The sequence below is a fragment of the Schistocerca cancellata genome, chromosome 4 (genome assembly GCF_023864275.1).
Source record: "Schistocerca cancellata isolate TAMUIC-IGC-003103 chromosome 4, iqSchCanc2.1, whole genome shotgun sequence".
Lineage (NCBI taxonomy): Eukaryota > Metazoa > Arthropoda > Insecta > Orthoptera > Acrididae > Schistocerca > Schistocerca cancellata.
In genome coordinates this window covers 373,851,717-373,923,805 of record NC_064629.1, presented here as the reverse complement: position 1 = coordinate 373,923,805, position 72,089 = coordinate 373,851,717, and the positions used below count along the sequence as shown (strand labels likewise).

The 72,089-nt window shown below is 43.3% G+C and overlaps 1 pseudogene; it reads right to left on the bottom strand.

The window, feature by feature from the left end:
* Positions 1–32,500: 32,500 nt before the first annotated feature.
* On the bottom strand, positions 32,501–60,817 carry LOC126184207 (uncharacterized; annotated as a pseudogene).
* Positions 60,818–72,089: the final 11,272 nt, after the last annotated feature.

The following is a 72,089-nucleotide window of genomic DNA, read 5'->3' as shown; positions in this document are numbered from 1 at the left end:
ATGATTGGAGGAAATAAATCTATTATCACTAAGAAACATGTGTGAGAACCACTGACAAAGTTTGACGAACTTACTAGTAAAGAGACCCACTATCAGCTCAAATACCACGTTGAAGCGTCAACAGATGCAAAACCGTGAACTTTTGATCACAAATCAGTTGTCTCTCTTTCTCTCTTCTCGGCGATCACAGGCCCTGTAGACCAAGCGCTGCATCATTTGTCAAGACATAGACTGGAAAGCATTAAGGAAAACAGAGACCATCTTGTACCTATAATAAAACCAATCATATTTCATGGAGAGCAAAATATTCCTCAGCGGGGGCACAGAGATGATGGGAGTCTATTAGAAAACGAAAATGATCGTGAAAGTATAGTGAGTAACGAGGGAAATTTTAGAGCTCTTCTGTTGTTGTTGTGGTCTTCAGTCCTGAGACTGGTTTGATGCAGCTCTCCATGCTACTCTATCCTGTGCAAGCTTCTTCATCTCCCAGTATCTACTGCAACCTACATCCTTCTGAATCTGCTTAGTGTATTCATCTCTTGGTCTCCCTCTACGATTTTTACCCTCCACACTGCCCTCCAATGCTAAATTTGTGATCCCTTGATGCCTCAAAACATGTCCTACCAACCGATCCCTTCTTCTAGTCAAGTTGTGCCACAAACTTCTCTTCTCCCCAATCCTATTCAATACCTCCTCATTAGTTACGTGATCTACCCACCTTATCTTCAGCATTCTTCTGTAGCACCACATTTCAAAAGCTTCTATTCTCTTCTTGTCCAAACTATTTACCGTCCATGTTTCACTTCCATACATGGCTACACTCCATACAAATACTTTCAGAAATGACTTCCTGACACTTAAATCTATACTCGATGTTAACAAATTTCTCTTCTTCAGAAACGCTTTCCTTGCCATTGCCAGTCTACATTTTATATCCTCTCTACTTCGACCATCATCAGTGATTTTGCTCCCCAAATAGCAAAACTCCTTTACTACTTCAAGTGTCTCATTTCCTAATCTAATACCCTCAGCATCACCCGACTTAATTCGACTGCATTCCATTATCCTCGTTTTGCTTTTGTTGATGTTCATCTTATATCCTCCCTTCAAGACACCATCCATTCCGTTCAACTGCTCTTCCAAGTCCTTTGCTGTCTCTGACAGAATTACAATGTCATCGGCGAACCTCAAAGTTTTTATTTCTTCTCCATGGATTTTAATACCTACTCCGAATTTTTCTTTTGTTTCCTTTACTGCTTGCTCAATATACAGATTGAATAACATTGGGGAGAGGTTGCAACCCTGTCTCACTCCCTTCCCAACCGCTGCTTCCCTCTCATGCCCCTCGACTCTTATAACTGCCATCTGGTTTCTGTACAAAATGTAAATAGCCTTTCGCTCCCTGTATTTTACCCCTGCCACCTTTAGAATTTGAAAGAGAGTATTCCAGTCAACATTGTCAAAAGCTTTCTCTAAGTCTACAAATGCTAGAAACGTAGGTTTGCCTTTCCTTAATCTTTCTTCTAAGATAAGTCGTAAGGTCAGTATTGCCTCACGTGTTCCAGTATTTCTACGGAATATAAACTGATCTTCCCCGAGGTCGGCTTCTAGTAGTTTTTCCATTCGTCTGTAAAGAATTCGTGTTAGTATTTTGCAGCTGTGGCTTATTAAACTGATTGTTCGGTAATTTTCACATCTGTCAACACCTGCTTTCTTTGGGATTGGAATTATTATATTCTTCTTGAAGTCTGAGGGTATTTCGCCTGTTTCATACATCTTGCTCACCAGATGGTAGAGTTTTGTCAGGACTGGCTCTCCCGAGGCCGTCAGTAGTTCCAATGGAATGTTGTCTACTCCGGGGGCCTTGTTTCCACTCAGGTCTTTCAGTGCTCTGTCAAACTCTTCACGCAGTATCGTATCTCCCATTTCGTCTTCATCTACATCCTCTTCCATTTCCATAATATTGTCCTCAAGTACATCACCCTTGTATAGACCCTCTATATACTCCTTCCACCTTTCTGCTTTCCCTTCTTTGCTTAGAACTGGGTTTCCATCTGAGCTCTTGATGTTCATACAAGTGGTTCTCTTATCTCCAAAGGTCTCTTTAATTTTCCTGTAGGCAGTATCTATCTTACCCCTAGTGAGATAAGCCTCTACATCCTTACATTTGTCCTCTAGCCATCCCTGCTTAGCCATTCTGCACTTCCTGTCGATCTCATTTTTGAGACGTTTGTATTCCTTTTTGCCTGCTTCATTTACTGCATTTTTATATTTTCTCCTTTCATCAATTAAATTCAATATTTCTTCTGTTACCCAAGGATTTCTACTAGCCCTCGTCTTTTTACCTACTTGATCCTCTGCTGCCTTCACTACTTCATCCCTCAAAGCTACCCATTCTTCTTCTACTGTATTTCTTTCCCCCATTCCTGTCAATTGTTCCCTTATGCTGTCCCTGAAACTCTGTACAACCTCTGGTTCTTTCAGTTTATCCAGGTCCCATCTCCTTAAATTCCCACCTTTTTGCAGTTTCTTCAGTTTTAATCTACAGGTCGTAACCAATAGATTGTGGTCAGAGTCCACATCATGTCTTACAATTTAAAACCTGGTTCCTAAATCTCTGTCTTACCATTATATAATCTATCTGATATCTTTTAGTATCTCCAGGGTTCTTCCATGTATACAACCTTCTATCATGATTCTTAAACCAAGTGTTAGCTATGATTAAGTTGTGCTCTGTGCAAAATCCTACCAGGCGGCTTCCTCTTTCATTTCTTAGCCCCAATCCATATTCACCTACTACGTTTCCTTCTCTTCCTTTTCCTACACTCGAATTCCAGTCACCCATGACTATTAAATTTTCGTCTCCATTCACTATCTGAATAATTTCTTTTATTTCATCATACATTTCTTCAATTTCTTCGTCATCTGCAGAGCTAGTTGGCATATAAACTTGTACTACTGTAGTAGGTGTGGGCTTCGTATCTATCTTGGCCACAATAATGCGTTCACTATGCTGTTTGTAGTAGCTTACCCGCATTCCTATTTTCCTATTCATTATTAAACCTACTCCTGCATTACCCCTATTTGACTTTGTGTTTATAACCCTGTAGTCACCTGACCAGAAGTCTTGTTCCTCCTGCCACCGAACTTCACTAATTCCCACTATATCTAACTTTAACCTATCCAATTTCCCTTTTTAAATTTTCTAACCTACCTGCCCGATTAAGGGATCTGACATTCCACGCTCCGATCCGTAGAACGCCAGTTTTCTTTCTCCTGATAACGACATCCTCTTGAGTAGTCCCCGCCCGGAGATCCGAATGGGGGACTATTTTACCTCCGGAATATTTTACCCAAGAAGACGCCATCATCATTTAATCATACAGTAAAGCTGCATGCCCTCGGGAAAAATTACGGCCGTAGTTTCCCCTTGCTTTCAGCCGTTCGCAGTACCAGCACAGCAAGGCCGTTTTGGTTATTGTTACAAGGCCAGATCAGTCAATCATCCAGACTGTTGCCCCTGCAACTACTGAAAAGGCTGCTGCCCCTCTTCAGGAACCACACGTTTGTCTGGCCTCTCAACAGATACCCCTCCGTTGTGGTTGTACCTACGGTACGGCTATCTGTATCGCTGAGGCACGCAAACCTCCCCACCAACGGCAAGGTCTATGGTTCATGGGGGGGGAGAGCTCTTCTAAGATTTATAATTGATGCTGGAGACTTGCAAATAAAACATCACCTTGAGACCACTAAAGCGAACGCCACTTACATAAGTAAAACAACGTGTAACGAACCTATTTCATGCTGTGAATCAGCGACGTTATCAAGAATACTGGAGGAAATAAAAGATTTTCGTTATTACAGCTTAATCTTCGATGAGACTTCGGACGTAGCGCACATCGCCCAACTGAGTTTAACTGTAAAATATGTTGATGGTGACGGAAAATTACACCAAAGATTTTTGAGTTTCGTTGACATCCATAAAGACAATGATTGTAGTGGAAACATTGACGATGAACCTCAAGAGAGTCAATATGAAGAGCGTAGTTTTACTGGTGAAGTATTAGTTACCACGATTCTAAGGAGAATGGAAAGTTTTTCTCTGTCACTGGAAAACTGTGTGGATACAGGCTGTGATGGTTGCTCAGTTAATATGTCAGAACTGAAAGGAGCTGTTGCTTCAATAAAAAAGAAAGCTATCAACGCGCAAGTAGCACCGTGTCGAAGTCATCAGCTCAACCTCGCTGTCTCTGGAAGTTGCTATGTTACAAGTATGACAAACTCACTTGGCACTATTGAAGAAGTAGTATCGTTATTTACAGCGTCTAGCAAGCGGTTCGCAACATTGAAGAGTCACCAAAAACACTCGCTGCAGTCACATTGTCAAACGAGATGGGTTGATTGACATGATGCTGTTATTCAATTCGCAGCTGATCTCGGAACAGCTTGCAAAGTTCTTAAAGAAATACAGTGTTGAAGGGATAGAACAACGGCTGTCAAAGCCATTATTCTCTTTCCAACTCTCTCTAAATAGCGAGTTTGTTATCATTCTGTTTACACTGAGTGACATTATTAGCATAACATATCCAGTCAGCAAACTCTTACAAGACCGTAGCTTGGAGGTTGCGATGGTAAAATCAAAATTAGGTTCGACGCTCAGGGTGTAAGATGGCACGAGAGCTAATGCTGATTGCCATTTTGCCCTTATTGTTGAAGAGGCTAAGGCAGTTATGGAAGAGTTAGACGTGGAGATGAGTGTTCCTCGTCCTACAGGCAAAGACACAGGGAAAAATGCGATCTAATGATGATGCTATGACATATTGGAAAAGAACTGTTTTAATTCCAACACTGGACCATGTTACGACTGACATGAGAGAAAGTTTTGCTGAAGAAAATGTTTATCATTTAAAATTCAACATACTTTTGCCCTCACAACTACTTAAACATGACGGTAATGATCTGGCATATAAATTGAATCAGTGCCGTTATTTGAAGAAGAATGTGATTAAAAAGAGACTAATGGGAGAGATTCTTCAATACAAGCAAACTAGCATAAATGAACTTAATGATCATGATTCTGTTATGCAAGCATTGTCTGTTTGTCCTAGATATGACTATCCTGCTTTACACACGCTAAACAAAATATTTGCTTGTCTACCTGCATCTGTTGTTACAGTAGAAAGAAGGTTTTCAACATTGCGTCGTACAAAGACATGCCTGAGGTCGACAATGAAGGCGGATCGACTTAATGGCTTAGGTCTGTTGAACACTCACCCTGACATTGATTGTTCTATTGACGATGTAACTGACCAATTTTCCAGGAAGAATAGGCGCATAAAATTCATTATTTAAGGAAAAGAACCACAACTGTAACTTTTTTATATCATAAGATGGTATTGTCTTGTATGTCTATAATCAGTTTAAATAAAACTTTCTTAAACTTTCCATGTGACTTGATTGTTTTTTATTACGGTAAAAGTAAACATAGCTCAAGATATCTTTAGCGCTCCCTCCGTGAGGTTTTTCTGTATCCGCCACTGATCCAGCCTTCTCAAAGGCTCAAAATATCTCTAACATAAAAAAATGAAACTGAATTTGTTGGTATCCATGTTTGACGAACTGTTTCATTGTACCTAAGAATGTATTATAGAAATTTTGAGCCTTTGAGAATGGCGTAAGGCCGAAAAGCGTGAGGTAGTATAAAATTAATAATTACAGTGGTCAAGACATATCAGCCTCAGAGCGCACTATAACCACAGCCTTACAGAATTTCGATCGTTATTGGTCGGGGTGAAAAATACTATGTTCTTTTATCTATAACCACATTATACTTTGGGGAGGATTCTCATGGCTTTTTGCCTAAAATAGAAAAAAGGGTAACATAAAAATTAAAAAAATCTGTGTATCGTTCTATTTGCCCATAACCCCACTTACGTTTCTTCTGACGAATTGAAGTTGTAACTTTGGAGACGTTGTCTACACGTCCTCGGATGTGACCGCGGTCGATGGCTGCTGTCAGCCAAGGACCAAAGCTTCTCTGTACACTGAAAAATTCCAGTCTCATTATATATGAACTAATGTACACTCGCCATTCGGAAAATGACCTTTCTCCTTCTTCTCCTTGTTCGACCGCTCGGGGATATCAATAAACGATATCCTGTATTTATTGATTCGGGGCGCGGGCGTCCACCGCTTCGGCGAGCGGTCACACGGCACGCGTCAGCTGTACGCTGCGCCTACATCTACATCTACATCTACATCTACATCCATACTCCGCAAGCCACCTGACGGTGTGTGGCGGAGGGTATCCTGAGTACCTCTATCGGTTCTCCCTTCTATTCCAGTCTCGTATTGTTCGTGGAAAGAAGGATTGTCGGTATGCTTCTGTGTGGGCACTAATCTCTCTGATTTTATCCTCATGGTCTCTTCGCGAGACATACGTAGGAGGGAGCAAAATACTGCTTGACTCTTCGGTGAAGGTATGTTCTCGAAACGTTATCAAAAGCCCGTACCGAGCTACTGAGCGTCTCTCCTGCAGAGTGTTCCACTGCAGTTGATCTATCATCTCCGTAACGCTTTCGCGATTACTAAATGATCCTCAAGTTCTACCCGCCACACGACGTCAGCAGCGCACGCTCATCAAGGTCAGTGCAGCGTCTCGAAGCTGGAGACATGTCGCAATCACGATAAGTCAGCTCACCACGTAATATAAGCTGCACCTCTACGACTGGCAAAGCTATCCGTAAGTTTTATATGACACCTACCGCAGAATACTATTTGTTATCTGGTAACTTACAAAAAATGGTTCTGAGCACTATGAGACTTAACATCTAAGGTCATCAGTCCCCTAGAACTTAGAACTACTTAAACCTAACCAACCTAAAGACATCACACAACACCCGGTCATCACGAGGCAGAGAAAATCCCTGACCCCGCCGGGAATCGAACCCGGGCGCGGGAAGCGAGAACGCTACCACACGACCACGAGCTGCGGACAGGTAACTTACAGTTGTGTGATTCATTATCCGACACGTAATGTCATACGCGATCTAATCAAAAGCATCTATTGTACGATTACGTACCACATACTGTTGTGATCAAAAATTAATGACTTTCTCTGTAAGAACAGCATTGTACAACCGCCTTCCAGTGATATGAATCCTAAACAAATACCACCACATTTATTAAGCACTGTCGAAGTGTCTACCAAAGCTTGCTGCTGCTGAAATAAACAGTTAACATCCAGTGCTCAAATATGTCGTTCATTTTCTGACCCCAATTCATGTTTTGGACTGGACTGCAGGAATGTGTTGCAAAAAAATGGTTCAAATGGGTATGAGCACTATGGGACTTAACTTCTGAGGTCATCAGTCCCCTAGAACTTAGCACTACTTAAACCTAACTAACCTAAGGACATCACACACATCCATGCCTGAAGCAGGATTCGAACCTGTGGTCGCGCGGTTCCAGACTGTAGAACCGCTCGGTCACCCCGGCCGGCGAAATGTGTTGCACACCTGAATTACAAGCTCGATGTTTACCCTCTCAATATAGGATTCTGAGGTCGGTAATGACACTTTAACAAGATCCTGGATTGAGGGAGAAAAAATGTTTCCCCAGCTAAAAATGTACCACCTATGTAAAATACCCATATTGTTCGTGTGAGTAGTCTCCTCCTAGTTTACAGGTATATGTTGAGATCTTTAGGAGGAGGAGGAGGACATCGGTGTTTAACGTCCCGTCGACAACGAGGTCATTAGAGACGGAGAGATCTTTACATAGTATCATTCCACTACCATGCGAAATGATATGAACGGCTGAACGCCTTAATAGTAGTTAGTACACCATGAGAAAAACGTACGTACGCCTCTCTCTGCTCTGCATTCTCCATTTCCTCCTCCTACTCGATCTCCGTTAATATGTCGTTTACGTCATCGTCGAGGTATTCCGTTTCTAGTCACTAAGATCACGAAACTCCTAATATCGCATCGGGCCTCTTTTTGCCCGGAATAGTGCAGAAACTCGACTTGACATGGACTCAATACGTCATTGGAAGTCCCCTGCAGAAATATTGAGCCATGCTGTCTTTATATCTGTCGATAATTCAGTAAGTGCTGCCACTGCGGGATTTTGTGTACGAACTGAACTGCCGATTATGTGCCATAAATGTTCGATGGGATTTACGTCGGTCGATCTGAGTGGTGAAACCATTCGCTCCGAGTGCCCAGAACGTTCTTCAATACAGTCACGAACAAATACGGCTAAGTGGCATGGCGCCTTGTTATCGATAAAAATCCAATCCTTTTTTGCTGCAAATGGTCTCCAACTAGCGGTACATAACCATTTCCAGTCAATGATCGGTTCAGTTGGACCAGGAGACCCAGTTCATTCCATGTAAACACAGCCCACACCATTGTGGAGGCATCATTAGCTTGCACAGTGCCTTATTGACAACTTGGGTTCATTGCTTCGTGGGGTCTGCATCTCACTCGAAACCTACCATCAGCTCCTACCAACTGAAATTTGGACTCATCTCATCAGGCCACGGTTTTCCAGTCGTCTTGGGTTCAACCAATACGGTCACGACCCCAGGACAGAAGTTGCTTATGCTGTGCTGTTAGCATAGGTAGTGGCGTCGGTCGTCTGCTGCCATAACCCATTAACGCCAAATTTCGGGGCAGTGTCCTAATAGTTACCTTATTCGTACGACCTATATTGATATTTGCGGTTATTTCACCCAGTGTTGCTTGTCTGTTAGCCACTGACACTGCGGAAACTCAGCAGCTCTCTGTCGTTAAGTGAAGGCCGTCAGTCACTGCCCTGAGCGTGGTGAGAGGTAGGGCGTGATATCAGGTACTCTCGGCACACTCTTGACACTGTGGATCTCCAAATATTGAATTCCCTAACGATTTCCGAAATGGAATGTCCCATGCGTCTGGCTCTTACTACCTTTCCACGTCATGCGACCATAACCACGCTGGAAACCTTTTTACAGGAATCACCTGAGTACAAGTGACAGCTCCGACAATGTACTGCCGCTTTATACCTTGTGTATGCGATACTACAGCCACCTGTATATATGCATATAGCTGTCCCATTAATTTTGTCACCTCAGTGTATATTGTAGAAGGGCGTGAACCCACACTCCTCCACCATCTTCCTGAAGTCGTGCATATTGTCCTCCAGAAATGCGAGGACTCCTGGACTCATACTCCTGTATGTACATTAGTATAACTGATATTCGTCCGCCGCGCGGGATTATCCGAGCTGTCTGGGCGCTGCAGTCATGGACTGTGTGGCTGGTCCCGGCGGAGGTTCGAGTCCTCCCTCGGGCATGGGTGTGTGTGTTTGTCCTTAGGATAATTTCGGTTAAGTAGTGTGTAAGCTTAGGGACCGATGACCTTAGCAGTTAAGTCCCATAAGATTTCACACACATCTGAACTTTTTTTTATATTCCTCCAATACATATTGACTATAGATACTACTATGTTTTGCTTTTGAATGAGATAAATAGGTAGTGTGCAACACGGAATTTATTAAAATGGAGCTCTGAGGAGAAAAAGTGTGGGAATAATATACGGTTATAGGCTCTAGAACAAAAAAAAGGAATAAGCTGTAAGGTATACGATGAAATTAGAAAGGTCAAGAATGAAATGGTTGGTCTAAGCAGGTTTTCCGCAATTGATACTGAAACGTCCCCTTTGTAAAATTATACAAGACTGTGCTTAAAATGACACACAATATCTTTAGCGCAACGCAATCTGACTTTCAAAAATCCCTACAAAAGAATGGCCCTGACTAACATTAGCCTATACCTTTCACAAATCACTTACCTCACCAAAAATCTTCGTTACTCGAACTACTGCAATATAGCGAGCGCCACTACTGCCAGCTAAATAAAAGATTCAAACTACTGAAGGCACTAACTACTAATAGGCATAGTTATCAAATGAAAGATTTTAATAGAGAACAAACAATATATTTACGTCAATAGTGTTCAACGGCCATAATGTATATAGCAGTTCATGACATCCAGTCTTACAAATTTCAAAACTCCGCCATCTCTCTCCCCACATCCACCACTGCTGGCGGCTCACCTCCAACTGCACAGCGCTACGCGCTGTTAACATCCAACTTCCCAACACTACAATGGCAGACAACAATGCAAACTAGCCACAGACTGCACACAGCACAGCCAGTGATTTTCATACAGAGCGCTACGTGGCATTACCAATATAAAAACCTAAACAGCCCACTCACAATACATCGTGAATCAAAACACGTGTAAGCAGGAGGAAGACGGACGCTTGAATGGATAACCGCTTTGCGAAGTTTTACTGGGGAAACCAGTTTTTTGTGAATTTGTGACCTGAGAAAATCGGTTCCTCTGTGCTAAAAAACTGGCCATGTGTGAGTATTATACTGCTTGTTTTTCCTTCATGTACTATTCTTCAAATAGTCTTTGGTGTTAATTCGCTCCACACGTCCCTTAATATTTTTTTTAAAACTACCATGATTGAAAATAATCTCGGTAGTAAATAAAATGTCATGAGACTCGGTGTGTGTTCGTGTGGAGGGGGGGGGGGGGGGGGGGAAGAGGGTTGTGATTGTTATGATTACTCCGTAAATTGCTATTACATACTTTGAGCAATTCAGACAAACAGATTTCTTTTGCGATATGAGGTACTACAGAAGAATATTGAAGGTTAGATGAGTAGATAGAGTAACTGACGAAGGTGTGCTGAATCGAATTGGACAAAGAAAATAGATTTATGGTAAAACCAAGGTAGAAGGAAATATCGTCGTTTTAGTATTTGAGGGTGAAAAACTGGGAATGGAATTCAGTAAGTGGGCTTCAAATGGAGACCTGCACCACAGGATGCAGAAGCGTGGAGAGAGTCTTTGGAGTGAAGAACGTAACAGTTCACTCATACCAACCAATGAACGCTTTTATAAGTTGGAATCTTCATGAATATAAAGCTAAAAGAATGAACAACTTTTTTGTGTCCGGATAACGTGTAAAGGGTAACAACGATGAATATGCATTGAAAGTAAATCGGAATCATCTATGAACGTGCGTTTAGGGCACAGCATTTTATAATCAAGTAATTGAACTTACCCCCTAACCGCTCCCCGGCGTTGATTGTAGGGAGTTCGTCATCCTAAATGACAATGTAATCTAATACATAAATTGGGGTTATCTCTGTATGAAATGAGTGCAACTTCACGCTGTCGTTGTTGGAAGTCTTCTGAATACCGCCATCTCACTATCACCAGGACTTCTGACGGCGGTGATCCTCATATTTCCAAAAGCAGCGACTCCCTTGTAAAGAGGCACGAAGCACCAATCGCTACGAACGCTGAATGTGAAATATTGTAGCTATATATGCGGCTGTCACTGGAAGTGAAAACATTAATTACATACACATCAGTATGGCGTGCCCTGATAGTGCGAGAACTCACCGTCAAGAATTAATTTGTAAGTAATTTTTTCTCCCCAATGGAGAATGTAACCTTTTCGGAATCGCCTCATCAGTTGATTTGCATATGGATGGTGAAAAATTCTGTCAACTAGCATTCGTAGAAACATTTGCGAATGAAGCACCAATACAGTCGTTGGAATCAGTGGACGGTAATAGCTCCCCCCCACCCCCCCCCCCCCAACCTCATTTAGAATTTGATTTTATAGTCAGGAATCTAATTTCTTTTCGTCGTTTTATCCTGGGATACAGTTATAGCTATCCTCGACGACGATGACAATATTACCTCTTCTCTCTCCATAGCGAATATCCAAGAGGGTGAACGTTATTGACTCATTTCTACCCGTCCCACCGTCTTGTACGTTGCCACACAATCCTTCATTTCATATATGTTACAACTAAAATCTCAGATTGCGGTGGAGATGACCCACAGCAGCAAGATGGAGCTATTCAAAATCCTCAATGTACGCACAACATGTATTGCTTCTAACCGTGTGTGTGTGTGTGTGTGTGTGTGTGTGTGTGTGTGTGTGCCGGCCGGAGTGGCCGAGCGGTTAAAGGCGCTACAGTCTGGAACCGCACGACCGCTACGGTCGCAGGTTCGAATCCTGCCTCGGGCATGGATGTGTGTGATGTCCTTAGGTTAGTTAGGTTTAAGTAGTTCTAAGTTCTAGGGGAGTTATGACCACAGCAGTTGAGTCCCATAGTGCTCAGAGCCATTTGAACCATTTGTGTGTGTGTGTGTGTGTGTGTGTGTGTGCGCGTGCAAGTGTGTGTGTCCACGCGCGTGCGCGCGTATTATATATTTATTATTTCCGTATGTTGCAGGTTATGTTATAGAGAAGATTGAGCTACCACCAACCAAAATGAGTGTAGAGCAGAGACGAGACGTGATGAATAACATGTGAACAGAATTTTAAAGGACGTTGCCTCTGCGGTGGTTCTCGGGAATTTACATATGGGCGTTCATAAACGAATAGCGCAAATGCGTCTGCAGTAGCGGCGCGGTGCAACCAATCACTGACGTAAGTACGTATCTCCGGTTACTGGTAAACAGTCACTTCATATACGGAAAAAATCACAACAACAAAAAATAATTAATGAAGAGTAATGAAATTTCGGGAATACATTTGTCTACGTAACCATATTTAAGAGATTAACATTGCAAGATCACAGGTTAATGTAAGCGTGGGATACGCCATTACAAACGTCAAATGCTGCTACATTTATAACCCGTGTAACCGTCAGAATGTTTAATGCAATCATGCAGACGTGCTTGCACTGTGTTGTAGAGGTGCTACATGTCAGTTAGTGGGATGGAGTTCCATGCCTGTTGCACTTAGTCTGTCAGTACAGGGACTGTTAATACTGTTTGTGGATGACACTGGAGTTGTCATTCGATCATGTCTCATATGTGCTCGATTGGAGACAAATCTGGTGATCGAGCAGGCCCAGGGTAACATTTTGATAGTCTCTGTAGCATGTTGGGTTACAATAACATTAAGTGGGCGAGCGTTATACTGTTGGAAACCGCCCTCTGGAATGATGAACATGAATAGCCCCACAACAGGTCGAATCACCAGGTTGACATACAAATCTGCAGTCAGAGCGCGTGGGATAACCATGAGAGTACTCCTGTTGTCATACGAAATCGCACCCCAGACCATAACTCCAGGTATAGGTCCATTGTGTATAGCAGGCAGAGAAATTGGTTTCAGGCCCTCAACTGGCCTCCTTCTAACCAACACGTGGCCATCACTGCCGCCGAGGCAGGAACAGCTTACATCAGCAAACACAACAAACCTCCACACTGTCCTCAAATGAGCTCAAACTCGACACCACTGAAGTCGCAAATGGCGGTGGTCCGGGGACAGTCGAATGCGCGAAGTCACAAATGGCGGTGGTTTGGGGACAGTCGAATGCACGCTACAGGGCATCGGCCTCGGAGCTGTCCTTGAGGTAACCGATGTGTAACAGTTCCTTGTGTCACTGTGGTGCCAACTGCTGCTCAAATTGCTGGTGCAGATGCAGTACGATGCGCCATAGCCATACGCCTAACACGATGGTATTCCCTCTCGGCAATATTTCGTAGCTGTCTGGAGCCCGGTCATCTCGCGCCCTCACATTCTCGTGACAACGCTTCCAGTCATGTAAAAAGGCTACAGTCTTATCAAATATTACTGCTGTATCGCAGAACGAACATCCATCTTCTCTTATCCGTTTACACGATCTCGTTCAAACTCAGTGAGATGTTGATAATGGTGTCTTTGTTGCCTTAAACGCATTCTTGACTGACATCAGCTCGCCACGCCCAATCTCAAAGGTAACTAACTCTCACGATCGTTACAGCGTGTATTTAAAGCAAACCTCATTTGCATCCTCATAGGGGCGCAACCAGCACCACTCTTAGGCGGCTGTCGCGGAATTTGAAGAAACATCATTCTTCAGATGTAGGAAAACGCGTACCAACTCTCGTTTATGTTGCGTATCTCCGTCTTGGTATTGTGATTTTTTGTCTGTCACTGTTTATCACAAAGCTGAGTACTCTCGAATCAGCGTCCTTCTTTTATCTTTCTCTTTCCCCAGATGCATTCACGTATTATATGAACATACGTCACAGGCCGAGTAATTAAGAAACATAGGATGATGTATGAGTTTGCTAAAAGTGTTTCGATAGCTTATGTAGCTGCAACCTACAGGGATAAAGAAAGTGTTTTTTGTTTATCCATCTGAATGATCGTTATTTTCACTCCCAGCTCAAAAGTAATTTTAACTACAACATTTCCGACTGATCCTCCAGAGATAAAAAAATTAATGGATTTACTCGAATCTTACAACGTGCTACAGATACTGGATATTCCGACTAAAGCAGTTCTTCAGTCATAGGTATCTTTCGTAGACAGTAGTCTAGTTGACTGGTAATGTGTGAGAAAATTCTTCATCACATCATTTTATTACTGGAAATGAAATAAGGTACACACATACCTAAAAAAATCCTCTCGATGGATATATTCGCTCGGAAGTTTGCATAATACATTCCCTAACGACCTTTAGCACTTTCTTCGATATATCAAACATGATAAAGAGATACCAGGTAGATATACAGCACTAATAATCACCTAACGTCATAGTTCAATACAATTTGATTACATCTTTAAGAAAATACGACTTTATTATCATGTAACTAGTTATGCAATCATCTTAAATTTTTAAAGGGTATAATAATGTGCAGACTTAGCTTCTCGGTTCCAATATAATAAATTTTATTGAGACTGAGAAGCTTATGTCCACGAATCAGCATAGATACAGAAAACACTGCTCGTTCGAAAGTCAGCTTGACCATTTCTCAGATGATATGCTGAGAACTATGGATGAAGGGCAACAGGCAGATTTCATATTTCTAGATTTCTGGAAAGCATTTGAGACAGTGTCCCATTGCAGGATATTAATGAAGGTACGAGCATGTGGAATAAGTTCACAGATGTATGAGTGGCTCGAAGACTTCTTTAATAATAAAACTCACTTTGTTGTCCTCGACGGCGAGTGTTCGTCAGAGACAAGGGCATCGTCAGGAGAGCACCAGCAAGTGTGACAGGACCGCTGTTGTTCTCTTGTAACGCCGGAAATGCATATCCTCCTATTTTCATCTATTGTACTATAATTTCTTTTCCTAGTTTTGTTACCTCAAAATATGACATTTCTGTCTCTTTATATATTTTAATTGTTTTACTGTTTGTATATATATATATACATACATACAAACAGTATATATATATATATATATATATATATATATATATATATGCATTTATGTCGATGTATAATTGGTTGTTTTGTAAATATTATTTGTATTTTTACGCTGGGTCTTGCCTAGGGAAAACTATGCTATCGAACGAATACGTCGATAGGTCGTGTGGAGAACCAGAGTGTTTAGGATCTTTGGTAGTGTTAACTCTGTCGCGTGGAGCGCGGGAGAGAGGGTCTGGCTGGGGTGGTGCAGTGGAGCAGGTGTGTTGTGTGAAGCTCCCGCGAGTTGCCGCGCTTTCGGGGTTTGGCAGCATGTAATTGCGCTCGACTTGCGATGATAGTTTCTGACACGGTGTCGCGGACGGGAAGCATTAGCTGGCGCACATCAAGAGCCCGTTTCGTCTGGTGACCGTGTCGAGAAGAAGGCGCGCCAACGTCCAGCTTCTGCAACAGCGACGGCCGACAATGAGTGACTGTCGCCACCTCCTCGATCGACGGCTTCAAACCTTCAATCAACCAACAAGGAAGACTGGAAGCACGTAAAGTTTTAGAACTGTATGGCAGACCTCAGCTTTACAAACTTTTAAAATGGTTACATCCCAAAATTACAGCAACTTAGCTTGAACCTTTGTTGCTCATTGTCCCAATTGCATTACCGAGCAGGGTCCCTTCCTTTTCCGGAATGAACCCGAGTGTCGTTGAAATTCAAACGCCAGCATCATTCGATTTCATTGCTTTAATTTCAAAGTTCAGTTAAGGTATTCATAGCTGGCTACAATATTTAGATTACACAAGCACAAATTAAGAGTGCGGGTTTTGTTACCGTATTTTAGCTTACCTGTGACTGCAGCTCAGCTTGGTACGTACTAAATTTTACTATTGTTCATTGTTCAGAATCATTTAATTCAAGTTCAAAGTTAAATCTCTTATTTCTAAATTGTGTAGATTCAAGTAGCTTTTGAAATGATTGTTGAGGCAGTCCAAGACTAACCGTATTTTACTGAATTTCGATGTGCTTCAGAAAGAAATCTCACTATTAATTTCAGTCACTAAATTAACTTTCAATTTTCCGGTTTTATTAATTCTTTGCTAAATTAGGTCAGAGTGTAGCGAAATTTATTACTTCTGACAAACTTTCAGTTTTCACACTACACGTGTCAACCTTCAGTTGCCACGCTTCTAGTGCTAATTATATGTGTAATAACCTTTCTTTTTCAGTTACTATAGTAATTGTCCTTAGGACTGGCGACCGTAATTTCCCCCAAATCTCAAATATCTAATTACTGCTAGTTAATTGTTAACGTAATGGCTGCACATTTACTTTCTTTATTAACTTTACCCCTTTTCAAAATTAATTTCCACCAGTTTCATTAGCATTTTTCCTTTCATTTAGATGTAACCCTTTCCTCCCTCTTTACCGACAAATTAACTTCGGTGACGATTGCTTTTCCCAAATTTCCATTAGGTACACGCGGTTTAATTTTTCACTGTCATTAAGGTCGATAAGTGAGGGTTAGGTTACACATGGCGACCTGGTGACAGGACAATCTTCGGATTTGAGGTTGTTCTGGACACGAATTTTGCATTGTGCAAATCTTGTAACAAAGTACTGGTTACGAAATGGTCGATACATCAGCGAGAATATTAGTGTGAGCAATCTTAATTAGATTTGAGATTTGGCATTTGTATTGAAAATTATTAAAATGCGTTAAGGCAACAATTACCAAAATTTGGTAGACTTGGATACGGAACAATCGGTCGAATAGTGGGAAACGCGCACCGCAGAACCCATTGTTCAGGGGCAGGCGGCTAGCATGAAAGACGCGGCCGCCGAAACGCAACAAAGAGCAGAAATGGAATTCCAAGCTTTAGAAAATCTTTCGGAATCGGAAGTAAAAATCAAATGTGAATCCCTTGATGACGAATACGGGGGGACAATTAAAGAGGAAGCCGCTACGGAAGTAAAACCGGTAGTTTCCGGGAATTTAACTGATTTATAGAATGTTTTGATTAACAAAATCACGAGCCAGTCTGAAAAAATTGAACGGAAGCTAGACAATCAGAACAAAGCTATTAATGTTGTTAACAACAATGTTGGAGTTGTTAACACAAAAAATTTGATAAAATCAAAGAAGATATTGTTGTAATTAATACCGAAATCGGTAATCTTAAACAGGAAATGGTAAGCGTTCAGGCGGAAATTGCGAGCGTAAATACTCGTTTTGATTCCGAAATTAGCAGAAGCGAGAAAAGTGTAAGAGAAGCAGTTGCTCCGATCATCGAGAATAAGGTGACGGAACAAATTCAATTAGTGAAAAAAGAGGATCAACAGAAGGTGGAAACTTTAAAGGCTTTAGTGTCCGAAGTAGATACTAAAGTGAGGGAGCAGGCTAACACCTGCGAAGAGAAAAAGAGGGAAGTGGAAACGCTTGCGACAACCACTTGCCAAGTAATTACGAGAGTGTCGGAATTAGAAAAGAAACTTGACGAAAAACAGAGCTATGTGCCAATCTGTGCACATAGTTCGGAATTGTTGACGAAAGAGGAGCGGTTCGATCCCTTGAAAAAAGGCGGTACACACGCGACGGATTTCATTAAAAATTGTGAAAGAGTTTTACCCAGATAATGGACTAATGAGAGAAAAATTAATGCGGTTATTGATGTGCTGGCTGGTGATGCCAAGCGTTGGGGCTTAAACCTCAACATTACGAACCTGACTTTTGACGAGTTTAAGAATTTGTTTCTGGCTGAATACTGGTCAGAGCAAAAACAACAAAGTGTCTGGCGCGAATTTGTCGTATCGAGGCCTTTCGATGCGAATTCGCGCGGATCGATGAAGGAGTTTTGTGAGGGCTGGATCCGCAAGTTGGAATATTTGCGTGATCGCCGCACGGAATCCGAAATAGTCTGGGAACTCTAAGGAAGCTTCCAGATGACACAAAACGCTACGTAGGAAGAAATTACAGGACAATCAATGATTTCCTGGAAAGAGTTGAGGACGAGGACAATTGGCGCAATAATCGCGATAGCGGTAGAGGCCGTGGTAACAACAACGGGTACCACAACAACCACAATAACGATAACCATGGGAATAATGCATACCGCAACCATGGAAGCAATAACAATAATGGTTCGGACCGTAATAACAATCGGTACAATGCAAATAATAGCAGGAATGACGGAAACCAGTATCATACTAACGTGATACGGGCTTCACAGAATAGTAATAACGCCAGAGGGTGCGATAAGCCGCCTCAGTAGCATTCGGGGAGCAGATCTGCTGGGACGAGACAGGGAAACCATTAGCCGCGCCGGTGAGGGGCCGACCGGGCGTGGAGAAATTTTGGCGGCCCAATAACAGGAGAAAACCCAGGTGTCGTCGTTATGAAAATTCCGTGTGGAATAATCAACGGCGGGAGAGTGTGCCAGTGTTAGGAGAAAGGAGTGCGCCCACAAGTAGTAGATCAGCTGTAGACACGGTAGTAGAAAATACATTCACTGTCAGTGAGAACAATTTAAGTAGTGTTCCGGAAAACGATTATAAAGTGGCAGCTGTAACACCCACAGCGGAAATGGAGATTGAGTTTAAGAATGATTCGCAATTGTTGAGAGAAGATCAGATGTCGGATAACACGTCCGTCATTGAGCGAGGAGATGCAGAGAGGGATGAGGTCTGGTTAAGGCAGTTCGGTCGCTTATACGACGAACTAAGAGATTATAGGGGCCTGTACGGGAGAAGTGTTTATGGGGAGCGCGGGCAGGATTTGCCGCGTCTCGTCCCACAGGAAGATAGTATTTGTGAAGTGATAGAAAGTTCTGGCCCTAACCGGCAGACTTTACTAGAAATAGTTGATGTGAATGGGGAGCACGAGCAAGATTCGTCGTGTTTCGTCCCGCAGGAGTTGGGTGTTGAAGTAGTAACGGAAAGTTCTGGCCCTAAAAGGCAGACTTTACCGAAAGTTATAGTGGTAGAAGTAGCCGACCCATCCGACGCAAACCTCCAGTTTAAACATTGCGAGAGTGTTAAGGAGAAAGATTACGAAAATTTTAGTGATAGCCGGACACGATTGGTAGAAAAGCACATAGATTGCAGCGTGTATGAGGTTAGAGCTGACATTATACGGGCAGACGATAGCAGTGTGGGTTGCGCAGATCTAGAGGAAGTAATTGCAGATACTACTGGGCACATTTCTCCAGGTAGATTGGCAGATGAGATCAATCTGAACAAAGAGGAATCAACGAAGGTGACAATTAATGAATTGATAGCAAAGCAACACTCACTAGTTGACGAGTTACAGGAAAAGGTTTCGTTATTGGAGGCGAAGCTACAGACTAAGCCTCAGGACAAACGTGTTGAAATTAAAACTTTATGTGAACAGAGGCTGAAAAGGCCGCCAGATACGCCGGATTTAGGATCAAAGCCGGATGGTTTTTTCTGAATTGATCGGGATATAGACGAGGATTTACTGTGGGAAGATAAAGAAACAGTCGAGGACAAGTGTAGACAGATAGTACTGTCTGTTAATATGCACGACCTACAACTAAACGTGTTGATTGACACAGGTGCAGAATTGAGTGCTGTATCTGGGAAAATATTTGAGTTACTGAAAGACAGACCCAGCATCGTAGTTATGCCAGTAACAGGAGTGAAAATTATCGGTGCTACTGGGAAGGCCAGTAAACCAGTCACAAAACAGATTTTTGTCAACTTCGAGATATGTGGGGCACGATTTGAACAAGAGTTTTTCGTCGTGCCAGACTTAACTACGGAAGTAATTATCAGGTTAGAGTGGCTATTAAAGTACCGTGCAGTGATTAATTGCGAAACCAAAACTTTGACATGTACGTCAAAAGATAAAACAACAGTAGTTAGCTTTGACGAGGCAGGAGACGGTGTGCATAGGCAATACCAGCTTATACACATTGTTAACTGGCCGGATGACATTGACGTAGGAATGAATTTGAACTGCTGTAATGTGACGAATCTCGGCATTGAAAATAGTGTAGAAAGTGAATTGGAAAGTATTGTAGACGGTGTGTCAAACGTAACACACGAACAAAGACGAGGCCTGTATGAAGTAATAATGAGGAATAAGAGTGTGTTTTCAGACAAACCGAGTATTGGTGAGAAAAAAGATCGTTTGCCAGAAATAATGAAGCTAAAAACCGATGGTCGCATACGTCGTCATGACGCTAAAGCGCGTTTTGCTAAGTTTGCAATCGGAGACTTAGTACTTGTAAAAGCTCATGAGAAATCGAGCGAGATGACCATGAAATCTCTAAATTTAAGTTTGTTTATAATGTACCATATAAAGTCATTGGTATACCTCACACAAATCCTTATTGCTTAGAGTATCCAATCTCTGGAAAACTATTAGGTATACAGAACATTGTAGACCTGAAATTGTACCAACCTAGGATTGATTAATACCACATAATAGGTAATTTGTACAGTATGTAAATATAGAGTGCAATATTTCACGATTTACTAGATTTCCATGCTTTTGCCTGACCAAGAGGACATTAAAGAAGTTGTTATTAATAAGAAATTAATTTTGACTAAATGATTTAAGAGTAACTGATTAGTAATCATCTGAAAAATCCAAGCTGCTAGTTTAAGTTTTCAGCTGAGTCACAGTAGATTAAGGAATGTAAATATGCTTTTGTAACTAATTGTCAGATTTCATGAATGTGTGTTTTAATAGTCATTGCTGATGTACTTAGACGCTGTTCTAAGTTTCAGGATAGTACATGCGTGTGATGATGGACAGTGTTGAGTTATCCACTGTGATAGTATTAAGGGACTCCTTGAGATTACTCGGGAGTGAGTTTTTCCTAAAGAATTCAGTGAAACGGACGTTCTGGAAATGCCATTACACAGGCGAGTGGGATCAAGCGTGCCGTACAGGCGGGCGCAACAATACTGGCGAGGCGGAGCCGCTGTCGGCTCTTGTGCCGCTGTCGGCTCTTGCGCCCCTATCGGCATTCTTTGTACTTGCGAGTACGGATGGCGGAGTTGTTTTTCTTCCCGGACAGCTGATGTGAAAGAATTCTGCTGTCAATATTTATGGTTTTTTCGATCTGCTGAATATTATTTTCTTGTTTAGCGTTAATTGGACTCTCATGACGAGAGTATTAATTATGAAAAGGTTATATAAAATGTGTATTCTATGTAATTAATTATTAATTTGCGTATTTTGATATACCTGTTTTTTATGACCATGTACTCTGATTAATTTTGTAAATAGTATTCCTTTTCTAGATACTGCTAGGAATTTTGATTTTTAGGATAGTTAAACCATTTTCTATATTTTCTATGAATTTTAATATGTTGTCAACCTGTTTTATTTGGTGCAAGATGACAGAGTGGAATAAGATTAGGAGTGTCTCCACTCAATTATTATTGTCTAAAAATTGATTTATGATTAATTAGACGAATGCTAAATTTTGTTGATGTTTTGAGCATATGCATTTCCGCTGTTTCTTTTTTGGGACATTTTCTGAGTCTGTTTACGTTACATGAACATCCTCAGACAATATGGGGCATGTGTAACGCCGGAAATGCATATCCTCCTATTTTCATCTATTGTACTATAATTTTTTTCCTTGTTTTGTTACCTCAAGATATGATATTTCTGTCTCTTTATATATTGTAATTATTTATGCATTTATGTCGAAGTATAATTGGTTGTTTTGTAAATATTATTTGTATTTTTACGCTGGGTCTTGCCTAGGGAAAACTATGCTATCGAACGAATACGTCGATAGGTCGTGTGGAGAACCAGAGTGTTTAGGATCTTTGGTAGTGTTAACTCTGTCGCATGGAGCGCGGGAGAGAGGGTCTGGCTGGGGTGGTGCAGTGGAGCAGGTGTGTTGTGTGAAGCTCCCGCGAGTTGCCGCGCTTTCGGGGTTTGGCAGCATGTAATTGCGCTCGACTTGCGATGATAGTTTCTGACACGGTGTCGCGGACAGGAAGCATTAGCTGGCGCACATCAAGAGCCCGTTTCGTCTGGTGACCTTGTCGAGAAGAAGGCGCGCCAACGCCCAGCTTCTGCAACAGCGACGGCCGACAATGAGTGACTGTCGCCACCTCCTCGATCGATGGCTTCAAACCTTCAATCAACCAACAAGGAAGACTGGAAGCACGTAAAGTTTTAGAACTGTATGGCAGACCTCAGCTTTTCAAACTTTTGAAATGGTTACATCCCAAAATTACAGCAACTTAGCTTGAACCTTTGTTGCTCATTGTCCCAATTGCATTACCGAGCAGGGTCCCTTCCTTTTCCGGAATGAACCCGAGTGTCGTTGAAATTCAAATGCCAGCATCATTCGATTTCATTGCTTTAATTTCAAAGTTCAGTTAAGGTATTCATAGCTGGCTACAATATTTAGATTGCACAAGCACAAATTAAGAGTGCGAGTTTTGTTACCGTATTTTAGCTTACCTGTGACTGCAGCTCAGCTTGGTACGTACTAAATTTTACTATTGTTCATTGTTCAGAATCATTTAATTCAAGTTGAAAGTTAAATCTCTTATTTCTAAATTGCGTAGATTCAAGTAGCTTTTGAAATGATTGTTGAGGCAGTCCAAGACTAACCGTATTTTACTGAATTTCGATGTGCTTCAGAAAGAAATCTCACTATTAATTTCAGTCACTAAATTAACTTTCAATTTTCCGGTTTTATTAATTCTTTGCTAAATTAAGTCAGAGTGTAGCGAAATTTATTACTTCTGACAAACTTTCAGTTTTCACACTACACGTGTCAACCTTCAGTTGCCACGCTTCTAGTGCTAATTATATGTGTAATAACCTTTCTTTTTCAGTTACTATAGTAATTGTCCTTAGGACTGGCGACCGTAATTTCCCCCAAATCTCAAATATCTAATTACTGCTAGTTAATTGTTAACGTAACGGCCGCACATTTACTTTCTTTATTAACTTTACCCCTTTTCAAAATTAATTTCCACCAGTTTCATTAGCATTTTTCCTTTCATTTAGATGTAACCCTTTCCTCCCTCTTTACCGACAAATTGACTTCAGTGACGATTGCTTTTCCCAAATTTCCATTAGGTACACGCGGTTTAATTTTTCACTGTCATTAAGGTCGATAAGTGAGGGGGAGGTTACACTCTGTATACATAAATCATTTGGTAGACATGGTGGACAGCGATCTCCGGTTCTTTGCTGATACCGTTGTGTATGGTAAGGTGTCGAAGTTGAGTAACAGTAGGTATACACAAGACGACGTAGATAAAATTTGCAGTTGGTGTGATGAATGGTACCTAGCCCTAAATGTGGAAAAATGTAAGTTAATGTGGATGAGTAGGAAGATAAAAGCCGTAATGTTCGGAGACAGTATTGCTAATGTCCTGCTTCACACAAAGATCTGGGCGAAACATTGCAAAATTATATGAGATGGAACAAGCATGTGAGAACTGTGGTAGGGAAGGCGATTGGTCGACTTGGGTTTATTGGGAGAATTTTAGGGAAGAATGGTTGACCTGTGAAGAAGACCGCATATAGGGCCATGGTGCGACCTATTCTTGAGTACTGCACTAGTAATTTGGATTCGTATCAGGTCGGATTGAAGGAAGACATCGAAATAGTTCAGAGACGAACTGCTAGATTTGTAACCGGTAGGTTCGAACAACACGTAAGCTCATGAGCTCAAATTGGAACCTCTTGAGGAAAGGCGACGTTCTTTTGGAGAACCACTACTGATAAAACTTAGATAACCGGCATTTAAAGCTGATTCCAAACGGTTCTACTGTCGCCAGCGTACATAGCGCATAAGGACCACGAAGGTAAGATACGCGAAATTAAGACTCATACGAAGGTGTATAGACATTCGTTTTTCTCTTGCTCTATTTGAGAATGGAACAGGACAAGAAATGACTATTAGTGTTACAGGGTACCCTCCACCACCCACCGTACGATGGCTTGCGGACTATCTATGTAGACGTAGATGTAGATCTGTTTTAGCTGTAGTAAGACCTTTTATTCGTTTATTATACGTACCGGGGAAAATAAGATACATCTATTTCTGGGGAAACATTATGGAATTAAACAGATATTATAGATTGTGGGAAAAATATTGATTTATTACAGTTTCGTCTCATATACACTGTAACACCCCACCCATCATTTATCTGGTTCTGGCGTGTGTTCACCCCAGCTAATTGACTAACAGATCAACAGAGAGTGCAAAACTGCTGCAATATTGCATAACGCAAAGAAAGTAATAAGGCCCTGTGACTCCTGATTGAACTGTGGTGGCAGTGTTGACATTAATTGATTCAGAATTGATCACTTTTATTTAAAAAGTGGTGCACATTGATGTTATATTCAGCTATTGAACACCAGATGCAAATGTTGAACATAAAATTAATTAAGAAAGTGACTTGGGATTTCAACTACTTGAAAACAGATGCAGTCGATTAACTCACGACCTTCTATCATCACATTACATGACTCTCCTACCAGGCAGTGGTAATAAATGACGTTTGCATGGAGTAAAGCTCGATAACTCAAAAGTAATTCCTATCGACTGACCCAGGCGTAATGCGAAGTGAGAGAAGAATTCTACAGTACACAGCCCATGAAACCCTCATGGAAACTTTGCCGACGTAATCCAACAAATTAATCAGTGGCCACAGCGGGCGCAAAATCACCGAATACAGCATGGCGGAGCGGTGTTGTTGTGTGGACGTCAGCCGATCTCGTGGTGCTGCAAGGCTTCGCTCGTCTGTTTGCTCCTAGCTATCTTGCTCAGTACATAGCTGAACCAACTCTTTCTATCTCCAAGCTCAATCGTTCCATTTGCTAAGTCCTAAACTGCAGAGATGCTCACTCTTTCTCAGGCAAGCTGAGTAAAGAACGCCACATCCGCACTCTAGGCCAGCTGGGAACGGAAGACCTCTACTGACACTTCTGCCAGTCCGCTCTTCACCTCGGTTTCCCCTCCAGCAAAATCACTTACGCCAATTGCAGTGCAAGTCACGTTAATTATGCGTCGCTTCCCAGCACCGACCAATGCCTGCTGTGGGAAGTGAACAAATTCCCAAAAAAATTCCCTTCCTCTCAACTTCTTCTTTTAGCTCCCCCCAGGCCACCCATCAAGGTTAGCGTTTGCACAAACACCAAGTTTTCCGGAATTCTGACTCCCAGGAGAGTACTTCAAATTCCTTGGTCTTACGTTCCCATCGGAGGATGGCGTATTTCATGCTGTCGCTCTTCACCTGATTTTCTTCAGGCTCTGCGGACCGTGAATTCAGCGTGAAGTTGCTATAGTCACGAACACGCATATTTTGACCTCTGTTGACCGCTCCACCATAGCTTGCATGGCTTTGTCGCATGTTTCACAGAAAACGGGACGATGGACATTTATCAAAAGGCGTACAAGTTCTCCGTCTGTTTCCCGGTACACCAGCATGGAGTCGGGGTCAACAACCCACTCACTGTCACTCATCTTAAGGCGGCTGGAGGCCGTGCCGCGTTACCGCTTTCTCAGAGCTTGAGCCGCCCTAAGCTGCCTATTGTCGCTTCCCTTAGCCGTTCCCCCAGCTGGCCATGGTCAAATACTTCCCTGGGGTAAACTAGCGTCCAGTAAAGCGACACGTTTCCACAAAGTTATCAAGTTGTGTGAATTACTTTAAAACCAACACCCAACATTAATTATTCCACTACGTCCATACTGTACCCTCTACAAGATGCATTGTGCCTTGTCAGTCATTTTGTTCAGCCCTACTGTTCGCTCAACGTGAGTTAGGTGATCGTTAATGACTTCATGTAAGGGGCATAGTTCTTGCCATCTTACAACACATACATTCAGTACACACACATTTTTCTTCCGCCAGAACTACATGCCATACAACAGTATATTCCAAATAATATGTTTATGCGTTCTAAATTCATCATGTATGTAATATCGTTCATGGGCTGGTGTAATATCACCCAACTTGGAGCCAGTACAGAGGCTATGCTGTAGAATACCTTGCATAGTATCATCAAACACATTCTTCATATCGTTCGAATCCTGCCTCGGGCATGGATGTGTGTGATGGCCTTAGGTTACTTAGGTTTAAGTAATTCTAAGTCTATGGGACTGATGACCTCAGATGTTAAGTCCCATAGTGCTTAGAGCCATTTGAACCATTTGAATAAACGCTGATACGTATACACGTAGCCCCGTCCCCGTCCCCATCGCCAACCTAAGGAATTCTTTACCACACGGAGACAAGCCTAAAATCATTCTCCATCAAGAATGATTTTTTGTAAATGAAACCAAATAAAAATTTAATATTGCAATATGAATAGCAACTTAACAGTAGTATAGTGTGTGTGTGTGTGTGTAAGTGCTCCTCGCCGTGTGTGTATGCAAGTATCTACCATTGACATAGGATTCATAGGTCCTCGTTTGTCGACACCGAGGTGGTACAACGGTTTCTGAGTCTCTAGAGCTATCAGTTGTTTCTACAATTGCTTGAAAAGATTCTTGTTTTCGAAACAACCTAATGAAGGTTTCTCTCTCTTCTTTTGTAGTTTTCGCGCAGTGGCTTTGGAAAAAAGATATAGGGAACTATTTGAATGAAACACTGCTGCATAAGGAAGGGGAGAGAAACGTGTGTCAGTGCAGCAACGTACTCAGGATCATGTTTGACATCAACTGGAGTATGGTTTTTTAAATAACGTCCACTTTAAACAACATATGAACTCAAACAGCCAGTACGTCCTGGTTATGCAGATATTGGGTGGCTGGTTCAATTGGCTCTGAGCACTATGGGACTTAACATCTGTGATCATCAGTCCCCTAGAACTTAGAACTACTTAAACCTAACTAACCTAAGGCCATCACACACATTCAAGCCCGAGGCAGGATTCGAACCTGCGACCGTAGCAGTCGCGTGGTTCCGGACTGAGCGCCTAGAACCACTAGACCACCGCGGCCGGCCAGATATTGGGATGAGATGATGATGTTTGGTTTGTGGGGCGCTCAACTGCGTGGTTATCAGCGCCCGTACAATTACCCAATCTTTGCTCAGTCCAATTTCGCCACTTTCCTGGATGATGATGAAATGATGAGGACAACACAAACACCCAGTCATCTCGAGGCAGGTGAAAATCCCTGACCCCGCCGGGAATCGAACCCGGGACCCCGTGCTCGGGAAGCGAGAACGCTACCGCGAGACCACGAGCGGCGGACACCCAGATATTGGGAAACAGATGTAGGTTTTCATACAGGACGGAGAAAAATTGTCACGAAATTTTAACACTGGATAGCCGATGCCAGTAGGAACGAAAATTACTAATGTTGTGTAGGTCGACAACGCACAGTTTTTGAACTACGGAAACTTGGCGCCATGCGCTCCGACTAGCCGCGGGATTGCCCTGTTGTCGGATGCTCTGGACAAAGGATGACTGCGAATGCTTCGCCTGCCGGAGACCGCGATGTATCCAAGGCGGCCTGTACGCTCGGTGGAAGCGCGCAGCCTTCTAGTCTGGGGGCCTGGGTGCGAATCCGTCGGGGTCCCGACACATCCATTGTAGTTTAATGAATGACGTACCTGGAACAAACCCGTCAACAGCTGTTAGTTCGCGTACAGAAAGTCCTTTACAAATTGTCTCGGCACTGCAAAGGGCTTATTTTGTAGCTAGGACATTGTTTACTTAAATCAGGTGTTCGAACTGGCGACCCTCTGACGTGACAAAAACTTGCTATCGAAGAACGGTGTTTTGCCGAACTCTTTCAAAGATTCCTGGCATTGCCCTGATTGGCGGCATGTTGACTGCGGTCCATTAATTCCTCTTCGTTTCTAGGTGGTTCGCATCCGGGTGTGTGAATTAGAACCTTGAAGAATCTACACAGGAAAAAGCCCGATGACATGAGGCCTGGTGATCGCAGGAGCCATGTCCTACGAGCACTTCTGCCAATTACCCAGTCGTCGAAGACTTCATTTAAACATTCGCTCACAGCACGACTGTTACGTGAGGGCGCCTCATCATGCTGCAACCACATGCGTAGCCGTATGTCCAAGGGAACATCTTGCAGTAGGTCGGGTAGAGTTTCTTGCAAAACGTGAAGGTAATTTGCGCCGGCAAGTCGAGGAGGTGCGTGCCCAAATCTTGAGCGAAAATCGTTCCTGGTGTCCGTCGACGTACGTGACGTGAGGATTTCCCCTTTCCGAGCAATGAACGTTTAGAGTGTTGTAAAGGCCATCCCGATGGAACGTGCACTCGTCGGTAAACAACACAATGGCGGGTAAGTCGGGATCTCGTGCAACACGTCGCAGAAACCACCGGCAAAACCCTAGCCTGTGTTCAAAGTCCGCTACTGGATTTAAGTATTGTATGGGGTGGAAACTAAATGGATGCTGGCCGTCAACCCTCAAAACCTCCCGGCCTAATCGATGAGTGACTCCCATGTCGTGTCCAAGCACTCTAGTACTTGTCGTCGGTGCTTCAAAAATGGTTCAAATGGCTCTGAGCACTATGGGACTCAACTGCTGAGGTCATTAGTCCCCTAGAACTTAGAACTAGTTAAACCTAACTAACCTAAGGACATCACAAACATCCATGCCCGAGGCAGGATTCGAACCTGCGACCGTAGCGCCTTTAACCGCACGGCCACTTCGGCCGGCTGTCGGTGCTTCCTCGAAGCACTCGAGAACAGTCTCTACAAATGCAGCATCCCGTCGTGTTGGAGGTCTTCCAGCATCACAATGATATCCCGCTAACGAGCTTGTTTCGCCAAGTCGCCGGTGGATCGCTGTAAACGTTTGCGGTTGTGGGTGTCGTCTTGCTGGGTACCGTTCCCCATACAACCGCCGAGCTTCATGCGCATTACCGTCGGCTAGTCCATAAACAAAAACCATATCTCGTTGTTCTTCAAACGAATACTATGATGCCATGTTTACTGTATGACTAAAGCTCAGGTGATGTGTGTGTGCTCCGAAGCGAAGCTTACCTGTAAATGCAGCTGACGTGAGGTGAAGACAAAGAAAAAGACCTATTCAACACGTGTGCTTATCACGTTGGGGCAGTGACGGGGCGAGGGACGTTTGTATGTATGAACCGACAACAATAGCGCTGTCCGTCAACCGACGAAAGGCAACAGGACAATCCCATGGCAAATCGGAGCGCGTGGCGCCAAGTTTAAAAATGGTGCTTTGTCGACCTACAGAACATTAGTAACTGGCATCAGTTATTCAGGGTTAAAATTTCGCGACACAATTTTTCTCCACTCTGTATATAAATACGCATGCTATACCTCAGGTACTGGTTGCAATGGGTCATTCCGCTGCCGGTAATACAAATACACTGAGGTGACAGAAGTCATTAGATAGCAATATTCACATATACAAACTGCAGTAGTATCCCATACACAAGGTATAAAAGGGCAGTGCAGTGGCGGAGTTGTCATTTGCTCTCAGGTGATTCGTATGGAAAGGTGTCCACCGTGATTATAGCCGCACGACGGGGATTAACAGATATTGAATGCGGAATAGTAGTTGCAGCTAAACGCATAGGACATCCCATTTCAGAAATTGTAAGGGAAATCCGTATTCCGAGATCCACAGTGTCAAGAGTATGATGAGAATACCAAATTTCAGGCATTACCTCTCACCACGGATACGTCATTGGCCGACGGCCTCCACTTACCGACCGAGAGCAGCGGCGTTTGCGTTGAGCTGTCAGTACTAGCAGACAAGCAACATTGCGTGAAAAAAACGCAGAAATCAACGTGGTAGTTAAAACGAACGTATCCGTTACAAAAGTGTGGTGAAATTTAACGTTAATGGGCTATGGTTGCAGACGACCGATACGAATGCCTTTGCTAACAGCACGACATTGCCTGCACCACCACTGCTGAGCTCATGACCATATGAGTTGGTCTCTCTACGACTGGAAAATCGTAGCCTGGTCAGATGAGTCCATATTTCAGTTGGTAGAGCTGATAGTGGGTTCTAGTGCGGTGCAGACCACATGAAGCCATGGTGCAACTGAACTGATCATTCGGTGGAAACGGTTATGTTCGGTTACTTGGAGACCATTTGCAGCCTTTCATGGACTTCTTGTTCCCAAACAATAATGGAAATTTTATACATGACAATGCGCCATATCACTGGGCCACAGATGTTCACGATTGGTTTGAAAAACATTCGACAATTAGAGCGAAAAGTTCAGCCACCCAGATCGCTAGGTGTGAATCCTATCGAACATTTACGGCACGTAATCTAGAGGTCAGTTTGTACACAAAAGCCTGCACTGGCAACACTTTCACAGCTATGGATTATAGAGGCAGCATTGCTCTGTATTTCTGCCAGGGACTTCCAACGACTTGTTGAGTCCATGCCACATAGTGCTGCTGCTCTAGACTGGGCGAAAGGAGGTCCGACACGATAATCGAAGGTATCCCTACTGTAACGCGACAGACGCCGTCGCCAACCTCGCGCACCAGTGCGCATAGCGTAAGCGTGGCGTCGACAGTGGTATCGACGCTGACGCCGTTCTGGGCTGACGTTGATGTCTCGCTGGTGCAACGCTGGCACTGCGACGTCACTTTCATCAATCAATCGGATTATTGTATGAAATAAGAGTAATTTGTTACAAAAGTTGATCAAACTCTTCCCTGCATAGCACATAACTCGGTAACTCCTATAGGATGAAAGCAATACGGAGGTCAGGGAGGAGCTCGATTCACGTTGGATGACCTCCCCCTCTCCCTCTCTATGTCCCCTCCCCTCTCCTCCTCTCCCCCCTCCTCCCTCTTAGCCTTGCCACGTGCTGACAGATGTCTTCAATAAAGCTGTAATATGACACCGCTGACTGTGCTAGATGCTGAGTCAGCGACTTGGGGTCGTTCTCTCACTGCCCCTTTACTCACATAAAAGAAATAGTGGGAGAAGCAAATGCCAGACTGAGTTTCTTAAGATGAATGTTAAGGAAATGCAACTCATCCGCGGAAGAAGTGGCTTAAAGGATCCTGGTTTGACCGATTCTTGAGTGTCGTTCAACCATCTGGTACTTCAAAAATGGTTCAAATGGCTCTGAGCACTATGGAACTTAACATCTGAGGTCATCAGTCCCCTAGAACTTAAAACTACTTAAACCTAACTAACCTAAGGACGTCAAACACATCCATACCTCAGGCAGGATTCGAACCTGCGACTGTAGCGGTCGCGCGGTTCCAGACAGAAGCGCCTAGTTCGCAACCATTTGGAACTATTTCCAGGTAGGACTGATAGAAGAGATAGATACGATCCGACGAAGAGTGGCGTATTTCGTCACGGGATCGTTTAATCAGTGCGAGAGCATTAGTGAGATGTCCAACAAACTACAGTGGCAACCTCTACAAGAAAGGCTTTATGTTTCATGAAGAGGTTTACTACTGAAATTTCGAGAGAGTACTTTCTGGGAAGAGTCGGAAAACATATTACTTCGTCCCACATACATCACGTGAAATGACTACGATGAGAAAATTCGAGAAGAGACCATGAGGATAAAATCAGAGAGATTAGAGCCCACACAGAAGCATACCGACAATCCTTCTTTCCTTCTTTCCACGAACAATACGAGACTGGAATAGAAGGGAGAACCGATAGAGGTACTCAGGGTACCCTCCGCCACACACCGTCAGGTGGCTTGCGGAGTATGGAAAAAGAAATTAAAGCTAATACAGAGGCTTACCGACAATAATTCTTCCCACGAGCCATTCGCGAGTGGAACAGGGAAGAAGGGGATCAGTTAGTGTTATCAGGAGTACCCTCCGCGATACGCCATCAAGTGGCTTGCGGAGATGATTTGGGTATAGATGTAGAGGTTTGGAATTTGATGCAGGATACTGGGGCAAATTCCAGTGATGAGGAACTTTAAGCCGCTCCTTCCCTTCGCAAAAAGGGAAAGGAAAATGAGCCAATAGCATGTCGGATGCCCAGGTGCTTGCCAATCTAAATGCTAGCCATGCCCGGCTTCGCTTAACTTCGGTGATCTGCCGAGAACCGGTGTATTCATCGAGGCAAGGTCGTTGGTGTTAATATTGTTATGCTGTGATGATTAGTCTGACTGTAAACGAAAGAATACACATGCGCAGTATGCTGCACACTCCGAGTGCTAGATAATTGTGTGATTATTTCGTTGTTATGCTCTCCGTTTTGTTCTACCCTTTTTTCCAACAACGTTAATAGAGAAGCAGAACAATTCGTCGAGGCTTCATAAAACCGTGGAAGGCTTTGTGGGCGAAATATTCTGACAGCGCGAACACGGCGAAAGCAATTAAGCGGCGCGGCGCCGCAGCGCGCAGCTCACCTGTTGCACGAACGGCTGCAGCCGGCCAGATTCAATCTTGCCGAGGACCAAATGGAGCAATAAATAACCCGCCAGCCCCAGCCCGGGACCGGACCGGCCTACAGCCCGCACGCTCACGGCTTTCCGCGTGACTGCACAGCCGACGTGAGGCCTACCCCACTACAATTCCTTTGATCCTGTCTTACTATAGTTTCAATGCGTTGAAACTGTGATAGCACTTCATACAGAGCGGGTTCGTTGCTAGGCTACTGGCTGTGCATAATAGAGCCCACTGCACTATACAAACCGTAACGGATCTTGAAATGCCTCATAAGGGAAGCAGAAAGATCCTGTAGCAATCTGTACCCGGAAACCCTCTCAGATTCTCCTACTCTCAGTTTCTCGCTTAGTTTCTACAGCTCAGTTGTTTAAGTTTGCAAGTATATACTAGAACAGGGGTGGCCAACCTTTTCGTCAGGTGGGCCAAATTTTTGTGAGGGGATTTCTCCGCTGAACGCGTTATCAATTTTTGTTTCGTGAGCCAAAAGAAGCAAAAAATATTAATTTAATTTTTTAAAGGAAATAAAACAAATCTGACGAGAAAACATTTATTACACGATTTAGCGAAATAAAATGTTAGTAGGATGTCCGACTTTGGTTCACAGAACTAGGTGAGTCAGTGTTGATGTCAACTGAAGTTATTGCTACACGCGAAGAGTTTTCCAGATGAATATCAGTAATTCGTCTTCTCATTACTGATTTGATGTAATTCATCTGAGTAAAGAGCTGTTCACACAATTTAAAAAACGAAATAATTTTTAAGCAATTTTGTAAAACGGTGGATATTTCTTATTGTCCACATATGTTTTGTATAACTGTTCGAAACCAACCTGATTAAATATCTCCTTTAACTGTGAGTCACAATGCATTTCGCAGCATTCCATTTGCAAATGTTCCGGTAGTGAACTCACGTCTACAGAGAATAGCACAGCAAACACACACACACACACACAAAAAAAAAAAAAAATGCAGACGATATTCCTTAAAACCTTGAAAGCGGTTTTCGAATTCTTATTTCAAGTCAGACAGGAAAAAAGTGTATTAAACAGCTTCCGCCTGTGCGACATCCGATTGCTTTGACAGTATAGGAAAATTTGTGAAGTTTTTTTTTTTTGTTTTCATAACTGTTGATGCCAAAGTTTCATTTGGAATGTGGAAATAAGACCAGGTATGACATTGCGAGGTGCCGGGGCTAGCAGTGTATTTAACACTCAATTCTTCTAGAATCTACATGTGTACATGATGCTCTAAGCCCCCCCCTATTCTAACTCCAACTTTTGCTGTTGCACAAGGATAAAAAAAAATACGCGAACTGACTCTAATCAACCCTGCCAGTGGAGTAGAAGAGAGTTTGGCACCTGCAATAATTTAATTTGATAAATAAGTTAAATAAACGAAGGTTTCATTAACATAGTGAGGAATGATGGGGTTGCTCTACCGATTAACAGAATGAAAGTTCTGTCCAAAATAACAATATGATTTATTAAGACTAAACACAAAATAATAAACAAAAACACATGAACATTTACAATACATCAAATTGTCTCAAATTGGATAGTCAAACAAACGCTGTGAATGTGAAGTTGTCCCTAAACTAGATTGCGAGGATTATGACGAAGTGGTATGTCCAGCCAATTCCTTGCAACTCAAATCTTAGAGAAAACACATAGCCAACCCAACATTAATTGCTGCTACCCAAGACAGAACAAAGTTAGAAAAAAGACGAACAGGCGCGCTCTGCTGAGCTCTGATTATCACCTAGGAAAATTCCTATCTGCCGGTGCTGCGGACATACATTACCAAACTGTCTTCTTGACTGCCAGGACACGATCTGGCGTACCGGAGCCGTTGGCTGGTTGCTTCGACGTCCTCGACCGAAAGGCGAGAGCCGACTACCCACAAGAGCACCTGTACAAAACCGAACACAGAACATTCCCGCCCCCACGACAGTGGCCGTGGTTAAACGTTCCAATCAGCAACTCGAAAACTGGCGGAAAATTCCACTCCATTGCCGGAACGCTACCATTACACCAATGGAGATTCTTGGCGCCAATTTCTGCGCCGATCTTGCTACGTCACGGAGCTATGCCCTGAGCAAGCCAATCACAGTTACTATTTTGCAGAATGCGCGGGAATTTTCCCGCCACAGCTGCCTGGGTACACAAGTCATTCCCACGCCTCGCTGGTAGCCCGCCAGAAAGTGTTTTCGCTAAGTTTCTGCGAGTAACGGAACCTCTAGCCCAGCCGCTACTTCAGGCCCTGTGGGCGTGCCTCTTGACAATGTCGGCGTCTGGAAAGCATTCACTCGACTCCCTCACACCTGTCGGCTTACCCTCAAAGTCAACAGAGCCCGCCTGTCACTGGACCACCCGGATGATGAGAGACGCTGCGTGGGAAGTCCACGTGTGAAGGAATAGCAACTTTCCACCGCATGCAATTAGAGAGGAGAATCGTAAGATACAAATATGAGAGAGGGCTCATGCCACCTCTCAACATTAATTGGCTGATCTTTTCCTCGCAATCACGTATTAACGTCACTGACGTGGTTAGTTATACCGTCCAAGAACGCAAAGTCAGAAAGCCATTCTCTGTCTTCGAACTCCAGGAGTCACTTGTACTAGCTTTTAAAGAATGGTTACATTTATTGCTTCAAATCAAACACTCTTTTCCACATTTTCACACGGGTTTGCCATTTTACTTCTGTATAGTACGAAATGTTATCATGCTCTGGATCCAAAGATTTCAGAAATTATTAGAACTGACGGTGATTCTATCTTTTCACCTAAATAAAGTTCACTGTTTTGTCAAATACCTTCATGACATGGTCCATTTTGAGGGGTTTGGCACGTAAGTTCTCTTGATGGATAATACATCGGCGTAATAGCATCGACGTATTGCAAATTTTACGGGCCTCGTTTTTAATCAAGTGAACTAAACGCTCTTTTTTTCTAGCCACTGCTGGAGCACCATCCGTTGTTAGCCCCGATAGTTCGTTAATTTTTAACTAAAAGCAACTTAGTGTCGATATAACTGCTTCCAGGAAATCTTGTGACTTTCTGATATCCTGAAGTGGATGCAATACTGTTAGTTCTTCTGTTTTATTAAAATGGGCATCAACACCTCTGACATAAATCACCACTTGGGCTGTTATCCGCCATACCTGTGCGTTCATCCAAATTTCGAAAATAAATTATACACTATGATGCACGATGTTTTAAATTATCTACAATTTGTCTTAAAATGTTGTCTACAAGTGTAGTAATAGTTTGACGAGACAGGCTTATTTTTCTAAAAGCCTTTTGATTTTCTGGACACCCAGTTTCAATGACGGTATCTAAGCATTCCTTAACCATTCTGAATATGGCCTTGATCTTTTTCCCGGCTCAGAGCAGCTGTATAACTTGCTTTCACATTGCATGTTGACTCTGAATTCGCTCTTGTAAATATCTGCTCTTGAGCAGAAAGTTCCCTGGTCTTGTCGAAATTGTCCCTTGCACTTATCAAACATAACTGCATGTTTAGTCTCGTAATGCTGTTTAGTGTTACATTCTTTTCTAAACGGGATAGATTCATTGCATATCGGACGTATGGGTTTTGTTTTATATTCTACAAAAAAAAAAAAACTGTTTACAGTCCACTTGTCTTGAAAAGTTCTCAACTCCTCTGTAACTTTCCCCTTGTTATGGTTCTCTTTTAGTAGCTGACGTCATGCCAAGTTTATATCTTGAACTGAATCAGACATCTTTTTATCACAAGTCGGAAACTGACACGGTAATCGGAGTTGCTTAATTTTTTGTATACACGGTACGTGAAGTTTAGAATCAAATATTGGTTACCAAAAGTAGTTCGATACAAATCTCAAAAATTACATACAAAGAAAACTTTTAAGTTCCCCGAAGTTGGTTAACACCCTAAAAGAAATCTCATAGGTGCCCTTTGATTCCCAGTTGCGGTAAATTTTTAAACTAAGGTTCATGTTCCACGGGCTTTTATGTGAAGCATATGGCCCACGAAGATGGAAAAAAATAAATATAAATGTTTTTCTTTTTTTTAACAATCATATATATATCAAGGAACGATGATTAGGGATTTATATGTGCAATGAAAACTTTATATTTTTGTTTGTGCTATCTCATTATAAATAAGAAGACGTGCATTTTTCATAAGTGACAAATATGTGCCAATTAGCGTATATTTATATGACATAGGTATCCGAACTGAACGGAAAAAACTACAAATGTAATGACCGAAACTGGAATCTAACCAGCAATCCAGCAATTATAAGTCTGGAGCACTGTTTCTTTTTCATTCTTAATGTATTTTACGCATCACGGAAATGCTTGTAGAATATGCGACTATGTTTAAAAGTATATGTTAACTTCGCAACAATGTTTACAAACATGACTCTCCGCGGAATCGAACCCTGGTCCTCTACATGGAAGGTGGCTAGTATCGTACTGCAGAGCTACATTGCTCTTCGAGCTAGTGGTCTCACATTTACGTATTATACGCACTTGGGAAACTTCATAGTCTGTTCTCTCGAGAATTTTTGAGAGCAGTATTGACCTGATTTAGGAAACTGGTATTTTAGTTCCTCACTTTAAAATTTCCATCCTAGTTCGACTTCTTGTGTTATGATTGTTTCCTAAAACTTTTCTACACTTCAACTACTTAGCAATATTAGTTTCAGTAAATAAGAGAGAAAGACAGGTGGATGATGTTGCACTACGAGGGTCCCTTTTCTATCTTTATTATGCGGAATCGTTAAACGTTATCAGTAAAACCACGTTCTAACAATTAAGTATTTATTTATTTTGTACTACTTATATTAAAAGAAGGTACTGAGGCAGAAATAATTGCTAATGTACCCAGTTATCATAAGTGAATACATAAAAATAAATGCAAGCCTGCTTAAATTAAAGACAAGCATCACATACTAATTGAAAAAAGATAAAAGCTAGCTTTTCTCACCTGAAGTGAGGTAGGTCTATCGCGATCGAATGTGCACCACATATCCACGTGAACGGCCGTAACTTTACGGCCGATATTGTTGTGAGTTTGCAGTAAAATTAAATTCGGAATATATTGGTTATGTCTGGCACTCGTGTAGCGCAAGACACGTGTCCAGCTGTGCAGTTCATACTTCTTCTGATTGTTGGTTGCGTATCGCCAAGGCGAACTATATTTTCCTCAAGATAGGGCGCGGGATTTTCAAAATAAATCCAATATAGTGATTTTTTCAAAAAGGGATATGGACGAAAATCTAACGATAGTTGAATCAATGAGTTGAGATATTCCTATTGCAATTGGATATGATACGAAAGACAATTGATTGAATGCTCTAATCGTTTTTTTTTTCGTGAAATAAAGGTTAATTTTTTCTTTCACATGAAAGAGCTCCGCGGGCCAAAATTTAGCGCCCAGCGGGCTGCTGTTTGACCAGCTCTGCACTAGAAGTTCAGCACCGTCGAGAAATTACGTCATTTGTACTGAATGAGGTATTCGAATCGGTAGAGAAGCACATAAAACCAAAGCACAACATGTTCGACATAATACAGGGTCCTAAACATGAAATCGAGAACATTCTGAAACCGAAGGTTGTATTGGAAGAAAAGAGGAACAATGATGATCTGACTGATACGCTTTTGCCGGTAACGTCTAAGTTGGAAATTGCGGGTTACCAGGAAGATTATGCGCATGCAAATGCTGTTCCATAATCGCCCTTCCCTACTCATGACCTCTAACATCTGGTGTTACATTGTGCCAGAGGACAAATTTAGCGTTTTCGTCAATTCAAATTTCAATATGCCCACGATTTTACTTTTTATTTACGCGTATAGTTCCGTAGGACCAAATTGACGAGCAAATCTCCAAGGTCATGGAATGTGTCAGTACATGAAATTATAACATAAAAGTAATAGCAGATAAAATAAAATATTTATGAACCCAAAAAAAGTCAACACAAAAATTTAAGTAAACGCAATCAACAATGTAACACTAGTATCAGCTTAACTTTTCAAGGAACACCTCAACAGAATAGAAGGAGTGACCCATGAGGTAACTCTTCAGTTTCGGTCTGAAAGCGTGTGGATTACTGCTAAGGTTTTTGGATTCTTGTGGTAGCTTTTTGAAAATGGAAGCAGCAGTATACTCCACACCTTTCTGCACATGAGTTAAGGAAGTGCGATCTAGATGCAGATTGGATTTCTCCCGAGTATTAACTGAGGGAAAGCTGCTAATTCTTGGGAATAAGCTAATATTAATAACAAGAAACGTCAGTAGAGCATATTTAAGTTCACGAATATATATATATATATATATATATATATACAGGGTGTCCCAGCTATCGTGTCCACCCAAAATATCTCTGGAACAATAACAGCTATTGGAAAACGACTTTCACCGGTATCAATGTAGGGCTGGGGCCCATGAATGTGCATATTTGGAAACGTTCTAAAACGAAAGCATATGCGTTTTTTAACACAAACTTATGTTTTTTTTAATGGACCTCCTATATTTTTTCTTCAGAAACCCATAGCATGACAAAGCAATACACAATGGCGTTGATTGCATCGCAATATTCCCATTACATTCCGAGATATTGATACGCGAAGTTGACGTTCGAAACAACCGACATGCACTGCTAGCGCACGTCCTGAGGGTCAGGCGTGAACCCCATGCTGCCCGCAATCGCGATGTGATTGACATGTGTAATCACACCTCCATACTTATCAAGAGGTCCGAAACGAATAATACGGTCCGCTGCCATCAACTCTTATAAGCACATAATGGTTTCCCTTTTGCACGTTTTACGTGTCTACGTACACAATATGAGTCAGGTTGTCTTATTTATCCTGCACATCCAAAATAAGGTTTATCTAATGCGTTATATGACCCATTGTGCCTGTCGCGCAGGGCCTGGTTCTACCTAGTCAAGTGTCCAACGTAGTTCCCACTACTGCCACAGTTACCACTTCACCTTGTTTATGATTTGCGACCCATGCAAACTCCTGTACTCCACCACCCTCCAAGCATCCCATTTGTTGTTGCTTTGGCGTGCAGTACACCGTTTGCTAGTGTATTCGTGCATCAGAGTAATCTAGTGACGGCACGGAGGTAGTACACATTGTGAATAAACGTTGTGTTGTGGAATTTATACTGTACAGTATAATGTACACACATGAAGATATGGTAGAAATGCTGCTGATCTATGGAGAATGTACGTTGACGGGAAATACGTTATGAGATTGCTTGTTTGTTGATAGTACTGTTAGCGAACATTATGATTATTAAGTTAATATGTCTGTTTTCTACCAGACTCTGCATACCTGTATTGTACCCTGTTGTAGGTGGACGAAATGCTGTTCAGGCAGAACGACTGTACAGAAGACGATTCCCTGACAAGCCATCGCTTTCGCACCGGATGTTTGGTCGTCTCACATCTCGTCTAGGTGAAACGGGAAGCTTAAATCCCAGACCTCGACATCGTCCTAGAACACGCACAGATGAACGTGCTGAAGTTGCTGTGCTCGCTACCATAGCTGTGAATCCTCAAATCAGCAAACGTCAAATTGAACGTGAAGTTGGTGTGTCGAAATCAAGTGCACAGCGTATTCTTAAACGTCATAAATTTCATCCTTACCATGTTCATTTACACCAGGATCTTCATGGAAATGACTTCCGCAATAGGGTAACATTTTGTCGGTGGGCTCAGCAAAAACTTCTGACTAATCCAAATTTTTTTGCTGATGTTCTCTTTACCGACGAGGCATCATTCTCCAACAAAGGAATTGTCAATATGAGGAATATACATTATTGGTCCGCAGACAATCCAAAATGGCTCCGTCAGGTAGAGCATCAACATCCGTGGAAAGTTAGTGTTTGGTGTGGGATTATTGGAGATACCATTATCGGACCTTTCTTTATAAATGGCATCCAAAAAGGCAGACAATACTCCAGGTTTATACGGCACAATCTTCCTTCTTCTCTTACGAGCACGACGACTTCTGAACCGTAAGTTCCCTGGTAGGTGGGTTGGACGAGGTGGCCCAGTTAGGTGGCCTGCCCGATCTCCGGACCTTACACCGTTGGATTATTTTCTTTGGGGAGCAGTTAAGGATGCTGTTTACCAACATGAACCAACAACACCAGAGGACATGAAGCAACGCATTATTGATGCTTGTACAGCCATCAAAGAGGAAACAGTAGCACGAAGTAGGGCACCCTTCATCCGCAGAGTGACCCTATGTATGCAAGCCAATGGGCATCACTTTGAGCATGAGATGTGAGCGCTATGTTTAGTATGTAGTGGTGGTATCACAGTGGAAGTTTCTACAAAGGGCCATTTTACAGAGTGATGTTAAGAAACATTTGTTTGCAACAATTTGTCATTTAACGCATTAGATAAACATAACATTGATAATTATGTGATAATAAAACTAATTGGTTAAACATGTTTACATTCATCTTCTGTGTCCTACCTGAACTTCCCAAATCAAAACATTTTTACTTAAACAACGGTAAAACTTTTAGTCCACTTACTCGTTTCACTAAAAGCATCAACATGAATTTTACTATTACGAGTGAATGATTAACTGACACTTGTGCTAGATCTACAGTAAAGTAGAAATTGTCTTAACTACTAAAATGTAGTAATACAGTTAAGTGAACTTAGTTCACTTTCTATTTTAAGATCCCATCTTACACTGTAGATTTCACTCTTCAAAATCGTAAACGTTTAAAAATTTGATTAACATACTATTGATCGTGTGGAGCGCTGTTGATAGGCTACTAACTGCGGAATCGCCACTACACAGTAGCAAGTCTCTTACCCTAACAAGATGCACGTATTGTCAATAATAGAACAAACGTTGTGCAGACACGGTGCAGGTAAGAAGTTATTTTTTATTTATTACGTGCAAAACATCAAACGAGAGCTATTTTCTGCCTACTAAAGAATAATTTCACACTAAAAGCAGCAGGCTGGTTTTTCGACGACAAACTGAGTTCAATTAGACGCCTCGGTTGTAAAACTAGCAATGTTGTCTTACCCTTACTGCCAAACAATGCCCTGAAGCAGACGTAACTGTTAGTGGCGTTGTTACATCGAAACACATTAAAATAAAATATTAATATAGCAAATCCAAGTAAAAATCTGCTGGCAGTGGGTTCATACATTCGTTATTTAACCATAACATTTTATGCTATGCTTCATTATGTAATATATTTGGTATAATCTAATTGCAACACGCTTCCTTCCTGTCGTCAATTATGTTTCAGTAATTGGGTTAAACTCAGTTTATTTCGTCGATGTTCTCATGAGAAGCAAAGTTTATGCAATGATGACTTTGATAAGCTCTCCAACCACCTTCTTGCGCCTTGTGTTACTATAAATCAAATATGATGCATCATTTATAAAGTGAAACGTGCAATGCAGACAATTGAAAGACTTGGCATAGAATGATAATGATAGGAGATATGTACCTGTGAATGTTATCTCTTGGCCGGCCGGAGTGGCCGTGCGGTTCTAGGCGCTGCAGTCTGGAGCTGAGGGACCGATACGGTCGCAGGTTCGAATCCTGCCTCGGGCATGGATGTGTGTGATGTCCTTAGGTTAGTTAGGTTTAATTAGTTCTAAGTTCTAGGGGACTGATGACCTCAGAAGTTAAGTCGCATAGTGCTCAGAGCCATTTCAACCATTTCTTTTGTTATCTCTTGACATGGAAGCAGTGAACAGCTGTGCTAGAGTGCCCTCTTACACTGAGTTACTGTGGCTCCGACATATACAGGACAGTTATAGCTAACTACGGAAACGTTCTTGCATGTGTCTGTTGACGACCTGTGTCCCAGGATGCAACAAGTCACTGATGCTGATCTCGTAAACAACAGGAATTTTATCAAGAAATATAAGTGGAGATTAAAACGTTTCCGTTTGAGTGCGTTGCTGCAATGTATGCACAACCCAGCGTGACTCCGATGCAGGTATATGAGCAGCAATATGTAAGCAAGGAGTTAGTGTGGCCTTCGACAGGGAACTTTTTGATCGGCGCTTATATATTACCTGGGAAATTAAGGAATAGCTGGAGTTTTAAAAACTAAATGTGATTGTACCAACCGACGTGACACCTTACCTCACAATGGAAGACTGTTGTGCGATTCGAAGAGCTGGTCTAATATATTTCAAATGGCTTATTTTCTGAAGTTCTCTTCCCTCTCCCCACTCTTGCATCGACGTCACATATCAGCTATATTGCTATGTCAGGTCACTTGATAGGAGCCCATTTTTGTATTAGTTGGCCGTCTTCAATTAGCGTACCGCTATGACATTTGTAACTGCAACAAATTCGCCATTGCTCTTCTACTCTTCTCCTACTCAATTCAGTAGAATCTGTTCAGAGTCTCTGGTATAGACATTTCCTTGTGATGAATAAGAACCGGCTCTCTGTGGCTTCAACGGCTCACATGTTCATAGGTTTATTTACGGCGGTAGATTCTTCTCAGTATGACGCTTACGGTGAAGCTTCTCGCTGCACATTCGCATGGATTCCCAGGCAGTTCATCTTTCTATACCATACCCTAAACGCATATCAGCAAGTATGAGTAATGATTAACGCTGGATATCCAAGCTCAAAATCTACATACGGTGTTAAATTCCGTTGTTGACAAATAACAGTAGATTTTATTTCAGTTAGTTCCTTCAATGACGATGCAGCAGGTATTTGCTTGTTATGAAACATAGACGCTTTTAAAACATCTGTCGCACATGGAATATCGCAATCAAGATGTCCTCCGACCTGTAATATTCATTTTAGACAACTACCCCTATCCTGAAAATACACAGCTTTGGATCATCGACAATCTGTACTGTTTCGAACAACTGGTATTTTCGTCATTATTTCCCCGAAACCTGGGATGGTGCAGGCTAGAAGGGAGTACATTCTGCTTTGAAGAGGCACGTGAAAGACGGAGGAGATTAATGCACTAAACCTAAAACTTCTTAGTGATGTGTACAGTAGGCTTCCCGCTAACTGGATGACGAACTTGCCGGACGGAAGATAACACAGCTAAAATGCTCACGCTATAATGACGCTTATCATTGCGGTTATAGCGCAGACGAGACTTGTGACAGAGTGGTGAATATGGAAAAGATTAGGAAATCGTATGCCTTAGTGGAATCAACAATAGTCTCTCGACCTCAGATCCAAACGAAAAATATGGAACGGCAAGTGAGTCAGAAAGGTAAGACGGTATTTATCAAATCGAAAGAAAGAGGGAGGTATGAAGGAGGCTATAGTTGTAGAGAAATAAAATAATACACAGCATTCAACGAACTAAGATGGCAAAAAGTTAATGTAAGGCGAGAAACTGAAAACAGAGGTCAGCTGTCAGCCATCAAAGAAGGAACACCCGTAATAACACAAAATGATGTTACCAGCAGGATGCCAAACGAAGAACTCGTAACAATCATCTACGGGCAAAACACTGACAGCCGGCCGCTGTGGCCAAGCGGTTCTAGGCGCTTCAGTCCGGAACCGCGCTGCTGCTGCGATCGCAGTTTCGAATCCTGCCTCGGGGATGGATGTGTGTGATGTCCTTAGGTTAGTTAGGTTTAAGTAGTTCTAAGTGTAGGGGACTAATGACCTCAGATGTTAAGTCCCAAAGTGCTCAGAGGCATTTGAACCATTTTTAAAACACTGACAGAGGAAAGAGCCGAGTACATGTTATTAAGGAATCTGGTCTTAAATTTAAGAAAAGACTCATAGAAAAAGCTACAGTACATCACGTGAAAGAAGTGTTTCCTAGTATGAGAAGGACACTGATAGAACAGCGGAGGAATTTTTACATTGTGGTTACTGCCATATCTGTTAAATATTACGCAGATCTATCTAGATGTCTAAAATGCTTTAATTATTGATATGTATATAAATTCTCTACTTTAGATCAAATAATATGTGAATTTATGTGTAAGTTGATCAAGAAAAATGTAAGTTTCTCAGGAAAATGGAGCCAGCAGTTTCTATTACCTTCAAGGAGCGGGGAAAAACATGGACTGGAAAAGGAAATGATTGTTCTACATACAAAACGCTGTTGAAAAAAGAAATAAATGGATATATTATGGACAAGTACGATAACTCAGTACATGACCCCACGAATGGGTAAATAGAGAATAAACGTCCCGTCAAATCCGGGAACCACAAAGGCCCATTTAAACAATTTAGAGCTGAAGTGAGTGTAATTAAGTTTAAAATGGCCCTTCGTTTGCTTGCCGAAAAATAGATGTTTGACATTGCTATTCAGACAGACAACTTAGCTGATACGCCATCTCCTTCTGTCAAAAGACGGCAGATGACAGAGGTTTGCACCCAAACTGATGGCAATGTATTATTTCCAAAGTACAAAACACAAGTTTATACTAGACATTTGTACGGTAGCTACGAGGATATACTCATATTGTCTAAACTAGAGGAGATAGTTACTCTAAACACGGCATTGAGATATCTAATGCTTGAGGGGAAACCCATGGTGTATTTAACTACCTTCTCGCTTCCCGAATTAGTAGACGGAACTCAGCTAAGTCTTTGACCCTTACGAATTGCCCAGAGAATTAATAATAATTATTTAGAAAAGTGTGCAAAAGAAGAGAAGAGGCATTAGATTTAGAACAACTTCACAAACAATTCGTTGTCACACATAGCCGCAAGACATTGGACCATATCACGGCCGCATTGTTACTTTCATACACACCACCCGTCATAAAATCGTTACGATGAGCATAGTTGAATGCAATGCAATTACGATGAGCATAGTTGAATGCAATGCAACGTGTGACGGTGCTACATGAATTATGGAATCAGTCGGTAGAACAGAAATTCGAGTTAACCTGTATGCAGGAACTGTACTTAGCGCAAGGAAGAACATCTACCACTCCTACAACAGGTCTAGTCGTAACGGAAGGGACAGCCCCAACAGCGGTAGTAATTCACCGCTCTGCAAAACTTGAGGTCGAGACAATTGAAGTAATATGACATATTGAGTATTCATTGGATATAAAGAAACGTGCAAGAGGATGCTGACAGATATCTCCCACTCGTACGCCACATGGTGTGAGGTCAGACCCTAGTCACACGACATTTACATTTAGCGTGTGACTATATTATGAAAAACTGCTGGCCCCGCAACACGGGGTAGTTGAAGGGACGGAAAAAGACAGTATGTGTCAATAAGCGAGCGGTTACTGTGCGCTGTGGCGATGTTCAAAAATGTTCGAATGGCTCTGAGCACTATGGGACTCAACTGCTGAGGTCATGAGTCCCCTAGAACTTAGAACTAGTTAAACCTAACTAACCTAAGGACATCACAAACATCCATGCCCGAGGCAGGATTCGAACCTGCGACCGTAGCGGTCTTGCGGTTCCAGACTGCAGCGCCTTTAACCGCACGGCCACTTCGGCCGGCCGCTGTGGCGATGTTCTTCATTACAACATGAACCGGAGACAACATGTTGATGACTTCACAAGTGAAAGAATCATCGGGAAACTGGAAGAAAGAAGAAGTGTGACGTGTGTAGTCCGGAAGTTTGGTATACCTCACAGCATTGTTTCACATGCATGAGCAGCATTCCGAACCACAGGTGCTGCTGCCCGAAGGAAAGGAGATGGTCGATAACGGTCAGCTACAGCAGGAAATGACGTCTACGTTGTGCAACAGGCAAGAAGGGACTGACATCAAGTATCATGTGCGGTTACAAGCACATTTAACATGGATGCAGGATACGCAGTCTCACTCTCCACAGTGGCATGACGATTGCATGAGTGCGGTCTCTTTACCTAGAGCTAGTACATTGTGTTCCGTTAAGACCCGCACACAAGCGGTAACGTGTGCGATGGGGCCGAGAGCATAGGGATTACACCAATGAGGTTTGACGTCGCGTGCTCTTCTCAGACAAGAGCAAATTCAGCCTAAGTAGTGAATCTGAACGTATCCTAATAGGGCGAGACGTAACGCAGGCAGAGATATTGTCGAACGTGATCGTTTTGGTGGTCCATGTATTATGTTGTGAAGAGGCATAACGTTGCATGGGTTTACTGAACTGCAAATCTTTGAACACTCACCGGCTCACGTTGCCGTGATGTTGTACTCCTTCCCCACATGTGTCTTTTCAAGAGCGCATTCGTCCCTCGCTTCATCTTTATAGATGACAATGCGCGACCGCATCGAACAGCACAGGTGGAGGAGCTCTTGGAATGTGAGGAATTTCGGCGAATGGACTGACGTGCTCGTTCCCCCGACTTAAATCCCATGCAGCACTTGTGGACTGTATTTGGGAGACGTACCGCAGCACGGAGAGGAATGGTGCGCCCTACCTCAACTATTCCCTGCCAACCTTGTGGACCACGAGAGCACCTTGCCGAACACATATTGCAGTCCGTGGTGATCTTACATCCTATTAACAACCGTTCCCCGCCTTTTTTAATGTCAGGGACCATCATAAATCGCAACAACTTCACTGTAATTATTGTTTCTGAATGAAGGTGTCATTTCTGCGCATTTCATTGCGTATTTCTTACAGCTATTGTACGATACCGCAGCAGTTCCTTCTATGTATGGTCTAAGTTTCATCGGACTACGTTACCTGGCGGTGAAACATCATACCAAATTTACGATGCCTGGAAGCATCGTGCAAGGTCGAGTCAAATTTTTTGAGAGATACAGCAACTTCAGCTTCTCATTGCAGATCTCCGTGACACGAGCAGTTTTAACATCAGCAGCCTCTGCAATTCTTTGTATAATAAGAAGCAAGATACGTGATAGTTTGGTGACACCAGCAGTCGCAACATATTACTGCGTGTTTCTTGCTGATTCAGCAGGATAACAGGTATTAAATTTGGAGAAAAGTTAGGAAAAGTTATTGGTCCATTGTCTCTACCATCACTTATAAATTTAAAGGTATTTCTACTGTTATGAATAAGGTGGAAATTGCTGAGAACGCCTATATTCAAATCAGATTTTTAAAAGTGGACTTACTACACTACTGGCCATTAAAATTGCTACACCAAGAAGAAATGCAGATGATAAACGGGTATTCATTGGGAAAATATATTATACTACAACTGACATGTGATTACATTTTCACACAATCTAGGTGCATAGATCCTGAGAAATCAGTACCCAGGACAACCACCTCTGGCCGTAATAACGGCCTTAATACGCCTGGGCATTGAGTCAAACAGAGCTTGGATGGCGTGTACAGGCACAGCTGCCCATGCAGCTTCAACACGGTACCACAGTTCATCAAGGGTATTGACTGGCGTATTGTGACGAGCCAGTTGCTCGGCCACCATTGACCAGACGTTTTCAATTGGTGAGAGATATGGAGAATGTGCTGGTCAGGGCAGCAGTCGAACATTTTCTGTATCCAGAAAGGCCCATACAGGACCTGCAACATGCGGTCGTGCATTATCCTGCTGAAATTTAGGGTTCGCAGGGATCGAATGAAGGGTAGAGCCACGGGTCGTAACACATCTGAAATGTAACGTCCACTGTTCAACGTGCCGTCAATGCGAACAAGAGGTGACCAAGACGTGAAACCAACGGCACCCCATACCATCACGCCGGGTGATACGCCAGTATGGCGATGGCGAATACACGCTTCCAATGTGCGTTCACCGCGATGTCGCCAAACACGGATGCGACCATCATGATGCTGTAAACAGAACCTGGATTCATCCGAAAAAATGGCGTTTTGCCTTTCGTGCACCCAGGTTCGTCGTTGAGTACACTATCGCAGGCGCTCCTGTCTGTGATGCAGCGTCAAGTGTCTCCGAGCTGATAGTCCATGCTGCTGCAAACGTCGGCGAACTGTTCGTGCAGATGGTTGTTGTTTTGTAAACGTCCCCATTTGTTGACTCGGGCATCGAGACGTAGCTGCACGATCCGTTACAGCCATGCGGATAAGATGCCTGTCATATCGACTGCTAGTGATACGAGGCCGTTGGGATCCAGCACGGCGTTTCGTATTACCCTCCTGAACCCACCGATTCCATATTCTGCTAACAGCCATTGGATCTCGACCAACGCGAGCAGCAATGTCGCGATACGATAAACCGCAATCGCGATAGGCTACAATCCGCCCTCTATCAAAGCCGGAAACGTGATGGTACGCATTTCTCCTCCTTACACGAGGCATCACAAAAACGTTTCACCACGCAACGCCGGTCAACTGCTGTTGTATGTCAGCACGTTGTATGTGTCGCCACCGGCGTCAACCACGCAACTCGGTAACACTAAAGAAATATCTTTCTATTTTCTCATTACCTTGCTTTTATTATATCTACTTTATTAAAAGTAAATACATTATCCTCTCCTAGTCATTGCAGCCTGGAGAAGAGTCACCTCTATGGAGGTAAAAATTGAATCGGGCTACGAAGTTATCTGGACGCGCGTAACCGCCCTAGGTTAACATAGATTAAATCTTCGATTTTAGAATCCTGCAGAAAACCCGAGGAGAACCAAGAATTATTACGCCGGGAAAGCCTACGCAGTCTAATTATGGGATGTTTTTAGCGGCTAACCGATTTCGCTTTAACAGTTGAAGAATCATTTAGAGTTAGTCTTTGTTCAGTGGTTCCGAAATATCCCGATAGTGGAGTAAAACAATGTTTAGTAACTTAAGTGTCACTGCCTTTCAAAAACCTGAATAGCCACCTTCTGCAGCGCTTACCGCTGCCAGACGTGCAGGAAGAGTGTCAGTGAGGTCCTGGAAGGCATCGACAGGGATGTGGAGCGATGTCAACCATAATGCCGTGCCACCCTGGGCCAGGCTTCTCGGTTGAGGATCCATGGTGCGAAAAATACAATTGAAGTAGTCCCACAGATTATCTGTTGGCCTTATATCCGGGGCCGTTGGTGGCCAGAGAAGCACGATAATGTCTCCCTGGTGTTCTTCGAATGTCGCACGTACACTGCTGGTAGATGTCATGGTGCCGAGGAAAAAGTGTATGTAGGGGTATAAAAAACCACCAAGGCTTGATGCATACTTTTGCTGACCTATTGTGCATTCCAAATTGAGACATCATCTAGGAAATGGTACAAAAGATTTCCCTGTTCCGGCCTGTACCATTCCGACGTTTGTTTTGGAGTGTTTTTGGCTTTCAGGCGCTTCAAGCCCCGTACACGTCAACAGCCACCTGTTCGATGGAGCATAAAAGGTGATTCATCCGAAAAGGCCTCCTGTCACCCCTCACGCGACGTCAACTTGCGGTACTGGCGTGCAACTTCCAACCTTCAGCAGTCAGCATAGCTACATGAATTAGGCGCCTGCAGCGGAGGCCCACATCAGCAACGTTGCTGAACAGTCGTCGAGGAGACATTGCTGGTATTCCTCGGTTCCTCTGAGCAGTCAGTTGCTCAACAGTTGCACGTCTCTTCGCCCATACACATCTCCGCCACAATCTTTCATCCTGTCATCTATGGCCCATGGTGCACCACAGTGTCCTCGGCGCCGGTTTTCGATAGCGTCTTTTTGTCATACTTTAATCACGGTGGCAACCAAATAGTTTACAAACATATCCGTTTCTGAAATGCCTTCACCCCAGAAGCCAAAGATCATGCCCTTTTGGATGTCATATTTCCGAAAGAACTGACACCACACGTTCATATAATTGATTCGCTTCGATGGGAAATAAGAGACACCACACATTCGAATACACAACCTTCAGTGCAGATGTACAATATCGTTCAGCCTCCTGCGGGAATGTACGGAGACTGCGGATATGTGGCGCTAGGTGGGAGTGTGTGTCGGCCGGGCAGCGTGCAGAGATACTCTGTACATTTGCAAGAACTACTGTGGCCAGATGGTGCAACGGTTAACGCAACTGACTAGTGAGCAGGAGATCTCGGCTTCGAGTCCCAGACTCCGGTACGGTAGCTCAGCGTGTTTGGTCAGAGGGTTAACTACCCTCTACAACAAAAAACTGAGTGAATGGATCAACGAAGAACTTAAACGTGTGTCATCGGACGCCCGATCCGAACAAATTCAACTAACAATATAGAACAAAATGAGATTAAAAATTTCCTGGCACACATTTTCACTCGTCGCCGCCAATTCCTCATAAAGTCCCGATGCAAATTGATATAATAAGTTTCTTCCCTTTTTTTCCCTTCTCAACCTCCACCTTTAATTTACATAAATGAATTAGCCATTTACATGCTAAAGAGAAAAGCATGACAAAAAAGTTGCATGAAAGTGTGGTAAAGGAACATACTGAAACAGGGGCGGTACAGAAACGTAGTAAAACTCCTAACTGGGAGCCGGTGACTTCAATCTTATGCATAAAACCACAGAACTAATAATTTCTTCCCTTTTCCATCAAGTTGCATGAAAATTTTAATTTAGTGGGGACGCATATGGCGATGTGGAACAACGTGCCATAGTCGCCACCTGAAAGAACATACACATGTGCCACTCTTACTAAATGAAAAGTCTGGATACTAAGCCAAATGGAAGGTAGCTAAGCCTTCATGTCCTCAGGGTGAAAAACCCCTATACCATTTTATACCTAGCAGCAATAGCAATAAAAGGGAAACATTGAAAATAGAAGCTATACAGCAAGGTAATAAAACTGCTAACGGTAACTCAACAAGGCTTACGTAAGATAAGACCTGAGACAGTTAAATGCTACATCATGAATGACAGGTACATTTTAATTTAGTGAGGAAACACATACCATTGCACAATAGAGCACTGTAGTCATAGGTTAAAATACTAAAGATACACAAACTTCCTTTAAAAGAGGACATTTTACAGCTATAAATACAGAAACTCGGTGAATCTTGAAGTCCTCACTATGCGCTACTACAATGCTTAGTTGCGGATGTTCATCTTGTAGGATTGTTTGCCCTTTTGAAGGCTACATGTAGCACTGATACCTATCACAACTTCATTAAACTATAGAGGCTGATCCTGGAACATTCCACGATGTTCCACAACAAGCATTTTGTTAGCCGAAATTAGCCGAGAATGCAGATTACCGTGAATCAGCCAATCTCTTTCCTTCCTCACAGCTTACGAGTCAGGACGCACTGTCTTCAACACGATGCGACGTGGAAGGTCGAACTGAAACCGGCACACTTCATCTAGGGGGTCAAGGGTTAATGAAAACACTGTGGAAATTATTTCCGAAGAGACTACTGTACCTCAGTGTACGTTCGAGAGTACTGTGAGCGTTTTACAGGTACCACCAGTAATCAAGCTCCACTTTCTCACCTCTGCGGAACACATAGTCGATGGTCATTCCCTTGAACCATGTAAGCGCATAGTATTTTGAGAGAGTGAAGGAATAGTCAGTCAGACAGAGGGGGTCCGAGTTTGCCACGTCAGGTGTGACGCAGTGGTAACAAACTAAGGTCTTCTGTGTCAGTCGTCAAACTCTGGAGGACGACAGGCACGTGAAGCGATGTTCATCAATGTCCAAGAGGCAACAGTCTGGGCAAGGGGGGAGTCTGTTAATTCTATATCATGGAGACAGTGTCTCGTCGCACATTTTTTGTTCGTGACCTGACACCACGTCGCGCGCACGGTGATGGGCAGAAAATGGTGGTGTATCGTTTTCCACACTCGTGACCAATGGACAAATGGGTGCTTGGTTTCTACCACATTACGTACAACCGCCCGGAGAAGGGTGGTGTAAGAAACTTTTGCCTTTGGCGAGAGAGTTGCTGGGAGATTCGAAATCACATAGCTGCGTTCGAGAATGAATGTCGACACACGGCATGCGCCACCGACATCTGCAGCACGTGAGAGACGGGAATCAGAACCCCCCCCCACCACCACCACCCATAGAAGAGCCGTGAAGGAGGCGTGTGGACTGGTCCACCGTTTCTGCATATTGCTCATATAGAAGAAAGCTGCCCGTGCCCTGACATTAACGACTCCCAGCCCTCCATCGTGTAGGGGTAGGGCGAGAGTGTCATAACGTACTTAAAACACGTGTCCTACAGGTAGCTAATAACCGAAGACTGCGCGATTTCTTCGACCTGTATCATCTGATTGACTTTTGATGCCGCGTAGAGGTTCAGGTATTCAACAAAGTTCAGTAACTGGTGGGAGGAGGGCAACAGCGTCTGGCGAAGGAACGCACCTGATACCAAACGCCATTGACTTGCTGATATTCAGAAGACTGCCCGACACCTGTCCGTATCACTACATCCAGTTTAGTACACTATGGTCTTCATTGATGGAATTAAAGAGCAGCAACAGGTCGTCGGCATAAACCGTTTAGCGGAAGGTGATGTCCCACAACGTGATGACAGGTAGCCTTTTGTTGAGACCCCTGAGGACTGGCTCGAGCGCGATTGCATGTAGGTGGGTAGAAAGGGGGCAATCTTGTCGTTGAAGTCTCTCCATAGGTACTGGACTCACCATTCAATCCCATACAATTACTTATAGGAGGAAGTTATGGGGCACTCTAACGAAGGCCCGATCGGAATCGAGGGAGACGATAGCCACTGATGGACGGAACGTCGAGGCGATCGATATTGAGTCCCTACAGCCACCGGTGGTCATTTGTATGTTGGCATCTCCCTCTTGCAACGTCTGTTCTGGGACGAGGATCATTGGCAATGTGGTCTTAATATGGCTGGCTAAAAACCTGGCGAAGAACTGTAGTCGGCATTCATTTATGGCCGATATTCAACGACCAATTGCCGTCCGGCTGGCTTGTGTACTAATACTAGAAGTTCTCGATAGAAATAGGTACTATAGTGCAATCAGGGGACATGAGTTGATAGCCGGCCGGTGTGGCTGAGCTGTTCTAGGCGCTTCAGTCTGGAACTGCGTGACCGCTGCGGTCGCAGGTTCGAATCCTGCCTCGGGCATGGATGTGTGTGATGTCCTTAGGTTGCTTAGGTTTAAGTAGTTCTAAGTTCTAGGGGGGACTGATGACCATAGATGTTAAGTCCCATTGTGCTCAGAGCCATTTGACATGAGTTCATAGAACACTGTAACCCAGCAGGGCATCATGAAATCACGGAAAGTTAGGCAAAACTCGAGTGCTAATCTTTCAAGCCCTGGAGAATTATTGACCGCACACTTGTCAAAGGTGTCCCCCACCTCTTCAGGCAAGATTTCCTCCGTTAACGCCATCACTGTCATCTTGTCGATAAGCTGCTGTAACGCATCGGCAGTGGGTTCGTCATCTACGTTCTTTCCAGGTAAAAATGACGAAAATGATCCTCCATGACTTTCACTATGATTACTTGGGTAATACAGAAGCTACCGTCTAGTGCCGCAAAGGGTGTAATTAACCGTCAGCGATGCCGGCGCATGGCTGCCACAATGTGACGCATGGCTTCTAATCGGCGCTTCGTCAACAATAGTATGTGAGCCTTAATTCGGTTTTGATCTCAATGTCTGTGCAGCGATAGGGGCAGAGCGTCGCGGTCACTAAACGCTGCGTAGTAGAAATCCAGGGTGTGCCGTTGCCGTGCAGTCGTGTCCTTGCCAAACTGCATAAGTGTCTTGCGGACAGCCGGTTTGACACAGAGGACCCATCACACCAAAGTCCTGGGATATCGAGACTGACGTTTTTCACAGATGGCCAATGTTATGGCAACTTGCTGACTGCTGTCCGGCTCCTGGAGGTGAGTTACATTCATCTTCCAAAGGTCGTTACTAGCCCAGACATGTTGGGGATGGAGTTGAATAGTGAAGATATAGACGCTGTGATAAGAGAAGGCTACCACTCCCTGCTTAAGACCTTGAGCCATATATATGGATGCAGTCGGCTCGTCAAACGACTGGTAAGATGCGTGAGTCCAGGCCTGTTACCTTGTACCTCTTCCCACGTGTCGTGCAAGTGAAGATCGTCAATCACCATGCCACATCTGGACAAGGTGTATAGAGCGGGATTTGATCCTTTGGATCAAGGACGATAATAAAATCACTGGCTAAGACGCCCTAGAAAAGGAGAGTTCGATGTCCGTGGAGTAGAACCTGGCCCAGTCGCAACATTTAGTTGGGCTATAGGGTGGACAAACATTAACGAATCGGATGTCGAGTGCTGTGATCGCTAATACTCGTGCAGAAGGGAGTACTTGATGTCGGTGGCCTTAACGGCGTCCCACGTTAACATCACTACACCGGTGTCTGCTGGACCACCAGGCGTCATGTACGTTACGTAATCATTAAGGTCCGTGAATGCATACGTCTGCTCTTCTTGCAGGAATATGAACTCGACTCCTATGGCTGGTATTGGTTCCCACAGGAGTTGGATCCGTGCAAGGATCTTCATCGTGGACAAGTGATAAGCCTGGCTGACCGGTTCAATCCACCACCGCAAATATGCCAACCAATCACGGGACAAGAGGGTTTTCTTGCGGGATCTTCGTCTCGGGAACTAGCAAGACGAGGTTCTGGCACGCTCTCTCATGCCCGGTCGCCTTCGATGTCATAGCACGCCGTTCCCTGCTGCTCCGACCTCTATACTTTGATCGGACCTTCCTATACTTTGACTAAAGTGCAATAAGTCTTCAGCTATGGTAACTGAATAGAGTTTCTACAGTCAATTTACCCCACGGCCATCCTTCATTCATAAGACCGCTCGACCAGCCGTGGACAATTGGCATCAGAATCGTAATGAAGTGACTTGTTCTTTTTACTTACGGCTTGACACCGAAATTAGGCGTGTGGAGTGTTATCTTAGCGCTCGAGGCGCGTGTTCTTTGTGTCAGCACCGATGAGTATCCGTGGTTAGCGTTGCAGTAGCTGCAGACTCTGCGCTGTCTTCGTAGCACATTTTCTATGCAGTCTCCACGGAGACGCCACTCCCGACATAGGAGCTATGCTGCTACTGTCACCTACGGCTCTTTTCACATTACACGGTTTTGAAAGGACAGCAAAAAATCGATGTAAATCCGAAAGGGCGACAGGTTCACACTATACGGACTTTGCATGGCATTCTTCCGTCCGCCCGTCTTTAAGTTCAGTTTATGGTATGTGCTGTTTCAGTTATAATGAATCGTAAACAAATTATTGCATTATGTTTATACACTGATGAGCCAAAACATTAGGACCACCTGCTTAACAGCTTATTTGTCCGTCTTTCGAAAGAAATACATCATTTATTCTGCGTATCAGGTATCAGACAGGTTGGTCGTAGATTTGTGAAGGTATATGGCATTAGTTTTCTACGTACAGTTCATGAAATTCGCGTAAATAACGGGCCGCTGATTTTCGTACGTGGTGATGGCGCCCGATAGCGGCGCAGATGGGATCAATAGGATTTACATTAGGTGAAACTGGTCGCCGAGACATCACCGTGAGTTCACTATAATGCTCCTCAAACCACAGTAACACGGACAATTATACTGCTCGAGGATGACATCGCCATAAGGAAAGACAGCAAGCATTAGGGGATGCAGGTGGTTCGCAGCTGTTATTATGTGTTTGATTACTACCACAGGTCCCATGCAAGTGCAGGGAAGTTTCTCTCGTAGCATAATACTGCTCCCACCAGCTTGTGTCCGCGGCGCACTGCACGTTTCCAGCAGACATTAACCTAAATGACGACGTGTCTGGAGACTACCATCGACTTAATGTAGCAAAAGTGTGATTCACCCGGGGAGCCACCACGTCTCCATTGACAGATAATGGATTCCTTATGGTCCCTGGACAATGCAGTGGTAACTGACGATGTCGTTGGGTCAACATGTGAACATGTAGGGGTGATCTGCTGCGGAGCTCCACGTCGAACAATCTAGGACAATGGCGTGCTCCGAAACATTTGTGCGTGCACCAGCTTTGTGGCATTTCGGCAGAGATGCCACAGATCTGCATACAGAGCAGACAAACCCCACGTCCTGTGATGAGTAGTAGACGTCCAGCTATTTACAACCTATTGGTAGTTGCACTGTCCATCTACGTCATTCCGTAGATGCTCACGACAGTCGCAAGTGAACTTTCGACGAGCTTAGCCGTTTTCGAGATACTCGTCCACGGGCTCTGCGTAATATTAATCTGCCCTTTGGACTTCCCATTTTCAGGCCATATCTTCGCTAGAGTGATCTCCCGTCCATGTCTGCTCCGCTTACATACTTACGTTACCGCGTAACGTGCCCGGAACGCCAGCAGGCGGCATCAAACGCAGCAGTGGGCACTGGTCATAATGTTTTGGCTTATCAGTGAATAATCGTCGTCGAAAGAGACAACAACGTAGATATCATGTTTGAGTGCATGCTATCAATGAAAGGAAAGAGGAAGTGGGCTTATTGTATACCTTATTTTAGGTTTTTAGGAAAGAGGGAAACAAGTTTTTTGTTTTTTTCTAATGTCTGAGCCTCATTTAATGAATTACTTGAAAAATTCAAGAATGCTCTGCAACGCCAAAACACACAATTTAGGAATGTGTACAACTAATTGAGATTTAGGCCGTTGTATTAGTGTAAATATAAATACATGCTTGATTGTATGTACTTGTATTTACTGGAATTGTACCACTCTAATAGGTTATTAGAATGTTGCATACTGAATGAAAAAACAACACAAATTATCTCAATATGCCTTTATCGAACAATATAACATAGCAAAATGAAATACACTCCTGGAAATTGAAATAAGAACACAGTGAATTCATTGTCCCAGGAAGGGGAAACTTTGTTGACACATTCCTGGGGTCAGATACATCACATGATCACACTGACAGAACCACAGGCACATAGACACAGGCAACAGAGCATGCACAATGTCGGCACCACTACAGTGTATATCCCCCTTTCGCAGCAATGCAGGCTGCTATTCTCCCATGGAGACGATCGTAGAGATGCTGGATGTAGTCCTGTGGAACGGCTTACCATGCCATTTCCACCTGGCGCCTCAGTTGGACCAGCGTTCGTGCTGGACGTGCAGACCGCGTGAGACGACGCTTCATCCAGTCCCAAACATGCTCAATGGGGGACAGATCCGGAGATCTTGCTGGCCAGGGTGGTTGACTTACACCTTCTAGAGCACGTTGGGTGGCACGGGATACATGCGGACGTGCATTGTCCTGTTGGAACAGCAAGTTCCCTTGCCGGTCTAGGAATGGTAGAACGATGGGTTCGATGACGGTTTGGATGTACCGTGCACTATTCAGTGTCCCCTCGACGATCACCAGTGGTGTACGGCCAGTGTAGGAGATCGCTCCCCACACCATGATGCCGGGTGTTGGCCCTGTGTGCCTCGGTCGTATGCAGTCCTGATTGTGGCGCTCACCTGCACGGCGCCAAACACACATACGACCATCATTGGCACCAAGGCAGAAGCGACTCTCATCGCTGAAGACGACACGTCTCCATTCGTCCCTCCATTCACGCCTGTCGCGACACCACTGGAGGCGGGCTGCACGATGTTGGGGCGTGAGCGGAAGACGGCCTAACGGTGTGCGGGACCGCAGCCCAGCTTCATGGAGACGGTTGCGAATGGTCCTCGCCGATACCCCAGGAGCAACAGTGTCCCTAATTTGCTGGGAAGTGGCGGTGCGGTCCCATACGGCACTGCGTAGGATCCTACGGTCTTGGCGTGCATCCGTGCGTCGCTGCGGTCCGGTCCCAGGTCGACGGGCACGTGCACCTTCCGCCGACCACTGGCGACAACATCGATGTACTGTGGAGACCTCACGCCCCACGTGTTGAGCAATTCGGCGGTTCGTCCACCCGGCCTCCCGCATGCCCACTATACGCCCTCGCTCAAAGTCCGTCAACTGCACATACGGTTCACGTCGACGCTGTCGCGGCATGCTACCAGTGTTAAAGACTGCGATGGAGCTCCGTATGCCACGGCAAACTGGCTGACACTGACGGCGGCGGTGCACAAATGCTGCGCAGCTAGCGCCATTCGACGGCCTACACCGCGGTTCCTGGTGTGTCCGCTGTGCCGTGCGTGTGATCATTGCTTGTACAGCCCTCTCGCAGTGTCCGGAGCAAGTATGGTGGGTCTGACACACCGGTGTCAATGTGTTCTTTTTTCCATTTCTAGGAGTGTATATAGAAAGCAAAAAATACATAAATCTTTTGAGTAGTGAACTAATAAATAGTTACTTGTACCAAAATCAATACCGTCTGTAATTGATGATGCACCGAAGCCACAGAAAAACTATTCTTCTCGCTTTCTGGAGAGGTGAAGCCCCGAAAATAACGTGATACTTCAGACGGTTAGTCTTGATTATTCCCGATTGTAGATGGCTAAGACTGGTTGGGTATAAGCATTTCTTGAAGTATGGGTGCTTGGTTATTACCAGTTTTAGACTGCTGACGTTGGTGAGGTATGGGTAGATGGGCGTAAGCTTGAGGCGTTAGGCCATACATGTTCAATTGTTCGCGGTAAAATGGAGGTTGATTAGGGGTGTTGAGAAACTGTTGGGACTGAAATTGAGCTATACTTGGAGGCTGAAGAAAATCCAGCTGAGGATAATTGGAGAACTGGTGTTACGGAAAATGGAGTGGACGAGGGTGCACTGCTTTCGTTTTTTCTTTGATGTTTTCTATGGCGTCCAAAACTCCCATATTAAGTTGTAGGAATTCCTCATCATTAAAGTTTTACAGGTAAGACGTATGAGACTTTGTAGAAAGCCACTTTGCTATAAGATTTCTCTCCTTCTATTGCTTTAAATATTCTCAGTTCAACCTCATCAGATTTCTTATGTTTCTTAACTGGTGGTATACATGTTGTTTCTTTAGTAACTTGAGTAGAAACACCCAAAATATCTGCGAAGCTTGCAGTTGCAGCTCCATGCTTTCTTCCCCTTCATTTTGTGTTCCATGTTCTGCTCCGTACTATCAGCGTACTCTCATTCTTCATAGGTCTTAGTTGAGAACTACAGTGGACCAAAATATACATCTTTGTTCACCTTTAACGATTTTCAGTCACTTGTCTCGTTGACCTCGGTCTTTTTCTTGTACTTCGAAAATGAATCTCGAAGATTAGTCCATCTCCTTGTTTAACTGAAACAGAACAATTATTAAGAGGTAACTGTAACTGTAGGTGAAGGTTCAAAGTTTTGTACATGACTTTACTTTTCTAGGGATCTCGCAAGTGTTTGTACTTTTACTTATGTTCGCTGCAATTATAGAATCGAAGTTTCTACGGAAAGTAAAATAGTACAAGATGTATGTAGAGCAATCTGATCCGTAGTGTGAGAGGACTGCATTCCAGCGCTAGCCCTAGACATGTGGAACTCGACAGCTTCTATGTTTGAAACTGCAGCATATTTCCCACACTGCATCCGAGCAGTAGATGGAAAACACATCCGTCTTACTTACCCGTTTGACTCAGGTTCAGTGTATTTTAACTATAATGAATGTAATACTATGGTTCTAATTTCATTTGCAGATTCCAAATATAGATCTGTGTATGTTGATATAGGAAGTTAAGGTACGGACCACGACTCATCAATATTTAAGTTGTTCAGTTTGTGGCATTAAATAGAAAAATTGGAAGCAAGAACTACCAGAAGAAAAGTCTCTCCAGGAATGGAAAGTCCAAATACAACTTACCTCATCCTCGAGGATGATAATTTTCGATGACATTACCATCGCTGAGACCCTTCGGAGGAGAAAATCTAAAAGTGGAGGAAAGAATATTTTATTATCGTCTGAGCAGAGCTAGAAGATAAGCCAAGTGTGCCTTTGGTATTCTCACTAACAATTGGGGCATATTTCACCGGATCATTAATGTACAACCAGATTATGCTGTCATTATTGCAAATGCTTGCTTGTATTACATAATTTTGTTCTTGAAAGAGACAAACATAGCGATGTAGATACAATGCCTATCACAGATTTGGAGGAGTTACCACAAGACCAAAGAATAAGATAAGGACCAGCTGCGAACAAGGTAAGAAATATTTTTGTAAATATTTCGTTTTTCACCTCGGAAGTGTGCCATAGCAAATGGCTAAAATATAAAGTTACATCGAGAAATTGTAGCTAAACCAAAACATGCATTAAAAAGTGTTTCTGCACAATATTCCCTTCTTTCAAGAACATAAATGAGGTACCTATGTACAAAAATAACAGTATTAGTCAAAATCTACTTACCAAATCCATTTTTGTCCTTATCATTAAGAGTATGAAAATCTGGGAGCGATTCTACGCAAACTTCACGCCAGACATCTTTCGTATCGTTCCTGTCCTTGAAGATGTCAAGAAATTCTCCCACAGCACAGGTTGGACTTCCACAAGGGTAATCAGAACTTCAGCATCAATATTTTCCAATATTTTTTAAACAAATAAATAGATAATACAAAACGTAAATGCAACCACACACTCGCGATAGCAACTGGCCACTGACCGTACTGTTTAAAGTCACTAAAGGCACTATTTAAAGTGACTATTTGATCACGTACACCAATGCGGCATCGGTCGCCGTCCGGGCGCCGTGATGGCAGCGGCAGTGGATGGCTCCTACACAGCACGATTACTGCATCTTACCGTCACCGTGTAATGTAAAAGGGGCCATGCTCTCCTTCATTCCACGAAAAAGCCCTCGCCGTTCGATTTTTTTGCCGTGCGGTCAAAACCGTATAGTGTGAAAAGAGGCTACGGGCTGCCACTGTGCTGCCGCTTTGACGCCTTCTTCAGTGCCGTCTACGACGCCACATCAGCATGATGTAGTCCGACACAGTCACCGTCGCTGACAACGTCACCCCGACGCCGCCTCAGCGCGCCGATACCGCCGCCGTTGGCGACCTTATTTGAAGTAAGTGCCCCACTCTTTGTAACCACGTCGGCAGCGCGTTCGCACCCTTTAGGTGCGGGTGAAATCAGTTCGGATGAACTTGACAGGGCTTTGACCGAACATGTTAGAAAATTAACTGGAAAAGTGTGACGGACTTGGAGGAGTAAGTTTTTTTTAATGAACGGTGTGCCTAGAGGTAACCTTATGTCAACTTTCGTGAGTGAGCCAAACGACAGTATGCAAACATTCTTGTAGACTGTGGGGAACGTGAACCGGCTGTGTTCGTGGTGGAATGAATTTTGAGTAAGTGTTGTATGATTGAAACGGACCAGCGACGCACGCGTCTACATTGAGTAGCCGCGTAAGAAAATGCCACTGAGTTCGAATACTCGGCAAATGGACTAGTGAAACGCTATGCCGATAAGAAGAGTGTTGTGTATTACAGAAATAAGTTATCTACCCTCCGGCAGCAAACGGGTGAAGATCTTGAAGTACACTACACGAAAAAAAAAAAATTATGAAGGAAATACGCGGCTGGGACGGAACTCAGTACATGTGACGTACATTTACAGAGAAACAAACCATTACAATTTCAGAAAAAAATGGGTGATTTATTCAAAATAAAGAGCTACAGAAACTGAGCAGGTCAGTTACACGTTGGTCCACCTCTTGCCTTATGCATTCTGTTATACGGCTTGCCATTGATTGATAGAGTTGTTAGATGTCGTCCAAATGGATATCGTACCAAATTCTGTCCAACTGGCGAGTTAAATCGTTAAAATTCTGAGATTGTTGGATGGCCCTGTGCATAATCCTCCAAACATTTTCAACCGGGGGAGGTCTGGCGAGCTTGCTGGTCAAGGTAGGGTAAGGCAAGAACGAAGACAAGCAGTAGAGACTCTCTCCGTCTACTTGTGGGAATCAGCTTACTAAAATTTAAGCCATGAAGAGCAACAAAACGGGGCGTAGAATATCGTCGACGTACCATTGTGCTGTAAGGACGGCGTAGATGACAACGAAAAGGGTCCCGTATGAAAGGAAATGGCACTCCAGACCATCACTCCTGGTTGTTGGGCCGTATGGGGAGCAACATTCAGGTCTCATCTCTGTCCAGGGCGTCTCTAGGCATGTCTTCGGCGTGATTCGCATTGACTGGAGTAGGATTGTCTTCAGTGATGACTCCCGCTTCGAACTGAGCCCCGATGGCCAGCGAAGACGTGTCTGGAGATGGTTCGGACTGGTGTGGGATACCAACCGGACTGTCGCCCGCCAAAGGCTAGACATCGAGGAGTGATGGTCTCGGGTGCCAATTGTTTCCACAGCAGGATCCATCTGGTTGTCATCCGCGGCATCCTTATAGCACACCGGTACGTCGACGATATTTTATGTCCCGTTTTGTTGACCTTCTTGGCAAGACATCCTGGGCTTACATTTGAACAGTATTGTGCCCTCCCGCACCCGGCGAGAGTTTCTATTCCTTGTGTTCGTGCTTTTGAAACCCTACCTTTGCCAGCAAGGTCACTGGGTCTCTCCACAATTCAGAACGTTTGAAGCATTATGAGCAGGGCCCTACAACCAGCTCGCCATTTTGACTGTGTATCGCACCAATGGACCAGAATATGGCACTACATCCCTTAGGAGGCATCCAACAACTCTGACAATCAGTGCCAAGCTGAATAACTAGTTGCATAAGGGCCAGAGGCGGTCCAACTCGATATTATCTCAATCTGTGAAGCTTTTTCTCTTGAATAAATTATCCAATTTTTCTGAAATCGACAATTTGTTTGTCTGTACATGTGCATAACATCTATCGACTGCCATCCCACTCGTATTATTCCTTGATGGTGCGTCGTTTCTATGTGCGAAACCACGAACCACGGCGTGTTTTCAGTCACGCAGTGCATTGCGAACGTTGTGGTCGGCAGGGGCATATAGTTAATAGGTACCCTGCTCTCTATTGCCACAGTTGTGGTGAGGTAGGACGTATACGATCGCGTGGGCCCACAAAGCAAGATGTTAAGGGAAGAAACTGCGAAAGGTACAGCAATAAATGAGGAACAGATGTAGTTAGTCCTACCGCACCTCCAAAAAAAAAAAAAAAAAAAAAATGCAGCGTCATGAGGGAGAAAAACAGGGTCAAAAAACCGCCTCCTCGTCGCCACCTACCTTACCAACAATTTACCTGGCTCAGTCGTAGCCAGGCAGTCCCCGTCAGCCGTAGCGCCGGCAGAAAAATGTACATAGTCCACTATGGAATGACTATGACGCTACAGAAATTTTAGACGAACATGACGAACTCCCTATGCGGTCTGTGGCTTTGCAGCAGCCCAGTATTCTGTCCCCGGTTTTATACACTGGAGACGAGGACTTAGACGCCCCAGAACACCGAGTAAGCCATGACGAAAATAAGTAGGCTGTATGGTGATACCTACTGGGGAGCGCTGTCCTGGGTCAGTTTTGGAACAAGTTGATCGTATGTTGGTAACGCTCAATTCGGTTAAGCCGGTAATGGGTCGGTATCGGCTGTACCTACACTAGCGTGAAAAACCAAAAGATCCGCCCATCATTTGTGTTTCCCTAAACCGCGTATCATGGTGTTAAAACAACATTCTTAAACAGCAACGTGAGGGAGTAAAGTTCTTCGGCTGATAATGAGAATTCAAGAGAGGTTTAGCTATTTGCAATGTAGTAGTATTGATGTTCACGTATAGTATATATCATTGTTTTGTACCCTGACGTTCGCCAGAATTATTTATCAAGTGAATGTCGGTGGCTAGTTCCATTATGGATGATTCTTTCTGTGGTTTTTGTTGACTGTTATTCTGCATCTTTATCGTGTAAAAGCAGCGTATCCACATATGTGAAGTTGCATTACCCGTTATTGGTATGCCTGTAGTTAGCTGTTGATAGTCCTCTTGTCTGACGAGGTTAAAAACTTTTTTTTTCCATCTTGTCTTTCCATTTCCGGAGAAACAGTTTATATTGTGTTGAATATTTTTCTGACGGCACCTGCATTTATTTTAATATGTCCATTTTGTTATTCCTGTTTGCCGAGCTATGCTGTGCTATGCTATGCGTTATTTCGTAGAACTGGAACAAGGACCGCTAATGCCAATATCACCACTGTGTCAAAGAGAGCATCGAGTTCAGTATAAAGAAAGTAATTAAAGACATGTGCCAAGAGTACACTAACACCCTGCATAAGTGTTTTAAGCAGAGAATATTGCACAGAACATACGGATCTACATACGTAAAAACACATATTGTGACGCTGTGCAGATACTAAAAACACGACTATGCACAACATACTGTCGCAGTACATCATACTCTGGCTCAGTGCCATGATTTCTGGGAAAAGGTAAGAGTACACTCTGGGGGCATATATTTAGTTGAGGTAGTTGAGTTTATTGAGGTTATGGAGTTAACGTTATTTGAGGAGATTATTTTTATTTCTACATTTTGTAACACTAAGTTGATTTGTTGATGTATTATTGTGAACTGAGAGAGTATTGTCTTGCCATGTCTCGTAAATGTGCTCAATAAAACATACTGTTGAAGGCGTAGTTAAAGAACACTGGTAAACACATTTTTATGTTTTTGAATTTCCAGTATATTGTGTTAGTAACTGGACAGTGACTTGTATTAAGGGGCTCCGGAAAGGCTCAAAATCATGAAAAGTTCAATTTTTACTTTTTTGCGTTTTCTGAATCTGCAGACTATTACCTTTTAATAGATATATAATTTATTCAATTCCGAAGACTACAACTATTTTTAAATTTTTTTAAAATGTGTTCTACATGGGCGTGACCCACTGTGGCGCTGTTAAACTGCTGTCAAATGGTGTTATTATTAACGTCCGTGTTCATCAGGTACATTTTAGTGATGTGAGATAAAGTATGTGTTGTGGCTAACCTATTTTCAGAGACTTAGCAGCACCTGAACTGTTGAAAAAGTGTATTCACGGAAAAACTCAAAACCCCAATGAAAGTGTAAATAGTGTTATATGGTCGAGAATCCCCAAGACTGTATTTGTTGGAATAGAAACACTTCAATTTGGTGTGGATGATGCTGTTGCGACTTTCAATGATGGCAACATTGTAAGGTGCAAGGTATTTAGAAATATGCCAATGAAGATAGGTTCTAACATGGTACGAGCGATGCTTGCTTTAGACAAGGAACGCCTTCGGGCTTCAGACAGGGCTGTAAAGAGTCCAGAAATACAAGCAAGAGTAAACAGGAGGAGGAACAAGAGGAAGCTGGAGGAGGAGTTTGCAGAGGATGAAGATAATCCATCCTATGGACCTGGAATGCACTAAAAAGTTAATCCAATCTTTGTCGCTCGATTCCCAAAACTTTTATTTTCTCATACTAATTACATGTTTTCTAAGGATCTTCCAAACATATTTGTTTCAAACTTTCAGTAAATGTTACACAGTACCTTCTGCATAATTTAACACAGCCTTTTTCCAAAAACTTGTATATTTCTGAATATATAAATAAAAAATTGCAAAAAATGTTGTGAATTTTCATTACAATTGAAAAAAAAATCATCTTTAATAACTGAACTAAAATTTTGTACAATCCCTGTGTTAAGTTGTAGCCCATATTCCAATAAATAATCTGTAAAAAGTTCAACTTCCTACCTCAAATACTTTGTGAGGAAAGATGTAATTTATAAGCGTTATTTTAACATTGCAAGTATAGGGCGTTCCGGAGCCCCTTAACCAGTCTGATGTATAAAACAGCCAAATTGGAGAAACTGAAGTCCTTTTTATTTAACCTATGTCTACTTTCAGATATCAGAACACATTGTCAAATCATCCAAACAGAAAAAATTCTGTACTCCGTGGTTTCACGCAGACCATGTTAATATTGTACGTACTTGGGTGTAACTCAAGTTTTTTCAGTGACTATTGGCAGGAAAAACATTTATATTCTAAATATACACCAACATGTTAATGAATTTAAAACTGTAATGAATTTGCTTTCTGTGAGCTACACACTGTAGTGCCAAAGAAACTAGGTATAAGCATGCGTATTCAAATACAGAGATATGGAAACAGGGAGAATGCTGCGCTTCGATCAGGAACACCTATATAAGACAACAAGTATCTGGCGCAGTTGATAGATCATGTACTGCTGCTACAATGACAGGTTATCAAGATTTAAATGGGTTTGAACGTGGTGTTATTGTCAGCGCACGAGCGATGGGACGCATCATCTCGGAGGTAGCGATGCAGTGCGAATTTCGCGAACGACCCTTTCAAAAATCAGGTAAAACATCAAATCTTCGAGATCGCTGCGGCCGGAAAAAGATCCTGCAAGAATGGGACCAATGGCGACTGAAGAGAATCGTTCAACGTGACGGAAGTGCAACCCTTCCGCAAATGGCTGCAAATTTCAGTGCTGGGCCATCAACAAGTGTCAGCGTGCGAATCATTCAACGGAACATCATCGATATAGGCTTTCAGAGCCGAAGGACCACCCGTGTAACCTTGGTGACTGCACGACACAAAGCTTTACGCCACACTTGGGCCCGTCAACACCAATATTGAACTGTTGTTGACTGGGAACATGTTGCCTGGTCGGACAAGTCTCGTTGCAAACTGTATTGAGAGGATGGACGTGTAGGGATGTTGAGACAACTTCATGAATCCATGGACCCTGCATGTCAGCAGGGGACTGTTCAATCTGGTGGAGACTCTGTAATGGTGTGGGGCGTGTGCGGTTGGAGTGATATACGACCCATGATACGTCTAGATACGTCTGTGACACGTGACGCTTAAGTAGGCGTCCTGTCTGATCACCTGCATCCATTCACGTCCATTGTGCATTCAGACGGACTTGGGCAATTCGAGCAGGACAATGCGACAACCCACACGGCCAGAATTGCTACAGTGTGTCTCCAGGAACACTCTACCGAGTTTAAAGACTTCTGCTGGCCACCAAACTCCTCAGACATGAACAATATTGATCATATCTGGGATGCCTTGCAACGTGATATTTAGAAGACATTTCCATTCCCTCGTACTCTTACGAATTTCTGGGCAGTCCTGCAGGAATCAGTTCCCTTCAGCACTATTTCAGACATTAGTCGAGTCAATGCCATGTCATTTAGCGGCACTTCTGCTTGCTGGTGGGGGTCCTACATGACACTAGGCAGGTGTACCAGTTTCTTTGGCTCTTCAGTGTATGTTTAACACGTGATAATACTAAAGCTGTTTTATTTTACGTTCATTGAGGACTTATTATGCGAAGAGTTTTAGCTGAAAAAGCTCAGGAGAGCAGTATATTATTCACTATTATCGTCACATCGTGTTTTATAGGAATGAAGAAGGAAAATTCATTGTGACACTACATGGTTCCAGAGACCTTTTCAGGCCTCACGCAACTGTAGTCTATAAATGAAGAGCGAAGCAGCAAACAAAAGTTTGTACCAGAAGCAGAATTCGAACTCGCGCATCCCGCATACTAAGCAGACAAGCTAACCACCACGCCACCCTGGCACCGCCGCTTTGCACAACTGCACGGATTATTCTAGCACGTCTTCATCCTCAGTGGGAATTTGGATTGCAGAGGGAGATGCACTAGCGTAATCCGTGCATCTATGTAAATCCATTGTGCCAGCGTGGCGTAGTGGTTAGTGCATCTGCCTAGTGAGCAGGAAACCCAAATTCAAATCACGACCTTCATACAGATTTTAGTTCATCAATCCAGTCTCTATATACATAATTCATTGTGAAACCGAGCGAAAAAGGAGTGAGTTGCTGCAAAGTTAATGAGAAGATTGAGTTCCGCTAGACACCACATGAATACAGCTGTTGCGAAGCTCACAGCCCAGCGCAGGAAACACCTGTCAGTTTCCGCGCTAATACACAGATCTTGCGTCACAGGATAACACGTGTAAGGAGATGTCACCGCCACTGACAGATACAGACGCCACATGCTTACGCAATCTAAACAGCACATGTGACTCTCCATGATCGCTGGAGCCTGTAGTTCATTCACAGTAGTTCCAGTAACCACCTTACATACCGCAGAAATATTCTTGCGATAATTTACCCTTTATTTCTGACACTGTTTTTTGGTATAAATGGGAATGGCGTGTGGCTAGGGCCTCCAATCGGGTAGACCGTTCGCCTGGCGCAAGTCTTTCGAGTTGACGCCACGTCGGCGACTTGCGTCTCGATGGAGATGAAATGATGACAATAAAGACAACACAACACCCAATCCCTGAGGGGAGAAAACCTCCGACCCAGCCGGGAATCGAACCCGGGCCGTTAGGTATGACATTCTGTCGCACTGACCACTCAGCTACCAGGGGCGGACATTTTTGGTATGTTACGTAATCAAGGCATGTCACAAGGATTCTAACTTCATCCCATTTTGCACCGTCTGCTATTTTCTCACCTTAAGTAATGAACTATAATCTTCCACGATAATATTTTCATTTTACACACATCAAAAAAGTTTTCTATCACCCGATTCCCAGAACTGCTGAAGATAGACGTTGACTGTGGATATTGTATCACAGAGACAGTTCCTTTGACTGTTCAGAGATGTCACTATACCCGCCTCAAGATATAAGTAACCATGCATGAACAGCACCTTTTAGACGGTAGGGTCCGACAGCCTATCAGTTCCAGTCATTTCACTAGGAAGGAGGTACACGGCTCGTGTTGTCTGTAGTTCAATCATGCGTAGACAGTCAATACCGCGGTTCGATCGCATCCGCATTGTCACTTTGTGCCAGAAAGAGCTCTCAACAAGGGAAGAGTCCAGGTGTCTCGAAGTGAACCGAAGGGATGTTGTTCGGACATGGAGGAGATACAGAGAGACAGGAACTGTCAATGATGTGCCTCGCTAATGCCTCCCAAGGGCTACTACTTCAGTGGATGTCCGCTACCTACGGTTTATGGCTCGGAGGAACCCTGACAGCAACGCCACCATGTTGAATAATGCTTTTCGTCCAATCACAGAACGTTGTGTTACGACTAAAACTGTGCGCAACAGGCTGCATGATGCGCAACTTCGCTCCCGACGTCCATGACGAGGTCCAGCTTTGCAACCACGACAGTATGCAGCGCGGTACAGATAGGCCCAACAACATGCCAAATGGACCGCTCAGGATTGTAGTCACGTTCTCTTCAGCGATGAGTGTCGCATATGCCTTCAACCAGGCAATCGTCGGAAACGTGTTTGGAGGCAACCCGGTCAGGCTGAACGACTTAGACACACTGTCCAGCGAGTGCAGCAAGGTGGTGGTTCCTTGATGTTTTTGGGGTGGCATTATGTGGGGCCGACGTCCGCCACTGGTGGTCATGGAAGGCGCCATAGTGGCTGTACCATACGTGAATGCCATCCTCCGACCAATAATGCAACCATATCGGCAGGATATTGGCGAGGCATTCGTCTTCATGGACGACAATTCGCGCCCCATCGTGTACATCTTGTGAATGACTTCCTTCAGGATAACGGCATCGCTCGACTAGAGTGGCCAGCATGTTCTCCGGGCATGAACCCTATCCAACATTCCTGGGATAGATTGAAAAGGGCTGTTTATGGACAACGTGACCCACCAACCACTCTGAGGTATCTACACCGAATCGCAGTAGAGGAGTTTCACAATATGTACCAACAGCACCTTGATGAACTTGTGGATACTATGCCACGACGAATACAGGCATTCATCAGTGCAAGAGGACGTGCTACTGGGCATTAGAGGTACCGGTGTGTACAGCAATCTGGACCATTACCTCAGAAGGTCTCGCTGTGTGGTGGTACAACATGCAATGTGTGGTTTTCATGAGCAATAAATAGGGCGGAAATTATGTTTATGTTGATCTCTCTTGCAATTTTCTGTACTGGTTCCATACCGAGGTGATGCAAAACTTTTTTTGATGAGTGTATATCTCCACATCAGTTTCCGTTTGACTTTGTGTTTCGATTTCAACAAGAAATCATTTACGTCTTCGACTTTCAACTTACTCGTGGGCAAAGACACAAGAGGTCCGGTGTTTGTTGACACTGTCGATTTTGTACAAGAAATTTCAGACCCCACAGATAAAAGCATACAGCTGTAGTGGAGCTCGAGTGGCAGCGCTGTGTGTGGATCTTGCCCACCTCTTCTACTAGAGCACTGAGTCTGCTGTTTCTGTCTCCGGCCGCCGACGCCGTACTGCTAACAACCGCCCACAATATCAAGCGACGCCTACGCCTAATAAATTACATTAATACCGCATTTTAATATCATAACATAGAAAATTATTAATACCACTATTCTACAAATACTTAGAATTATTTTGCAGTTATCTGAACACCACTATATTATTATTACTTCTAATACTTCCAGAACGAACCGCTACATTTAAATTACTGCTTTGACACTGACACTTTACGATTTTTATGAGAGAGTTTTCAGTTCTGTTGCCAGCCGAAACTTAACTGTTACATCAGTACTTACTGAACCTACACTGGTGCATCCTACAGCAACTGGCCACAACATGGAAATATCTGAAAATGGATATCTTACTGCCTTTTATATGTTACGCAAACGCTCTCACATTTTCATTTGTAAATACTATGTCTGCGAGAGAGTTTGCTGCCTGCTTTCGTCTCCATGGCCTGTAAGATCGAGATATTCTATCACCAGATAGTTCGTTAACAACGTTGTCGACGGTATGACTACACTTCGAAAGTACTTCATTATGCGTCTTCCCACCACGCTGTAACCGTAACGTAATAGATTTGCCAATGTACTTAGAATTTGTTCGCAACGACATGAAACTGGGCAGCAAGAATACATTTCGCAACACTATCTCCACGTTTGAATTTTTGTAGCGACGCACCTGCGACTCCAACATTGCCAGACTCATACTTTTCACTTTTCACTTTTTACCTTTTCGCCATAGTTACTGTGACATAATTTACTGTGATTTGTGGTAAATGTCTACTGTTGCGGTAAGAGTCTCTCATCTCTGTTTCACTCACTGTAGTTTGTAACATTTACACTAGCCTCGCTGTTTGCTATGATTTGCATGTTAGTTTAAGTACTGATATTTTCTGTTTGACTTTGTTGCCCACCATTTACGGAAACGTTTATGTTAATTATCTTGGTTATAATATTTATTTTTGTATGTTTTCTCTTACTCCCATGTTTACGACATTTTGCTACTGAGATTGTCTACCATCGTACCCATATCCAGTAGCCCTTGCTTTTTTTCTGGTTGTTTGTTCCATCAATAGAAGTCCCTTTGAGACATTATTGGGCTTAAAGCTTTGTCATGTTCATATTTGCTAGGTGCTTTGTTAGGTCAGTTGCCCGGTTGTTGAAGTATTTTTGTTTAGTGATTTTGACTATGTGAAGTTTGCACTTGGGAACAGATAGTTACTTATGTACTTGGATTTCAAATTAGCAATACTACTGCACATATTGTCATATACTGTTGTCACATCTTGAGATATTTCTTTCCTGTGATTCTTGAAGTTTTATCAATGTACTGAATGTTCTATGTGATTTCGGGACTTCTTGCCACGATATTTCGTCTGGCAATCGCCCAGCCATCTTCAGGTGAGTATCTGTCAGTGGAGACTGCAAGTTTTTTTTTCCCTTTATTGAATTTCTATTCCTCCAGGTCGGGTGGGGGGTGGGCTGGGGCGGGCTGCCAGCAGCTTAATATGCCGCTCTTCAGCCGACAGACGAGTTAAAAACATACTGAGAAGATAACAAACAATAAAAACAGGCGATAAAACGGTGACTTTTTAAAACTGTAAAATGGCGCAAAATTGCGGAAGTTAAAATTTAAAAAC